This window comes from Aquarana catesbeiana, linkage group LG04 (assembly GCF_042186555.1).
Source record: "Aquarana catesbeiana isolate 2022-GZ linkage group LG04, ASM4218655v1, whole genome shotgun sequence".
NCBI classification, from domain to species: domain Eukaryota; kingdom Metazoa; phylum Chordata; class Amphibia; order Anura; family Ranidae; genus Aquarana; species Aquarana catesbeiana.
This window is the reverse complement of record NC_133327.1, coordinates 570,955,998-571,028,086: the sequence shown is the minus strand read 5'-3', so window position 1 is coordinate 571,028,086 and position 72,089 is coordinate 570,955,998.

The following is a 72,089-nucleotide window of genomic DNA, read 5'->3' as shown; positions in this document are numbered from 1 at the left end:
GGGAAGTTGGCTCTTTTGAAATTCAGTGTCTTTGTGTTCCCTTTATGTTTCCTATTTGTGTGTCGCTGGGCACCCGATGCGCGTGCCCGGCGGCCACGATGTTTGCCGGGCACCCGCGATTGCCCGGTAACACGGCAGGACCACGGATCTGTGTGTGTAAACACACAGATCCACGTCCTGTCAGAGGAGAGGAGACCGTTGTGTGTTCTCAGTATAGAGCAACACCGATCGGTCTCCTCCCCTTGGGAGTCCCCTCCCCCTTCAGTTAGAAACACTCCCTAGGAGCATAATTAACCCCTCGATCACCCCCGTAGTGTTAACCCCTTCCCTGCCGGTCACATTTGTACAGTAATCAGTGCATTTTTATAGCACGGATCGCTGTATAAAAGTGAATGGTCCCAAAAAGTGTCAAAAGTGTCCGATATGTCCGACACAATATCGCAGTCACGATAAAAATCGCAGATCGCCGCCATTAGTAGTAAAAAAAAAAAAATAATAATAAAAATGCTATAAATCTGTCCCCTATTTTGTAGACGCTATAACTTTTAGGCAAACCAATCAATATACGCTTATTGTGATTTTTTTTACCAAAAATATGTAGAAGAATACGTATCGGCCTAAACTGAGGAAAAAATGTATTTAAAAAAAAAAAAAAAAATTGGATATTTATTATAGCAAAAAGTAAAAAATATTGGGTTTTTTTCAAACTTGTCACTCTTCTTTTGTTTATAGCACAAAAAATAAAAACCGCAGAGGTGATCAAACACCACTAAAAGAAAACTCTATTTGTGGGGAAAAAAATAATAAAAATTTCATTTGGGTACAGTGTTGTATGACCACGAAATTGTCATTCAAAGTGTGACAGCGCTGAAAGCTGAAAAATGGCTTGGGCAGGAAGTGCACTGTATTGAGATGGTTAACAAGACACTTGGCCACTCATTAAAAATAGAAGAAAAGAGGTTTAACCTTAAACTATGTACAGGGTTCTTTACTGTAAGAGCAGCAAGGATGTGGAATTCCCTTCCACAGGTGGTGGCCTCAGTGGGGGGCATCAATAGTTAAAAAAAACTTTTAGATAAGCACCTGAATGACCACAACATACAGGGATATACAAGGTAATACTGACATATAATCACACACATAGGTTGGACTTGATGTATTTTTTCAACATCACCTACTATGTAACTATGTAACACCCATGTCTGCATGCAGTATTCTGACATGTGGAGGATTGGGCAAGTGCCAATCCTATGACCAAGGCCCGAAGGAGATGTCCTGGCAGACAGGCCCTTTAGGTTGCCCAACTGGCTACCCCACAACCGTAACTCCCCACGCCTTAATGCGCCCGGAGATGCACCCTGGGTCCCTCTCTGGTGGGATGTCTGCGAAGGCCATGGATCTGTGGCAGGAAACTGGCACACTGACCCTGGATGGCAGCACCTCTCATTTTGCATCTGGTCCTCTCCCTTCTCACAGGCAGCCTTCCCCCAACAGTGCTGTGGAGAAATGTGTGTCTCTCTTTCTCTCTCTCTCCTTCTTCAGGTGACCCCGGCTGGCACAACCCAAACAATCTTATGGCTTCATCTCCAGGGACAGACTCCTGTCACACACAGTCCTGTGACCTCTCTGGTGGGTCCCAACTGTGGTAGGGTATTTTTTTTTTGCTTAGTCTCCATCTCCCTGTGAGCCATCTCAGCCTCCCTTCCTCTCTCCTCACACACTTTTCTCCTCAGCCCTCCATATCACTTCCTGAAACTCCCCCTTTTCCCAGTGTCCTCTGTGTCTTCTCAAATTTAGGAAGCAAAAGTCAGTATCTCCCTATCGCCATCTTGTGGCCAAAAGGAGAAAATGCATAACAATTAGTCTTACATTATAATCTATGCATGTCCTGAATGAGTCAATGACAAAATGCCTGTTACACAACTATAACTAGAATGGTGTTACCTTCAAGCCTAAAGTGAGTGGGTCAGCTATTATTGCCGTGGCGATCTGAGCCGGAAGTTCGCTCCCCTCTCCTTACCCCACAGTCTTCTGGGACACATCACAGGTCCCAGAAGACTACGGGACCATTCACAAGGCACTGCACGGCCCGCGCATGTGCAGTAGGAAACTGGTTGTTTCCCTTACTTGAGATGCGGGTGCCTGCACCGAAGCTGATTGAAGAATCGACTTGGGTGATGACATCGCAGGATCCCTGGACAGGTAAGTATCCTTATTTTAAAAGTCCACAGCTACAGTATTTTAATTTTTGGGGGTAACCTGGAGCTCCTCCTTAAAAATCATCTGGTGCTTTGGCCCCTGCCTGTGCCCTGATAAAGTCTGTTTAACACAGAAGAAATGCACCTGTGTTTTTACCTAGCTGCCACCCTGTGTACATGGGTGCTCAAAGCTCTGGACTTCAAAGCCCAGTGTCATATATTCCAGACATTAGGAGCCACCCATTCTACCCTACAGAACTTTGGAGGCACCAAGCAGGGGGGAGAAAATGGAATAGGTCTTTGATTATTCAATCACTGCTGGTATGGCATGTACTATAAGAAGCATTTAGGGTGCAGCTAGAGTTGGGCTTTAAAATTTTACATTATCCAATATTCTTCCATTGTTCTCAGAAACCATCACAAACAAGATAAACAATGATATTTTTCTCTGCCCTTATTATGGACCCTTTATTGTAGGTATCTAAATTCTTCATGTTGAAAGTATGCCATGAAAAGGAGGCAAACCTGTTGTCTCCCTGTTGCTGTGACTCATATTGTTCAACATACGGTAAGAGAAAGAAGGGAGATTGGGTTTTATCTGACATCTTATTGATTGAAGAGGAATGGTATGCACAGCTGCAGAAATGCACTTTTTTCTTTCATTAGCATAGATTAAAGCAGTCTCGGAAGCTGTGTCACGCAACCGCATGTGAAAAATGATGACAGCATCATTAGTAAATTGCACTTAACAAATTCAGCACAATTTCCTAACTAATTACAAGTCTGGTGCTTCTGACACATCAAAATTAAAATCCCAGTTGGTAAGCAAATAAAGAGCATGAAGTCGCAAATAAAGTAAACAATAAAGACAATGTAGACGTACTTATGGAGATGTAGGTTGTTGTGCATCTGTGAGAGTATGTTGCTATTTTCCATGAGATTTCATGCTCAACGTCTGAGCACTTGTAACATTTGGTAAGAGACTAAAAAAAAAAAAAAAGTCTTGTGAAAAGTGAAATAAAAAGAAAGAAAATAAAGGAAAAACTTTGTTATAGACTTAAAGCAGAACTCCAGCTAAAAATAACAAGATCAAAATTAATCTTTTTTTACAGAAAAATCTTTTTTATTGAGGTAACAGGTACATGAACACATTCATAGCAGTGTATTCAACAGAGAAAAACTATAGGTACATAATGCAAACGTCAAAAGCAAAAGACATTAAGCCATAGAATGACATGGGGATTCCATACTTGGCTGCTAAAATTATGCAACATACATAAGGAAGAGGGGAGAGCAAAGAGAAAGAAAAGCGGATGAAAGCAGAGAGGCAGGAAGAATCCCTAAATCCATTGGGAAAGGGATAAGGGGTAAGGAAGGAAGAGAAGGGGAAGAGGAGGGGGGATACAGAGGAAAACCAACACAGCAATCACAAAACATAGATAGACCCAACTTTTAAGGAATAGTAAGTGCTCAACATTAGTAGCATTGACAGGCTGAATTAATCAATCTGTCCCTGTACCGCAGGAAAAATGAATCTTTTTTGCTGCAATATTTAAAGTGTTCCTAAACCCAGGACCCTGCATTCACTATATCTGGTCTCCCACAGTACACAGAACATGGAAATGCAATAATTTTAGTAACTATAAATTGCTAAATACCTTTTCTCATCAGCAAGTATATAGCAGTTTTGTGACGTCTATCAGTGCCTGGTTAAAGCTTGTAGGAGGAGTTTTTATTCTCTTCTGACTGTCCTGTGAGGCTGCATGACCCTTGACCCTCTGTCTGGACAGTGCTGATTGGCTCTGTGCTGATCACGTGCACCCTCACCAAACTGAGCATGTGCAGAGTTCCCCGCAAGGCTCTGTTCTATCAGAAGATGGCTTGAGGAAGAAGGGGATGATCAGAGAAGACAGGATCAACCAGCCTTTTTTACACAATGCACAAGATTAACCCCTTAGGTTCCACAATGAGTATAACAAGCATGCTTTACTGCATATACAGACTTGACTGTTGTGGGATTAGTAACACTTTAACGTTATTACAGAGATTTCCCCAGCAGTACTTTTTTGCCGCTAGATGTCTTCAGTAGGATGGCCTGCATCATTCAACCCACCTCTCTGGGCTCAGATCATCCTGGACCCTTGCCAGCTCTTGACTTGATAGTAAAGGTGAAACAGCACAGAGATGAGCTCATCTCTTTCTCACTGATTTACACTCTTATCAGCATGCTTCTTGTCAGCACATGAATTGTTTGGATCCTTGCGCTGCTGCTTCCTTTTAAAGCCCATCTCTTCTGACCAGGACCTGCAGTAGGCTGATATCAGGTCAAGCTCAGGTACCTACACGGCTTGCATTTAAAAAATTACATTTATAGATATAATAATGATTACATATTACATTAATTTGTGTCCTGTATGTCTACCTAGAGTTATATTTTAAAGGATAAGTGTAATATGAATAAAATAACACTTGCCCAAATGTCCTAGTCTTTATGACCTACATTATGCAATCTCCTTTCCATAGCTACTTAATCGACTGAGTAGGAATACCATGGGATGCTCCAAATTTGATGTACTTTGCTGAAGTCTCCCTCATCACTAGCTGCACTTGTGTAGAGAACCCTCATAGACTTGGAAACTGTCCTATAGAAGTCCTTGAAGACTCACTGTGAAAATGTGGCTGGTGTTTATGTCAAGAGGACTAGGCAGGTTGTAAAATTTTAACTTTCAGCTACCTTCATACCAATGAATTGTGGTAAGTAATGCACAGTAATGCACGGTAAAATGTGCAGCAATGTACGATCCACAAGGTGGTGGGTCATTTGGAATGGCAACCCAATGCAACTTGTAGACATACATCAATGCATGTGGGTTTCCGCTCACCACAAAACACTGACAGGAACAATCTGTACATTGTGGTGTGCTACTGTGAAAAAAAAGGTGTTTATTGTGACATGCTTTTATCATATACTGTACATATTATAGAAGCTGAGAAATGGTGTTGTAAAAAGAGGAATTGCAAGGGAAGGTACAGCTGAACAAAATCACTCCTGCATGAACTCATCTAAATAAAATACTAAATATAAAACCTTGTTCTCTTCAGAAGCAATCCTCTTTATGTAGCTTTGTTTAACAAAGAAACATAGCAAAACATGTGGGAAAACTAAGACTAAGTACAGTAATGTCAGCAGGAGCAAGGCCGTAGTTCAGGCTGGAGAGTTGTTAATGGATGAACAGGTTAAGAACAGAGAGAGCATGCAGAGGCGTTGTCAAGGTTTTGGGCCAATGTTGGTACAAGCAGGTAGGTTTAAGCAAGCTGAATAAGTAGCAAGTAACCGGGCATGAAGTTACAGTTCACAGACTTACAAGTAACGCTGTATGCAAGATATCACTGGCTATTTGCAGCTGACCAGTTAAATAGCATATTTGGCACCAACATTAGCAACAGGTATTCATGCATGTCCTCGCGCACGGCCAGCAGCAATCCCTGATGTCCAAAACTGCACATAGAAGCTCAATGCAGAAGCGCTTTTCTCAATACTGGCATGACAAAAATATTACATATTAATATTTTGCATTCTCTTTTTGCACCACTGGGTGGAGCGCTAGGCACCTTCTAACATACATTCAGTATAATTGTCTATTTACATCCTTTAAAAAAAAGTTTTTTAGCTCAGGCTGTAGTTATACACACTTCATTCTAATTTCAGTCAAACAGTGAAAGCCACAAGACAGACAGTCACTTTTTCTTTGACTAGCTCAGTGGTCTCCATGCGGCACCTTTGTTTGCCTTTATCAGGCCCTTGGGACACTCTTCCTCCCAAAGACATTAACAAAGGAGCATAATTTCTTCCACTGACACAACGATGACACACTATTTCTCTCATAGACACCTATGATGGGGCACTATTCCTTCCACTGACACCCAACGACAAGGCATTATTCTTCCCACTAATACCAATGATGTAGCACTATTCCTCCAACTGACAACAATGATTGGGCAGTCTTCCTCCCGCTGACACCAATGATGGGGCAATATTCCTCCTGCTGACACCAATGAATGGGGCAATATTCCTCCCACTGACACCAATGATGGGACGCTATTTCTCTAGCTCACCTGAGCTAGCTCATAGTGCTCTGGTATACAGTATCTCACAAAAGTGAGTACACCCTTCACATTTTTGTAAATATTTTATTATATCTTTTCATGTGACAACACTGAAGAAATGACACTTTGCTACAATGTAAAGTAGTGAGTGTACAGCTTAGATAATAGTGTAAATTTGCTGTTCCCTTTGCTGATCAATTTTTTATGATTTGCACCACAGCTTGTAGACTCTATAACTTTCACGCAGACCAAATAATATCCACTAATTTGAGTTATTTTTACCAAAGATATGTAGCAGTATAAATTGTGGCCAAAATTTATGAAGAAAAATCTAAATTTTATCACAGAAACTAAGAAAAATGCGCTTTTTTCAAAATTTTCGGTCTTTTTTCATTTATAGCGCAAAAAAATAAAAAACCCAGAGGTGATCAAATACCACCAAAAGAAAGCTCTATTTGTATGAAAAAAAGGATAAAAAATTCATTTGGGTACAGTGTTACATGACTGAGTAACTGTCATTCAAATTGTGAGAGCACTGAAAGCTGAAAATTGGTCTGGGCAGGAGGGGGGTTTAAGTGCCCAGTAGGCAAGTGGTTAAGCATTGCGCACAGCTAGTAAAAAATTCAGTATCTCAGAAAATTAGAATATTACATAACACCATAAAAAAAAAAAAAAAAGATTTTTTTTTTTTTTTAAAACAGAAATGTTGACTTACTGAAAATTATGTCCATGTACAATATAGTATGTACTCAATAATTGGTCAGGGCTCCTTTTGCATGAATTACTGCATCAAAGCGGCGTGACATGGAGGTGATCTGCTTGTGGCATCGCTGAGGTGTTATGGAAGCCCAGGCTGCTTTGATAGTGGTCTTCATCTCGTCTGCATTGTTGGGTCTGGTGTCTCTCCTCTTCCTCTTGACAATACCCCACAGATTCTCTATGGGGTTTAGGTCAGGCGAGTTCGCTGACCAATCAAGCACAGTGATGCCATGATCATTAAACCAGGTACTGGTACTTTTGGCAGTGTGGGCAGGTGCCAAATCATGCTGGAAAATGAAATCAGCATCTCCATAAAGATGGTCAGCAGAGGGAAGCATGAAGTGCTCTAAATTTTCCTAGTAGAGGGCTGCTCTGACTTGATAAAATACAGTGGACCAACACCAGCAGATGACATCCCCCCAAATCACCACTGATTGTGGAAACTTCACGCTGGACCTCATGCATCTGTGATTCTGTGCCTCTCCACTCTTCCTCCAGACTCTGGGACCTTGATTTCCAAATGAAATTAAACATTTTCCACAGTCCGTGATGAAATGCTCTGTGCTCTATATAAAATATATGATTTTCAGTTTTTGAATTACTGAAATGAATTTTTTGATGATATTCTACATTTATTAGATGCACCTGTATATATATATATATATATATATATATATATATATATACAGTATAATGTTTATATACAGTGTATAAATATTAAGAAATAATTGCTGGCAAGAGAGCATTTAGCTGCTACTGACTACCACTCAAGTATATAATTCGTTTTTCATCCATATTCCCTGGCAACTAATCTTTTTGTAGCTATATCGCTCTAGCGCGTTTTTTGTGCCCACATTTTCCTAGTATTTATACTAGCAGTGTGCCTGTTGGACGGGTGGTTATCTTAACTCCTGTTTCTACACACCTTTGCTTGTACAATAAAAGAATTTAGCAGTACCCCACATTAAAAACCATACTAGTAAAAAGCAGGCAGTGGGATTGGATTGTGAAGGAGAGAGGAGGCCTAGTTAAAGTTGGACTGGATTGTGGAGGGGGAAATGAGAGGGGGCGATAAAACAGAAATGTGGATGGGGCAGAGAAAGGGCGATAGAACAGAATTGTGGAGGGGGCAGAGAAAGGAGGCAGTGGGTCCAAATAGTGGAGGAGGGTGTTCATACAATCTTCTTTCCTTGCTCCCATGCAGGTCTGGATTAACCAATAAGCAACATATGCATATGCTTGAAACACCAAGGGAAGGGGCAACAAAACCGTTTTTCCATTAGTTATCCTGCCCTTAAAGGATAAGTGTCCCTTAAAACAAAGCGCACTTATCCTTTTTGCCCCTTTACCCTGATGAAACCGATCCCACTCTGCCCATTCACAGATGTATATTTATTGAGATCCGACTGCCGTGGCCTCTGTTGTTTAGTTAAATCCTGATCTGCAAGTTTTCTGTCCGCTGGCCAGATGCTCTTTACACCCCATGGACTTCTCATCTACCCAGTCAGGAATCAGCACAGGAGATGACCATGTACAGTGGGGGACAGAAAGTATTCAGACCCCCTTAAATTTAAATTTTTCACTCTTTGTTATATTGAAGCCATTTGCTAAAATCATTTAAGTTCATTTTTTTCCTCATTAATGTACACACAACACCCCATATTGACAGAAAAGCACAGAATTGTTGACGTTTTTGCAGATTTATTAGAAAAGAAAAACTGAAATATCGCATTGTCCTAAGTATTCAGACCCTTTGCTCAGTTGAAGCACCCTTTTGATCTAATACAGCCACGAGTCTTTTTGGGAAAGATGCAGCAAGTTTTTCACACCTGGATTTGGGGATCCTCTTCCATTCCTCCTTGCAGATCCTCTCCAGTTCTGTCAGGTTGGATGGTAAGCGTTGGTGGACAGCCATTTTTAGGTCTCTCCAGAGATGCTCAAGTGGGTTTAAGTCAGGGCTCTGGCTGGGCCATTCAAGAACAGTCACGGAGTTGTTGTGAAACCACTCCTTCCTTATTTTAGCTGTGTGCTTAGGGTCATTGTCTTGTTGGAAGGTAAACCTTTGGCCCAGTTTGAGGTCCTGAGCACTTTGGAGAAGGTTTTCGTCCAGGATATCCCTGTACTTGGCTGCATTCATCTTTCTCTCAATTGCAACCAGTCGTCCTGTCCCTGCAGCTGAAAAACACCCCCACAGCATGATGCAGCCACCACCATGCTTCACTGTTGGGACTGTATTGGACAGGTGATGAGCAGTGCCTGGTTTTCTCCACACATACCACTTAGAATTAAGGCCAAAAAGTTCTATCTTGGTCTCATCAGACCAGAGAATCTTATTTCTCACCATCTTGGAGTCCTTCACGTGTTTTTTAGCAAACTCCATGTGGGCTTTCATGTGTCTTACACTGAGGAGAGGCTTCCGTCGGGCCACTTTGCCATAAAGCCCTGACTGGTGGAGGACTGCAGTGATGGTTGACTTTCTACAACTTTATCTCATCTCCCGACTGCATCTCTGGAGCTCAGCCACAGTGATCTTTGGGTTCTTCTTTACCTCTCTCACCAAGGCTCTTCTCCCCTTATAGATCAGTTTGGGCAGACGGCCAGCTCTAGGAAGGGTTCTGGTCGTCCCAAACGTCTTCCATTTAAGGATTATGGAGGTCAATGTGCTCTTAGGAACCTTAAGTGCAGCAGAATTTTTTTGTAACCTTGGCCAGATCTGTGCCTTGCCGCAATTCTGTCTCTGATCTCTTCAGGCAGTTCCTTTGACCTCATGATTCTCATTTGCTCTGACATGCACTGTGAGCTGTAAGGTCTTATATAGACAGGTGTGTGGCTTTCCTAATCAAGTCCAATCAGTATAATCAAACACAGCTGGACTCAAATGAAGGTGTAGAACCATCTCAAGGATGATCAGAAGAAATGGACAGCACCAGAGTTAAATATATGAGTGTCACAGCAAAGGGTCTGAATACTTAGGACCATGTGATATTTCAGTTTTTCTTTTTTAATAAATCTGCAAAAATGTCAACAATTCTGTGTTTTTCTGTCAATATGGGGTGCTGTGTGTACATTAATGAGGAAAAAAAATGAACTTAAATGATTTTAGCAAATGGCTGCAATATAACAAAGAGTGAAAAATTTAAGGGGGTCTGAATACTTTCCGTCCCCACTGTATATGTAGCTACAAACAGAAACGTGGACCTGACCATATATACACTATTTTACCAAAAGTATCAGGACGCCTGCCTTTACACGCACATGCATTTTAATGGCATCCCAGTCTTAGTTCGTAGGGTTTAATATTGAGTTGGCCTACCCTTTGCAGCTATAGCAGCTTCAACTCTTCTGGGAAGGCTGTCCACAAGGTTTAGGAGTGTGTTTATGGGAATGTTTAACCATTCTTCAAGAGCGCATTTGTGAGTTTAGGCACTGATGTGGATGAGAAGTCCTGGGTCTCAGTCTCTGCTGTAATTCATGAGGTCAGGAATCTGTGCAGGCCAGTCAAGTTCCTCTACCCCAAACTCCCTCATTCATGTCTTTATGGACCTTGCTTTGTGCACTGGTGTGCAGTCATGTTGGAACAAAAAGGGGCCATCCCCAAACTGTTCCCACAAAGTTGGGAGCATGAAATTGTCCAAAATGTCTTGATATGCTAACATCTTAAGAGTTCCCTTCACTGGAACTAAGGGGCCAAGCCCAACCCATGAAACACAACCCCACACCATAATCTCCCCGCCACCAAATGATTTGGACCAGTGCACAAAGCAATATATTTCATATATTATACCAGGAGGGCCACCGGTGATTCAGTTATACGAGGTGTTCTCTGGTTTGATAAGGCAGAGGCTGGAATGTCATCAATTCCTTGTAATATTCTATATTCCCATCACAAACGTTCAGGGATTAAGCTCTAAAAGATTTGGGTGCTGCAGCAACCACCAGGTTGAAACTGGTTCAGAAAGTCATAATGAGAATATTTGCCAGCACACCATGGATTGGCAAGTAGCGTCCAAACTGATTTTTTTATTGAAGCATAATCACATCAGAGAGCAGGTAGCCCTCCTGATGAAGGGGTCCTGCGTGACTCCTAAACGTTGCACTACCTGCTCTGTGATCTTGCTTCAATAAAAAATCAGTTTGGATGCTACTTGTTGATCTATGGTGTGCTGGCAAATATCCTCATTGTTATCAATCCCTCCTCTCAGCCTTGTTAAATGAGAGAATGTTTTGTATTTATTGAATAAAATGCAAGATGTTCTCAGAATGGTGGACATGAGGAGCGACTGACCATTGTGTATGCAGATAGCAAATCAGTCGAGCGGCACCCAGAGAAGACAAGAACTAAATGTATGTGCCACAGGCTACTTCAGTTAATTTCTGCATCCCCATGGGCCTCCTAGATGTCAGATTGGAATAATGAGATGTAACTGAAGTTCAGCTTTAAGTGACCCTTTTACTTTGTCTTGCATGGTAAAAGAAGGGATCACAATATGTGCCGTGGTGAAACATTGGGTCACCAACCTAAATATTCTTTCTTGTGGGGACACTTAGTTTACAAAAATGGCTTTCCTGCATTATAAAATTTGATGACTTGATGAATGTCATTCTAAAGTGCTTCTAAAACGTTTGCTTTTAACATGCATTTTTAGAGTGAATGGACTTTCCTAAATGTAAACCACATTCACTGTTATAAATGTGTTCATTCTTAAAAAATTCCCCATTCTGCGCCTCTAATTTTCTCTTCAGTGTGGTCCAAAATGCGTGTTGATATGACCCCACCAATGATTTGAAAACTGATTGAATGGTCTTAGAACATACATTTCCTGTCGCATCATGGCAACATACACGTTGGGTTGTGACTCCGCCCCCACAACCTGATAGGACCACATAGCTATAAATTAATGAGTAGACACCCGTCCCAGTATTCTCTTATTTTTCCTCACCTGTCAGGACTGCATCGGATCAGCACCCCCTTACCGCTTTGCCCCAGCCAGGTTCTAGCCTCTCCTGGGTGGAAGTCCTTCTTGTACAGCCTCTAAACGAGCTAAATGGAAGGAGCCCCACTCTGGTGGTCTCAGGGGCACTCTCTCTTCTCACTCTGCTGTCTGACCACGATATAAGCCTTAAACAGGCTTCATGTGCAGCAGCCCACATAAAGCCTTAAACAGGCTTGCTGGAGGAATGGCCAGGGAATCTTCGGTTTGGCCTCATGAAATAAGCCTTAAACAGGCTTAGTTGTGTGCAGCGGTCTCCCCCCCCCTTTCCCCCTTCTTTTCCCCGTCCTACCAGCTGTTTCTGCCTGTCTGCTGTCCTCTGTTGTCCTCCATCCTGCCCTCCGTGGGTGCCGAGCGTCCTCGGCGTTCTCGCACATGTGCAGTGCGTCGTTTCGGGCACTCCTATGCCTGTTCCAGCTTCCAAGATGGCGCCGAGAGTCCCGCGGCGCTACTGCGCATGCGCGAGCGTCCGACACCGATGGCAGCGATTTTAAAAGCCCAGCATCAGCTGTGATTGCTGCTGCTGGATGACTGCACTGAGACAGTTCGTTTCTCCCTGTAAGATGCTCTACAAAGGTATGTGGCTACTCTTTATTCAGCTATTAGCCTAGGAATCTTGCTCCCTCTGCATAGCTCTTCTTGTTTTACCTGCAGGTTTCCAGTCCACTCCTCACCATGGAGACCGCTGCCCCAGTAGATCACCGCCAGCCTAATAGGTAAGGGGGGGGGGGAGACAAGGGTAAGTAGTGAAGATCGAAAAAGAGAGCACTATTAATGCTGCCTAAATTGGTCAGCCTTACCAGGTCCTCAAGAACGTCTGCTTCAAGACAAAGAGAGTCCTCGCACAGGAGAAGTCGCTCCAGACACAGACAGAGCCGTTCCTACCATAGGAGAAGCCGCTCGAGAGGAAGCCGCAGAAGAAGCCGCTCTGGGTCGCATTCTAGACATGGTCGATCCCGCCATAGAAGGTCGTCTTTACGCAGACCTCGTTCACCTGCACGCCATTCCCGTCCTGCCGGGAACGCATGCTGGATTTGCGGCACAGCGGCTCTCCCAGATATATTGGCCTGCCAACAATCCGTGGAGGAGGCCACAAGAGAAAGAGCATCGGAGACCGGAGATTAGCCCCCCAGGCCTCGATACCAGACGTGGATTTCTCCACCACTACCTCTCCAGCCCGGGCCAGCACATCAAGGGAGCAAGACTCTCTGTCTGATAATGAAGGTCTGGAGGTATCGTCGGGATTCGATTTCTCTCTGATAGAACCGTTTGTCAAATCGGTTAAAGAGGCGATAGGATGGGAGGAACCCCAGGAAGCTCAACCAAAGCAAAGGAAGTATTTTTCTCATCTTAAAAAGGATCCAGAAGCTTTCCCGTTCATAGACGAACTGGAGGACCTAATTAAAGAAGAATGGCAAAGGCCAGAAAAAAAGTCTAGTCTGAATAACACACTTCTAAAACTATACCCACTCAAGGAGCCTAAAGTGAACCCTCTGTTGTCTCCTCCGGTAGTAGACGCATCCTTAATGCGCCTAGCCAGGCACGTTACCCTCCCGTTAGAAGACGCGGTAACATTCAGGGATGTGCTCGACAGGAAGATCGACACGGATCTCAAGCGGGCTTACCTGTCGGCAGGAGGTGCCTGCAGGCCTGCGATAGCACTCGCAGCAGTAGGAAGGGCCATCTCGAGTTGGTCTACAAGCACAGAGAAGCTTGTATTGGAGGGTGCAGACCAAGAAAAAATAGTGAAAGCGTTACAAGAGCTAAGCTTGGCAGGTGACTTCGTGGCAGAGGCTTCGGTCGATACCATCAGGTCTGCGTCAAAATTTATGCTGGCCTCAGTAACGGCCAGAAGAGCACTATGGCTGAAACCCTGGACGGCGGACCCAGCCTCCAAGTCTAATTGGTGCCGTATCCCGTTCAACGGAGAAAATCTTTTCAGAACAAAATTGGACACAGCCATCTCCAAGGTAACGGTGGCAAGTCTGGTCTCATCCCCTCGGACAGGAGGCCCAAGCAGCAGAGACCTCCTCCCTTTATGCAAAACCTTCCAGAGAGGTATAGGGACGCGAAAGCGTACAGACCGGGGAAGGAGTACCGAAGGAGCTGGAAGAACCCTCAATCCTCGTTTATGAAATTCCAGAAACCTAAGACCCCTGCTTCCAGCGACCAGAAGCCTTTTTGAAGGTGCGCCCATCCGGCCAGCGGTAGTGGGAGCAAGACTCTCCAGTTTCAAGCTGGTCTGGGCGGAGACCATAAGGGATACCTGGACTCTGGCCACTGTCAGTTTCGGCCACAGGTGGTCCTTCAAAAACCGACCCCCAAGGGATCAATTCTGTCCAACCCGTATTCCTCCATCTCGGGAAAAAAGGTTGTGTCTACTGAACTACATTCAGGATCTTCTCCAAAAACGAGCAATAATAGAGGTCCTGCCAGCACAACGAGGCAGGGGATTCTATTCTCCTCTATTTCTCATCAAGAAGAAGTCAGGGGACTTTCGACCAGTTCTAGACCTAAAGAACCTCAACAAGTCCATCAGTGTGGAGTCATTCAGGATGGAAAGCTTGCAGTCTATCCTCCAGGCCATAAATCTGGGAGACTGGATGCTCTCCATAGATCTCCAGGACGCCTACCTGCACATTCCAATCCACGTGGCATTCCAGAAATTTCTGCGATTCTCGTTGGTTTAGGGGCACTTCCAGTTTCGAAGCCTTCCTTTCGGGATCTCAACAGCCCCCAGAATGTTCAGGAAGGTCTTACTGCCAGCAATAGCTTATTTGAGGGAGAAAGGTCTAAGGGTCCACCATTACCTGGATGACATCCTCCTCCTCTCAAGCAGCCAGGAATCACTCGTGCAGCATCGCAAGATCTTAGTTTCCACCCTAATGAATCTGGGATGGATAATAAACTGGCAAAAGAGCAACATCCAACCTACCCAAAGGATGGTCTTCCTGGGGGCTGAACTAGACACCCGAGTAAATACAGTGGAACTGCCAGGGGAGAAGTTGTCCCTACTAATTCAGAAGGTAAAGGATGGTATTCCGGCACCATGCCTTCCAGCCAGAGCATACCTCAGCCTCCTGGGTTCCCTATCAGCAACCATTCCAATGGTCAGATGGGCGCAATGGAACACCAGACCCCTGCAAGCCTCCTTCTTGCGCCAGTGGGACGGCTGGTCCATGTCCCAATTGATTCACATCTCGGAGGAAGGCAGTCTATCTCTACAGTGGTGGACACACCCCTACAACCTCAGGAGATGCAAGCAGATAGTCATCCCCCACCAGGAGGTGGTAACTTCGGACACCAGTCTGGAGGGATGGGGGGCACATTACCTACACTATGCGGCTCAGGGCCGCTGGCACTTCAAAACCAAGGATGTGGTCTCAAACGTTCTAGAGATGAAGGCAGCTTTCCAAGCCCTTTTGGCATTCAGCTCACTTCTGAGAGGGAAACAAGTTCTCACTCAGATGGACAACCAAGTGGCTGTAGCCTACATTAACAGGCAGGGGGGTACCAGAAGCATCTCCATGATGCAGGAGGTTGGTCCGGTGATGCGGTGGGCCCAACTGAACCTGCGGGATCTGAGGGCGGCCTATATTCCGTTTGTTCAGAACCTTCTGGCAGATTCTCTCAGCAGAGCATTCGTTTCCAACAACAAGTGGTGTCTAAGCCCCCAAGCATTTGCCCTCATATGCCAGACATGGGGTCATCCGGACATAGACCTTGCAGCAACGCCAGCAAACAGGAAATGTCAGAGGTTTCTGTCAAGGAACCCCTTCCCCTCAGCGGAGGGAACGGATTGTCTCCAGCACTCCTGGAACTTTTGCCTAGGCTACATTTTCCCACCAACTCCTCTTATAGTCAAGTTCCTTCTGAGGCTCAAATATTCAACGGCCCTAGTACTGGCTGTGATTCCCTTCTGGCCATGGAGGCCTTGGTTCACCACCCTCCTGCAGCTGAGCACAGCGACTCCACTTCCACTCCCGGTGACAACGGATCTACTAACCCAAGGCCAGTTGCTCCATCCGAATCCGGAGAAATTACACCTCCAACGGCCTGGAGATTGAAAGGTCTAGGTTCCTAGACCAAGGCTGCTCTCAAAAGGTAGTCGATACCCTGCTCCAGGCTAGAAAATTCTCCACAAATAACACCTACGGAAGAATCTGGGGAAAGTTCTCTTCCTTTGCCCATGAACAAGGTTGGGACCCTTCTTCCCCATCAGCAGTGCAAGTGCTCGAGTTCCTCCAGTCAGGTCTGGACAAAGGCCTTAGGTCCAGCACACTAAAGGTCCAAGTTTCTGCCATCTCCGCTTTGACAGGAGTTAAATGGGCACTTAATCCTCTGATGGTTCAATTTTAAAGAGCCTGTCTGAAGCTAAGGCCCCCTAGAAAGCCTTCATTCCCGACATGGGATCTATGAACCGTCCTAGAGGTCTTATCTGGAGAGCCATTCTTCCCACTTGAAGACATCTCCCTTTGGGACCTGACACTAAAAGTATCATTTCTAATTGCCATCACATCGGCGAAGAGGGTCTCAGAAATGCAAGCCTTGCTAATCAAGGAACCGTATCTGATGGTTTACCCAGACAGACTAACCCTGAAGCCTTCAGATAGATTCATCCCAAAAGTCTCCTCTTCATTCCACTTTAACCAGGAGATTGACCTCCCGGCTTTAATCACGGATCAGGGCGTTCCTCATCCTCTAGATGTCAAGGGCAACATTCTGCAATACCTCTCTATAACAAAGCCATTCAGGAAATGCGAGAACCTTCTAGTCATCCCACATGGATTCAGGAAGGGCCAGGCAGCTTCTGCCCGTACCATCGCCTCATGGCTCGTGAAAACTATCAAGAAAGCCTACTCCTTAAGCACCTTGCAGATCCCAGAAGACTTAAGAGTGCATTCCACCAGGGCAATGGCTACTTCATGGGCAGCTTACTGTAAAGTCTCAGCGGAAACTATTTGTAGAGCGGCCACTTGGTCTTCTAGAAGCACCATCATATCCCATTATAAAGTAGACGCTGCACGCTTAGCAGCAGTTGAATTCGGGAGGGCCGTTATACAGGCCAACTCTTCTGTTTCTTGTCAATAAAATTTACTTTGCATTCCCACCCAGTTTGGCGAGTTACTCCCCAACGTGTATGCTGCCACAGGAAAACGGAAAATTGTATACTCACCTTTCCGTAATTTTTCTTTCCTGTCGCATCTTCATGGCAGCATACAATCACCCACCCTTCTAAGGTGACATATGTATATATATACAGAGAATACTGGGACGGGTGTCTACTCATTAATTTATAGCTATGTGGTCCTATCAGGTTGTGGGGGCGGAGTCACAACCCAACGTGTATGCTGCCATGAAGATGCGACAGGAAAGGAAAATTACGGAAAGGTGAGTATACAATTTTCCGTTTTTCAAATGCAATTCTACTGGTGTATGGCCAGTTTTAGCCTGTCCTAAAATAGAAACAATAATAGTGAGACAAGCTATTGCCTGGCATTAATTAAAGAAAGGGCTACTTAAATTATATCTGGACCCTTACCTTGTAAAACAATCCACTTTTTGGTTGTAACATGACAAAATGTGGAAAATTTAATGGGGTATGAATACTATTTCAAGGCACTGTATATCCAATTAGATATAGAACTATTGTTGTCAATATCCTTATAGCAGCAAGACTCACCATAGCTAAACTATGGAAATCCAGAGATGCTCCCAACCTCTCTGAGATCATCCTGAGATTAAACTTACATGCTCATTATGAGCTGATGCTAGCTAATTAACACCTTAACCTTAACACTACAAATTATAGAAAGATATGGCAAGCATGGATGGAACACCCCAGAGCTTCTAAATATCTGAAAGACTTTAATAAGTGTTGAGTACATTTTATTTGCATATTGTTTTACGAAAAGTAGCTTCCCCTTTCCCATCCCCTACCTTTATGTTTTCCCTCCCCCCTTTAAGGAAAGGAACAATCCCTATTGATAGTATGATCCTACTGAGGTCAATAGGGCCTTATTGCTCCCATCATCAATTAATTATTTCAGCGTAATCCTGAAATTATTGAAATGTTTGTTACTCTTATGCCTACATATTCTGTTTATACATGTTCTATATTATTATCTAATGGCAATGTAACAAGAAACGTGTGTTATATTTTTGATGTCTTAATAAAAAATCTAAAGTAAAAAAAAACAAAAAAAAAAATTGATTTTATTTCACATGAGGTCAACATTACAGTATAAAAATACATTTAAGGTACATAGTAAATTCCTCTAAACGGTCATTACACCCCTATTGGGAGGTCACTTAGACCTAAGGATTCCTCCAGGGGTCATATGATTGTGTGGATAGTCAAGAGGTATAATGACCGTGTAGAGGAATTTGCTATGTACCTTGAATGTATTTGTATACTGTAATGTTGACTCTATGTGAAATAAAATCTAATTGTTTTCAAAAGTTGTTGAAATGTCTCATGGTGGTACTGGAAAAATCCTACTTCCCCACCTTCCCTCCTTTTTTGTATTCTAACATGTTTGTGGGATGTAGGTACCTGTATTTTTTCAATTATACACTTTCTCTGAGCAGCCATTTTATAAAATTCTGGTAGGCTAGTTGGTGCCCCATGAAATCATCCCAAGAGATTACATTAATGTAGCAGGCATGTTGGGAGGTGTGGTGTCCTTTTTTTTGTAGCCCCCGCTTTGGTGATGCAGTGGATGGAGTTGATGCCTCTTATATACCGGTTGTGGATGGAACCTGGGAGAGTTGGGGTATTTGAACAGGATATCCATGATCAGCAACATATACTGTAGCTCCGTGTCTGGTGGAGAGTGAGAGAGAGCCCTCTGCAGGGTTGGACTGCCAGGGTGACTGGAGGAGGACACATAGTGGGAAGATGGAGAAAACTTGCCACCCCTGACCTTTGCTTAGCAGGTCCTGTGGCTTGGTTCAGCATGGCCTCAGGCCTTAGTCGAGGAACACCCTATGTGTGTAGTGTCTTGAAATTTACTGGAAGATGGCTGATGGCAATTGTACTGTGTACGTTATTGAGTTTTTTTCAGCACTGTGACTATGTACCATGAAGATTTGAATGTGCCTGATGCAGTAAAATGTTAAAAAAAAGCTTTAAAACTGAATATTCTTTATTTCAGGTAACAGTACTCAGGCTGGGAATATATGGAAAGGCAGGCCAGGAGAGTGAGTGACACAAGATGGTGGAGTGCTTCCCTAAAGACAGGTATGCGGCTATTCATAGGCTTGCGCACAGGGTGTGCCAGGTGTGCCTGGGCACACCCTAATCATGCTGTGCTGCACAGATTCCCCCTGATTAAATAAAATTGTAAAAAATAGAAAAATTGTTAAAAAAAGGTATGATAAAAAAAATAATACAAATAAACTACTGACATCAATCTCATCCCTACTGACACCGTCCACTGCTCTAATGATATATATATATATATATATATATATATATATATATATATATATATATATATATATATATATTTATATATATACACACATACACACACGTGTGTGTGTGTGTTTGAGCTTTGGGTGCACACCCTAATGCCATGGTCTGCGCACACCTATGCGGCTATTCCATGTGAAGAAAAAGCGGGGCCAGCCCTGGGACAGCTTGATGTGAACCGCTGTCCAATCCAGGTCCCTTACAGGCACATTGACAGGTATATTTTCTAAATATCTCTAAGGCTGGAATCACACCTATGCAGTTTTAGTGCTTTTTGCATTTGGCAGATTTGCACTATGTGTTCCATAGGAAACCATGTTAAATGGACTGTAGTGCAAATCTGCAAAATGCAAAAAGCACTTAAACTGCATAGGTGTGAATCCAGCCTAAGTCATTTTACATCTATAAAGTGCTTTGTGATATGTTAGCTCTATACAAAAGCAAGCAATGAATGTGGTTTGGTATGTAAAATGGATTAGTTTAACACTCCGATCGCCTATTCTAATCCACTATTGACAAAAGTAGATGTAAATGTAGTTTTTATTATTTCCTTAAACATTCACATTGCAGCAAATGTTGTGACAAGTTTAGTACACATCAACAGTTCTGTCCCTTTACAAGTGAAAGAATTATTCCTGGATTTGTAGCTGTGGTACTAAAGAGAGAGAATAGTCCATAGCCTTGAAATGGATTCTGCAATAAGAAGCCGCTGTGATTTATAGACCTTATTACAGCTTATCAGTATGCAGTGCAAAATGAAAGCAGGGACCTCATATTACATTAAAAACACTATAAGATTAAAAGCTGTGGATGAGCTTCATGTTTATTGTTGAACTACACACCATATTTGAACATCTTCAGGGAATGTTACCATTTTTGTTCCCTCCGTCTTGTATGCATTGAAAACAGTTAACAGAAAAATGGTTAAGTAGTTAATCTTTTATATGCCTAAGCCCTGGTTCACACAGGGGCGGCACGACTTGCAGGTCGCCTCAGCGAGGCGACCTGCAAACGACTTCTGCGGCGACTTGCAAAACGACTTCTGTACAGAAGTCTATGCAAGTCGCCCCAAGTCGCCCCCGAAGTAGTCCAGGAACCTTTTTCTAAGTCGGAGCGACTTGCGTTGCTCCTATTAGAAGGGTTCCAATGTACAGAACGGGAGGCGACTTGTCAGGCGGCTAGGTCGCCCCTGTGTGAACCGGCTCTTAAGGCCCCTTTCACACTGGGGTGGTTTGCAGGCGTTATTGCGCTAAAAATAGCACCTGCAAACCGACCTAAAACTGCCGCTGCTGTTTCTCCAGTGTGAAAGCCCGAGGGCTTTCACACTGAAGCGGTGCGCTGGCAGGAGAAAAAAAAAACTCCTGCAAACAGCATCTTTGGAGCGGTGAAGGTGCGGTGTATTCACCGCTCCTAAACTGCTCCTGCCCATTGAAATCAATGGGGCAGTGCGGCTATATCGCGGCTATATCGCGGCTATACTGCAGCTGTAGCGGCGCTATGCGAGCGGTTTTAACCCTTTTTCAGGCCGCCAGTGGGGGTTAAAACCGCACCGAAAAACGACGGTAAAGCGGCGCTAAAAATAGCGCCGTTTTACAGCCAACGCCCCCACCGCCCCACTGTGAAAGGGGCCTAAAGGATTTCAGTAGAAGCAGACAGCAATAAATCCAAACATATATTTTATATAATGTCTGTTTTCTCATAAGCTTAAATCCTGGGAGTCGTTTGATTGTAATTGGATTTCTTTACTTTAGGGCAGTGTCTTCTAAGCCATCCAATGAATAAAACAAGCAATATCGAAGTACCATTTTATGGTAGCCATTTTGTAGAACAGACGGTCCCTGATTACTGACTTGTGAACCAAATGCGGCTTTTAGCTATCGGTCAGGTTACTTCAGACACATTCTCAATTGGCTCTGTTTTAAAATTCACTAATTAGATCTATCTAGAAAAGGTATGTCTGTATGTTTCCAATATAAAAATATAGAAATTGGAGCACTGTGTCACAATCAGTAAATGAAATGAGAATAAAAACGGCGCTGCCCTCTAATTTAATGAATGCTATATACCAGTGTGGTAAGTGAATCCTAATGATTATAATGTATGAGAGCTCAGTTAATAGCTATCAATGGTGCGGTCTACACCAAATATTCAGAGGTAACCGAAAAAGGCAATAACACCAGTATATTTTAGATACTGCTGAGTAAGTCATATCCCCCCAGTGGGATGAATGTATCAGCCAAAGTAGGATATAAAGTAAAGAGTGAAAAAAATGGTGAACTGTGTGGTTAAATAGGAAAAAAGTGATAGGTTTCCACAGGATTCAAAAGTTTTGGGACAAGATGGCGCCAGGGATAATGTTGATTATATAGTAAAAAGTTATATGTGCATATAGTGTTGGTGTGATATCCGTGTTGCCTCTTCCATGTGTATGTACAAAATATATTAATTTGGGTCGTTAGTTACCCCAATGTTCAAAAACATTGGGACAACGTGGCGCTTGTGGGACGTGAGATGTCTTTCTGTGACACACTACTATCAAACTCCCTGTGTGTTAAATACAATAAAATTAAAAAAATATATATATAAACATACATAAACCATAAATTCCAATTTCTTAAGTGTATAACAGACAAACGTTAGCTTTTAAAAGGTTTGATATATAGTCCATGCAAAGAGTTGTGTATTTATAACCAAGTGGAAAAACAAAGTTCAAATATAAATGCTGTTTATTTCATCCTTGGGGACACACCACAGTGACTTCTGTGCGTTTCAATCAAGATGGTGACTTGAAGTGCTCACCCCCCAATGCTACCCCACTCACCAGAAATGATCACCCCTGCAGGGGTATCGAGCGACAGAGTGGGTGCCTCAGGGCAGATGATGTTCACTCCTGGTGTGCTTCCATTCCTCTGCTGTGTACGATCCTTACAGCTGTTCCAGGGAAAATGTGTGCTCTAATGTGACCATCCTACTCCAACGGTATACCACCTTATTCTGTTAGACTCTCCAGTAGACCGGAGAAAAAAGAAACACAAGGGGGCTTCCTTCGTGAAGTATGTTTGGTAAATTTATTGCACATAAGCCAAAAAAGAGAGTCCAAGTAAAAGAATGTCCACAATTACAAGCCAAAGCTGAAATAAAGTTAAAACAGGCACCGCTGTGTGCAGGGATGGGATCAGCAGCGATCTACGAGCGTGCGTCCCACCATGCGTTCCAGCCTGCACTTCCGGGTATGACGTGTGAGCGTGACTCCGCCTTACGCGTTTCATCATAGGACGTTTTCAAAGACCTTCTTTGAGACCGTCTTTGAAAACGTCCTATGACAAAACGCGTAAGGCGGAGTCACGCTCACACGTCATACCCGGAAGTGCAGGCTGGAACGCATGGTGGGACGCACGCTCGTAGATCGCTGCTGATCCCATCCCTGCACACAGCGGTGCCAGTTTTAACTTTATTTCAGCTTTGGCTTGTAATTGTGGACATTCTTTTACTTGGGCTCTCTTTTTTGGCTTATGTGCAATAAATTTACCAAACATACTTCACGAAGGAAGCCCCCTTGTGTTTCTTTTTTCTCCGGTCTACTGGAGAGTCTAACAGAATAAGGTGGTATACCGTTGGAGTAGCATGGTCACATTAGAGCACACATTTTCCCTGGAACAGCTGTAAGGATCGTACACAGCAGAGGAATGGAAGCACACCAGGAGTGAACATCATCCGCCCTGAGGCACCCACTCTGTCGCTCGGTACCCCTGCAGGGGTGATCATTTCTGGTGAGTGGGGTAGCATTGGGGGGTGAGCACTTCAAGTCACCATCTTGATTAAAACGCACAGAAGTCACTGTGGTGTGTCCCCAAGGATGAAATAAACAGCATTTATATTTGAACTTTGTTTTTCCACTTGGTTATAAATACACAACTCTTTGCATGGACTATATATCAAACCTTTTAAAAGCTAACGTTTGTCTGTTATACACTTAAGAAATTGGAATTTATGGTTTATGTATGTTTATATATATATATTTTTTTAATTTTATTGTATTTAACACACAGGGAGTTTGGTAGTAGTGTGTCACAGAAAGACATCTCACGTTCCACAAGCGCCACGTTGTCCCAATGTTTTTGAACATTGGGGTAACTAACGACCCAAATTAATATATTTTGTACATACACATGGAAGAGGCAACACGGACATCACACCAACACTATATACACATATAACTTTTTACTATATAATCAACATTATCCCTGGCGCCATCTTGTCCCAAAACTTTTGAATCCTGTGGAAACCTATCACTTTTTTCCTATTTAACCACACAGTTCACCATTTTTTTCACTCTTTACTTTATATCCTACTTTGGCTGATACATTCACCCCACTGGGGGGATATGACTTACTCAGCAGTATCTAAAATATACTGGTGTTATTGCCTTTTTCGGTTACCTCTGAATATTTGGTGTAGACCGCACCATTGATAGCTATTAACTGAGCTCTCATACATTATAATCATTAGGATTCACTTACCACACTGGTATATAGCATTCATTAAATTATAGGGCAGCGCCGTTTTTTTTCTCATTTCAATTACTTATTTAATAATTGGACCCCCTGGGGTACTAATTTGGGATAGGCAGCAGCTCTCACACTGTCCTAAGCGCGGACCTATCTACCTTTAACTGTGTCACAATCAGGTGTCAGGCTCGAAGAACAGTTGCTGTAGCAGTAGCGGAACTACCACTGACCAGAAGTATAGGTACACAGGCAGTCACCCTAGTGAATGACAAGGGCTCACCTGAGGTGTGGAATCTAAGTACTAACCGGTGTTCACCAGAGCTCCTGATGGTGGAGATGGATTTTGCTACTTGGTAGCACCAGGTAGCGGTACTCAGGATCGCCGCACCAGGAGGTGGGCAAGCCTCGGTACTGTAGCGGACAAACAGGTAGGGATCAAAGAGCAGCGCAGTCAGTAAACAAGCCAAAGGTCAATAGCGAGTAGTTGCAGGTTGGTCTCAGGCAAAAGTGTAGTCGAGAAACAAGCCAAGGGTCGATAATAAGTGGTAGCAAAATATGAACGGCAACACGGGAGACAGGGGCGAAATACTGTCTGGATAGAGCACAATAATTTGGCAAGCAGGAAGTGCAGAGACATTATTTAAATCAGGAAGTTCATGGGAGGAGCAGAGTTCAGGGTTCAAGAAAAACACGGTTCAAGACAGGATCATTCAAGGAATTGTCCAGGGAACTGTCAAGCCTTTCAGGTAGCTCAGCAAGAAGAGACATTGCCTGACACGGTGGATTTCGGGTTCAAATCCAGCCCCTGACACACTGTCAAGAGATACAACTTTTTTTCCAATAAAAGTCAGGGGGACAACTCAAAAGGTATTCATGTATTTCAGGGGTCCAAGAGCACCCCCTTCATCAGGGCTTCATTGACAAGAAAATGAATAGAATGGGAGTGGACTAGACCTTTATGTTAATGCATGCAGAAGCTTTGTCAGCAGCTGGTTCGGACCCCTCATGGAACCCCAAAATATTTTTTGGATGGTCCCCCTGACAAATAAAGTTGTATCTGGACCACTTAGCAGTCGTGTGGCACTTCAATTTTCATTTTTTTACATTACACTATAATCAAAAAAGACCATGGAGATCCTCTCGGATGTAGAAGCTGTCTGCCTGTATACCATATTATTTACATCAACTTCAATACTTTAAGATAGCATTACCAGAGTGATAACCCTATAGGTCCAGTGTTATTTTTCCACTTTCCTCAACTGTATGTTTAATACACTATAGTACCAAAAGTATTGGGATGCCTGCCGCACATTAACTTTAATGGCATCCCAGTCTTAGTCCATAGGCTTCAATAGTAAGTTGACCCACCCTCTGCAGCTATAACAGCTTCAACTCTTTTGGGAAGACTGTACACAAGGTTTAGGAGTGTGTCTATGTTTGACTATTTGTGAGATCAGGCACTGATGTGGATGAGAAGGCCTGGCTTACAGTCTCCGCTCTAATTCATCCCAAAGGTGTTCTATCGAATTGAGGTCAGGACTCTGTGCAGACCAGTTAAGTTCCTCCACCCCAAACTTGCTCAACCATGTCTTTATGGACCTTGCTTTGTGCATTGGTCCAAATCATTTGGTGGAGGGGGGATTATGGGGTGGGGTTGTTTTTTATCAAGGGTTGGGCTCTTTAACCACTTTCCGTCCTTTTGGTGGTTGTACTGGGATGAGGCCTACAACTACAGTCATCACCCTGGTATTGTTTTTTAGAGTCAGCGGTCCTTTGGGATGAATTAGAGTGAAGACTGCAAGCCAGGCCTTCTTGTCCACATCAGTACCTGACCTCACAAATGCGCTTCTCGAAAATCATTCCCTTAGACACACTCCTAAACCTTGTGGACAGACTTTCCAGATGAGTTGAAGCTGTTATAGCTGCAAAGGGTGGGCCAACTCAATATTGAACACTACAGACTAAGACTGGGATGCCATTAAAGTTCATGTTTGTGCAAAGGCAGGTGTCCCAATACTTTTGGTAATATAGTGTATGACATTTTGCCTTAATAGTTCCACCCAAAAATGGAACTTCTGCTTTAAGTGATGGTGACCCCTTGACATGCCACATTTGGCATGTAATTTTTTTAAGGGGGGAGCGGATACCCAGTTTTTATGGGCACCCAGCTCCCACTTCCTCCCCGGCTACGTGACTCTAGAAGGAAGTTCACCTCTCCCCCCTCCCTCCCTGCAACCATTTACAGTGCGCAGTGTGGCTCGTGCATGCGCAGTGCGCGCCTGGCTGTGAAATCACAGCTGGGCACCCACAGTTAGAATGTCGGCGCCGTGGAGAGGAGGGGGAGAGGATCGGGGCTTTGTGAGCCTGCATCACTGGACCCTGGGACAGGTGAGTGTCTGATTATTAACAATTACACTTTTTGTAGCTGCTGACTTTTAAATGGGTGGAACTATGCTTTAAGCAATATAGGAAAAGCAGCATCATCCCATAAAGCTCAAAAACTGATCTCATGCCCCTGATGACATCACATATGACTTGCTTAGGCGGAGCTTGGGACACATATGTGACTACTCGAAGAGGGATCCTGGGTTTGTATTCTTTGTATTTTTCTTCTTTGTGCCATGTGTGTTTTTTAATATTTTAATAAAAAGGTTTATGCAGTTTTACACTTTTGGGGGTGTATTTCCTTATGTTTTTATTTCTATATGTAATACATCCTGCATTTGAGGGAAACTTGGATGATTTTTCTAGGAATACATTGACCTTTTAGCCTGATCTCAGTGGATGCCCTTTTAAGACCTTAAGCACATTTGAGCACTTAGTGACTAATGCCGCGTACACACGGTCGGACTTTCTATCCTACTTGGTCCGGCACACTTTCCGACGGACTTTGTCCGCCAGGTGCGCCGGACTTTAAAACGGACGGACTTGCCCACACACGACCGGACTTTCCGGCGGGCTAAGTCCGCCCGTCTTTCCGACGGACTTTCGCCGGAGTTCCGGCGGACTTTCAGAATGAACGGACTTGCCCACACACGGACAAGTCCGTTCATTTTGAACGTGACTCAGGTGCGACGGGACTAGAAAAGGATGTCAATCTTGCCGCTTTTATCGGCGAGATTGACACCTTGCGAGCCCCGTCGCGGGGCATTCCAGGCCCTTAGGTCTGGTATGGATTATAAAGGGAACCCCCTACGCCGAAAAAACGGCGTGGGGTCCCCCCTAAAATCCATACCAGACCCCGATCCGAGCACGCAGCCTGGCCGGTCAGGAAAGGGGGTGGGGACGAGCGAGCGCCCCCCCCCTCCTGAACCGTACCAGGCCGCATGCCCTCAACATGGGGGGTGGGTGCTTTGGGGGAGGGGGGGCGCCCTGCGGGGCCCCCCACCCCAAAGCACCTTGTCCCCATGTTGATGAGGACAAGGGCCTCTTCCCGACAACCCTGGCCGTTGGTTGTCGGGGTCTGCGGGCGGGGGCTTATCGGAATCTGGGAGCCCCTACCCATTCACCTAGGGAAAAAGTGTAATAAAACACACTACACAGGTTTTTAAAATATTTTATTAAACAGCTCCGGGGGGGGGAGATCTTCCTCCGGCTTCGGGGGTCTTCTTCCGGCTTCGGGGGTCCCTGCGCTTCATCTTCTCCCGGCGTCCGGTTGGTTCTTCTCCCGGTGTTCCAGTTCTTTGGCCGGCTCCTCTGCTGTCTTCAGGTAGCTCTCTTGCCAGCAGAGGTCCGGACTCCTGGGCTTCTGGGCTTCTGGGCTTCTTCTCTTCTCTTCTCCAGATGTTGACACGACGCTCTCTCCGGCTGGACTGCTCTCCGAGGGCTGCGTTGTGACTTATATAGGCGGAGACCCCGCCCCCTTTTGATGTCACAGTCCCTGGGCATGCTGGGACTGTGACGTTTTAGGGGGCGTGGTCAACATCACCCAGTGACCACGCCCCCTAAAACGTCACAGTCCCAGCATGCCCAGGGACTGTGACATCAAAAGGGGGCGGGGTCTCCGCCTATATAAGTCACAACGCAGCCCTCGGAGAGCAGTCCAGCCGGAGAGAGCGTCGTGTCAACATCTGGAGAAGAGAAGAGAAGAGAAGAAGCCCAGAAGCCAAGGAGTCCGGACCTCTGCTGGCAAGAGAGCTACCTGAAGACAGCAGAGGAGCCGGCCGAAGAACTGGAACACCGGGAGAAGAACCAACCGGACGCCGGGAGAAGATGAAGCGCAGGGACCCCCGAAGCCGGAAGAAGACCCCCGAAGCCGGAGGAAGATCTCCCCCCCCGGAGCTGTTTAATAAAATATTTTAAAAACCTGTGTAGTGTGTTTTATTACACTTTTTCCCTAGGTGAATGGGTAGGGGTACCAGGTACCCCATACTCATTCACATAGGGTGGGGGGCCGGGATCTGGGGGCCCCCTTATTAAAGGGGGCTCCCAGATTCCGATAAGCCCCCGCCCGCAGACCCCGACAACCAACGGCCAGGGTTGTCGGGAAGAGGCCCTTGTCCTCATCAACATGGGGACAAGATGCTTTGGGGTGGGGGGCCCCGCAGGGCGCCCCCCTCCCCCAAAGCACCCACCCCCCCATGTTGAGGGCATGCGGCCTGGTACGGTTCAGGAGGGGGGGGGGCGCTCGCTCGTCCCCACCCCCTTTCCTGACCGGCCAGGCTGCGTGCTCGGATCGGGGTCTGGTATGGATTTTAGGGGGGACCCCACGCCGTTTTTTCGGCGTAGGGGGTTCCCTTTATAATCCATACCAGACCTAAGGGCCTGGTATGACCCGCGCTCGCCGCAATAGGAAAATTTGTTTTTCCTATTGCAGCGAGCGCGAGATGCAATACCCTGCCCTCGTGTCGTATCTGGTCCGTCGGACCAGCATACACACGAGCGGGCTTTCCGTCGGACCAGCACACACACACGAGCGGACTTTCCGCCCGAAACTGAGTCCGGCGGAAAGATTTAAAACTTTTTTCAAATCTAGGTCCGGCGGGCTTTTGGGAAAAAGTCCGCCGGAAAAGTCCGCCGGCGCCTACACACGGGCGGATTGTCCGGCACACTCTGGTCCACCGGACCAAGTATGCCGGAAAGTCCGACCGTGTGTACGCGGCATAAGGGTCACGGAGCTCTGACATGCAGCCTGTGTGTATACTGTCGATGAGCTGCACCTTTGGGTATTCTCCATCTGGCACTGCACCAGCTCTTTAAAGATCTGGATGGACTTTTTGAAATTTTTAATGTAGTTTTGTAATTTTTTAGAGTGTCATTGTATTTGTTTCCTTTCATTGATCGTATGCACTTTTATTATGTACACATGTTGCTTACACTTGTTTTCACATATTGGTCACTCATTCACAGTGTAGATGTTTAATATGTGCACAATAACAGAATAGCACCGGAATACATTGCACAGTCACATACAGTGCCTTGAAAACGTATTTACACCCCTTGAAATTTTCCACTTTTTGTCATGTTACAACCAAAAATTTAAACGTATTTTATTGGGATTTTATGTAATAGACCAACACGTCACATGGCACATAATTGTGAAGTGGAAAGAAAACGATGAAGGGTTTTCAAAATTTTTTACAAATAAATATGTGAAAAGTGTGGTGTGCATCTGTATTCAGCCCCCCTGAGACAATACTTTGTAGAACCACCTTTCGCTGCAATCATAGCTGCAAGTCTTTTGGGGACATCTAGAGAGTGACATTTTTGCCCATTCTTCTTTGCAAAATAGCTCAAGCTCTGTCAGATTGGATTGAGAGCATCTGTTTTCAAGTCTTACCACAGATTCTCAATTGGATTTAGGTCTGGACTTTGACTGGGCTATTCCAACACATGAATATGCTTTGATCTAAACCATTCCATTGTAGCTCTGGCTGTATGCCTAGGGTCATTGTCCTGCTGGAAGGTGAACCTATGCTCAAGTCTCAAGTCTTTTGCAGACGCTAATGCCCTGTACACATGATAGGATTTTCCGACAACAAAATACATGTTTTTTTTCCGACGGATGTTGCCTCAACGCGGTGACGTACAACACGTACGACGAGCTGAGAAAAATGAAGTTCAATAGCCAGTGCATGGAACTTTGCGCGTCGGAATTGTATACACACGGTCGGAATTTATGAGAACAGATTTTGTTGTCGAAAATTTGAGATCCAGATCTCAAATTTTGTGTGTCGGAAATTCCAATGGAAAATGTCCGATGGAGGCTACCCATGGTCGGAATTTCCGACAACAAGCTCCTATAGAACATTTTTCATCGGAAAATCCTATCATGTGTACGGGGCATTACAGGTTATCTTCCAAGACTGCCCTGTATTTGGCTCCATCCATCTTCCCATCAACTCTGACCAGCTTCCCTGTCCCTGCTGAAGAAAAGCATTCCCACAACATGGTGCGGCCACCACCATGTGTCATGGTGGAGATAATGCTTTCAGGGTGATGATGAGTGTTAGTTTTACGCCACACATAGCGCTTTGCTTTTAGGCCAAAAAGTTAAATTTTGGTCTCATCTGACCAGAGCAACTTCTTCCATATGTTTGCTGTATCCCCTACATAGCTTCTCTCAAACTGCAAACGGGACTTCTTATTGCTTTCTTTCAACAATGACTTTCTTTCAACAATGTCTTTCTTCTTGCCACTCTTCCATAAAGGCCAGATATGTGGAGTGCATGACTAATAGTTGTCCTGTGGACAGATTCTCCCACCTGAGCTGTGGATCTCTCTACAGCTCCTCCAGAAATACTATGGACCTCTTGGCTGCTTCTCTGATTGATGCTCCCCTTGCCCGGCCTCTCAGTTTAGGTGGATGGCCATGTCTTGGCAGTTTTGCAGTTGTGCCATACTCTTTCCATTTTCAGATGAAGAATTGAACAGTGCTCTGTGAGATGTTCAAAGCTTGGGATATTTTTCTTAACCTAACCCTGCTTTAAACTTCTTCACAACTTGAATCCCTGACCTGTCTGGTGTGTTCCTTGGCCTATATGATGCTGTTTGTTCACTAACGTTCTCTAACAAACCTCTGAGGACTTCACAGAACAGCTTTATTTATACTGAGATTAAATTACACACAGGTAGACTCTATTTACTAATTAGGTGACTTCTGAAGCCAATTGGTTCCACTAGATTTTAGTTAGGGGTATCAGAGCAAATGGGGATGCCACACTTTTCACATATTTTTTTGTAAAACATTTGGAAAGCCATTTATCATTTTCCTTCCACTTCACAATTATGTGCCACTTTGTGCTGGTCTATCACATGAAATCCCAATAAAATACATTTACATTTTTGGTTGCAACATGACAAAATGTGGAAAATGTCAAGGGGTATGAATACTTTTTCAAGGCACTGTATATTATTTTGCAATGTTTGCACATTGAGCTTATAACAATCATTTGTGTAGTATGCAGTATTTAGTATCAGAATATAGTGCAAGCAGCTTTCCTTTTATGTTCTTGATCTGAGCCTTGACTTTAAATTGGTTGTAAAGGCAGAATGTTTTCATCTTAATGCATTCTATGCATTAAGATAAATAACCTTCTGTGTTCAGCAGCCCCCTAGCCCCCCTAATACTTATCTGAGGTCCCTCTCTGTCCAGCGATGTCCACAAGTGTCTCAGCCATCCGAGATTCTCCTTCCTGATTGGCTGAGACAAAGTCAGCTAGCCTATCAGGGGAGAGAGGGGGTGGGGCAGAGTCGGGGCTCTGTGTCTGAATGGCCACAGGGAGCTGTGACTCAGCTTGGGTGTCCCCATAGCAAGCTGCTTGCTATGGGGGCACTAAACAGAAGGGAGGGGCCAGGATCACAGAACAGGGACCCGTGAAGAGGAGGATCTGGGCTGCTCTGTGCAAATCCACTGCAACAGAGTAGGAAAGTATAACATGTTTTTATTTTTATAGGACCACAAAACGGGACTTTACAATCACTATGTTTTATCATTTAGTAACATTAGCTTTTTAGGGGAACATCCAGTACTACTTTAGTAAAACAGCCCCGATGGGTCCCAGCATGATTGGCATAGGCAGATTTCACCAGCCTGTTCTTGGTGAGAAAACTGTTTATGTATCTCCAGCCTCAATTTATGCGAGTCTTCCTCGAAGTGTAACAGATTGTAATGGTGGTGTAATGGATCTCTGCATGGATATCATTCCAGCTTTTATCCTGAAGAATAATTTTGTAATTTAACTAATATTTGTTCTTGGAACTGAAGGCGCTATTGGCTTGCAGTCATTTTCCTGCAATACATGTAGCAATATCATATTCCCTGCTGACTCTCTGCTGTCCATGTCCGGAAAACATATAAAGACATTACTTCTCCAAGAATTCCAATGAAAAGAAAGCATAGCAGGCATCATAATGGTAATTTTTAAAACATTCAAAAAACCCACAAGAATAAAAGATAAAAGACTTTCTTATCCTAATATCCTGTACATGATATCAGATGGCTATTTACATAAATGCATAAAAAAAATAACAAAACACTAATTATCTAGATGTAGCATATGATTTTTTCTTATAATTTTGCATAGTAGAAATAAAAAGAGAAAACATGATTTTGAAGATGTCTGTACAATTTTGGCTCTTACATATGCAGAGCTTGTATTCTTTGCTACTTTTGCAGATTACTGGATTAAATTTGTAAAGCAAAAAAATGAGAACTTTTAAATTTGAATGGAAAAGTTTATAAACTCAGTTAATGTGCTGTAGCGGACATCCTTTAAAATTAAAGCGATTCTGTTGCTAAAATCAGTGGCAGTAAATCTGTTCCCTGCAAATTATTTTCAGAAAGTGACATTTCCAGGGATGTAGATCTCCTGGTCTCCTGATGCCCTTACTGGTTCCTTCCATTAACCCCAAAGTCACTAAAGAACTACCAGAATTGTGTCGGTTTCCAAAGAAACTTTATTACAGCAACATTCAGTAAAGCAAAAAGGGTAAGTATTTACTATCCTCTTTGCAGGGTACAGGTTTATTAGCACAAAAAAAATGCATAAATGTGCCTATAAAAAAAAAAAATTTGGAAATTTTTTTTTTACTCACCTCTAAATGCCTGTTGCTAGGGGGTCCCTCATAGTCTGCCTCCCTCAGTGCCTGGGCTGGTGACATCACTTCCCCTCGGCGCAGGAAGGGCTCAGTTCTGCCCCCTCCCTCTTGTCAATCATATGGGGACATGTGACAGCTCGCGCATGCGCAGTGGGTGCCTGGATGTGAAGCCACAGCCGAGCGCCCACAGTTGCAATGCCAGCGCCGCCGAACAGAGGGGGAGATGAGCGGGGCTTCCAATCCCCCGCATCGCTGGACCCTGGGACAGGTAAGTGTCCGATTATTAAAAGTAAGCAGCTGCAGTATTTGTAGCTGCTGACTTTTAATTTTTTTTGTGGGAACTCCTCTTTAAATTTAGTTACAGAGTTGCTTTATTAAAATCACTGTACATGGCAACTTTGTTTCAGAACGTTTAGATTTAAAGTGTATCTACTGCAAGGCAAACTAAGCATTTGCCTTGGGTGGCATTTTTCGGGGGGGGGGGGGGAGGTGCCGCCCCCAGGCAGAAGGGCAAAGTGGCTCTTTAACCACCCAGTATCCTTTTTTAGAGCCAGTGGTCGGGTCTCTTGTAATAGCAATTGTAGCAGCTTACTAGACGTTCAATTGCTATTACAAGCAGTGGGAGGGGACATCTCCCCTTCCCTCATCCTTCCGCGGCTTTCTCAGGCTCTCCCATCCCATCAGGAGACCCGAGCGACCGGAATCAGCTTTGATTGGCTGACATCACTTCCTGGTTTACTCGGAAACCGTAGGCGCTAGTTTTTAAAAAACATTCAAAAACGCATATCTTGGTGTTTTGAATGCTCTTAAGAGCAGAGGAGGGATTTGGGGTCCTACAGACCCCAGATCTCTCCATAAGGAGTACCTGTCACATACCTATAGAGATGTTTACATTCCTTGTGACAGCAAAAAAAGTGATAAAAAAAATTGTAATCAAAATCAACAGTCTAAAAAAAATAAAAATAAAAATGTAAATTAATAATTAAAAATAAAATAAAAATTAAAGTGCCCCTGTCATCTCGTGCTCACATGCAAAGGCGAACGCACATGTCGGTCCCGCACACACGCAAACAGCGATCGTCCGCACACACGCAAACAGCGATCATCCCACACATGTGAGGTATCACCGCGAACATCAGATCATGGGCAGTAATTTTGTATATGGCACGTGGACGAATCATGTCTCTGGTCTGATGAGGCCGTAGTTTTTCACTGTGTATGGCTGCAGCTTCCCCATCAGACCCTGAGCCAAGAACTGTACACCACGGCTGGGGTGGAACAAATTTAAATGGGGGTGGGGGTGGGAGATTTTAGTCTTTCCTTGGACAGCACAAACCCAAAATACACCACTGCCCCCAAGTACATAACATGGCGGTATTCATACATTTTATTTTAACTATTTCATCTGCCTTATTTCTTTTTAAAATGCTCATTCCTATGCCCCGTACACACGGTCGGACATTGATCGGACATTCCGACAACAAAATCCTAGGATTTTTTCCGACGGATGTTGGCTCAAACTTGTCTTGCATACACACGGTCACACAAAGTTGTCGGAAAATTCGATCATTCTGAACGCGTTGACGTAAAACACGTACGTCGGGACTATAAACGGGGCAGTAGCCAATAGCTTTCATCTCTTTATTTATTCTGAGCATGCGCCTGCGACACACAACCAATCACCGTCCCCCATCCGCCTGACGGCAGCACACAGGCCGCGCCCCCGGAGCGCTGCACCCTGGGAGTCGTAGTACGGTGATCCAAAAGTCTGGGTCCGCGAAACCCCCGCTGGACTACATTTCCCGGCGTGCACAGCTCCCACTGTTGTTGTGGACGAGGCTAAACCGGTCCCTGGGTGACAGGGCAGGATGGAGGCCGTCTGGTGATTTGTGAGCCCTTATCGTCTTGGATTCCTCCAGAGGGGTGCTGACAGTGGCCTGTGGCTTGGATTTCTTTTTTCTTGGAAGCTTATGGTTATTAGGCTCTGGTGAGTTTAACCCCCCGAGGGGAGTGTGTTCTCACAGGGTGGAAGTGGATGGATCGGTGGAAGGTGCACACTGAATTTCTATACTTTGATCACCTATGAACACTTTCTGAACCACTGTGCCTACTGCCTTTCTCTCTCAAAGGACTTTTGTTTGTGAAGTTGGCCACATATATCCGTTCTAGCTCAACATTAGCGCTGTTTTTAGTGTGTTATTATAGTCATATTTTGCTGATTATGGTATGCCACTATTTATGATGATTTTCCTATATTTTTAAACGGCTGCTGTTTTAGTCTCACTTTGAGTTTTCACTTCTTTGTGACAGCAAATTGGTGTTATTTTTATATATTATTATTAATAATAATTTTTTTTCTTTGTTATATCACTGTTTCGGAACTGCTTGGGTCCCTGGCGCTGAGTGGTGTACTTTTGGGCCCTTGAATACACCTTTTTACATCATGCGTGGCACTTTGTGCGACGGATTTGTGAACACACAATTGGAAATTCCGACAACGGATTTTGTTGTCGGAAAATTTTATAGCAAGCTCTCAAACTTTGTGTGTCGGAAAATCTGATGGAAAATGTGTGATGCAGCCTACACACGGTCGGAATTTCCGACAACAAGGTCCTATCACACATTTTCCGTTGGAAAATCCGACCGTGTGTACGGGGCATTAGACTAAAGCTTTTTGCATCTTGCAGAAATGCAGGGAATTTTTTTTTAACATGGGTTCCTATGGAACACGTTCACAGCAATGCATTTTTGTGCCTCTGTGTTTTTGGAAAGGGCTCCCTGCTGACAGCTGAATGTAGAAAAAAAAATTCTCGGCTAAACAAATTCACAAGAAAAACGGTCCTTCGGTCTGGTATGTATTTGAAAGGGACACCCCCATGCCAATTTTTTTTTTAAATGGCGTGGGGTCCCCCCAAATCCGTCCCAGACCCTTATCCAAGCATACAGCCTGGCAGGTCAGGAAGGGGAGGGGATGAGCGAGCACCCCCCCTTCTGAACCACACCAGGCCGCATGCCCTCAACATGTTGAAGGGGACAAGGGCCTCTTCCCGACAACCCTGGCCGGTGGTTGTCAGGGTTTTCAGGCGGGAGGCTTATCAGAATCTGGAAGCCCCCTTTAACAAGGGGGCCCCCAGATCCCGGCCCCCCTATCTGAATGGGTTTCGAGTACAATGTACCCCTACCCATTCACCAAAAAAGCAGTGAAATGTAAAAAAAAGAGCCTGATTTTTGACAAGTCCTGTATTTTAAAAAATTGGTCTGCCTTCTCCCCGAGCCATCTTCTCCTTCCGCCATCTCTCCCATTGCCATCTTCTCCCAGAGCTGTCTTCTTCCGTGCCGCTGTCTTCTTCTTCACCGCCGCTGTCTTCTTCCTTGCTTGGGCACAGAGAGACAAACAGTGATTTCTTCAGAATAACAAAAGGTAGGAAACTGCAACAATTTTTTTTAAATCCTTGCAATGTACATAGATCACTGTCCTTGTCATTTTGCTCGACAGAATCACTGGTATATACAGTGGGGACGGAAAGTATTCAGACCCCCTTAAATTTGTCACTCTTTGTTATATTGCAGCCATTTGCTAAAATTATTTAAGTTATTTTTTTTCCTCATTAATGTACACACAGCACCCCATATTAACAGAAAAATACAGAATTGTTGACATTTTTGCATACTTATTAAAAAAAAAAAATAAAAACTGAAATATCACATGGTTCTAAGTATTCAGACCCTTTGCTCAGTATTTAGTAGAAGCACCCTTTTGATCTAATACAGCCATGAGTCTTTATGGGAAAGATGCAACAAGTTTTTCACACCTGGATTTGGGGATCCTCGGCCATTCCTCCTTGCAGATCCTCTCCAGTTTTGTCAGGTTGGATGGTAAACATTAGTGGACAGCCATTTTTAGGTCTCTCCAGAGATGCTCAATTGGGTTTAAGTCAGGGCTCTGGCTGGGCCATTTAAGAAAAGTCACAGAGTTGTTGTGAAGCCACTCCTTCGTTATTTTAGCTGTGTGCTTAGGGTCATTGTCGTGTTGGAAGGTAAACCTTTGGCCCAGTCTGAGGTCCTGAGCACTCTGGAGAAGGTTTTCGTGGATATCCCTGTACTTGGCCGCATTCATCTTTCCCTCTATTGCAACCAGTCGTCCTGTCCCTGCAGCTGAAAAACACCCCCACAGCATGATGCTGCCACCACCATGCTTCACTGTTGGGACTGTATTGGACAGGTGATGAGCAGTGCCTGGTTTTTCTTTTTTAATAAATTTGCAAAAATATCAACAATTCTGTGTTTTTCTGTCAATATGGGGTGCTGTGTGTACATTAATGAGGAAAAAAATGAACTTAAATGATTTTAGCAAATGGCTGCAATATAACAAAGAGTGAAAAATTTAAGGGGCTCTGAATACTTTCCGTCCCCACTGTAAATATGGGTAAGAATATATATAAAGGAGTATAAAATTCATACAAATCCATTTATTGAATATTATCACATGTGGACACAGTTATACAGAATATAATCCCTGGAATTCATAAAGAGTGTTGTAGACACTCATTAGAAATCTGTTTGCCACCCATGCAAGAAATTATGCAGCTTGCGACAAATTCATATGTAACTGTTGGAAAAGTGTAACTTAATCTGTTACAATACAATTTACTCCAACGTGGAAAAGATCTTTTTCACCTACCGTTTCTTACAACTGATATACAGGCAGTCCCCGAGCTATGAACATTTGATTTACGAACAACCCGTACTTACGAACGGAGGGAGAAACAGGAAGTTAGAGGAAATCTACCCCTAGGAAGGGAAATTCACTCCTGTAAGAGTTATCATGGGATAAAGATGTCCCCATTGAAGCTTTATCACCAATCCTTGTTTCCACAACAACCCAAAATTTTCTAAATCCAATGGTCACAGGGACAGAAAGTGAGGTGATATGTTCTGAACAGGGGCACAGACAGCAAAATAAATGTTACAGAGCTGTTAACTTCCCTATGCTATCCAAAAACGTAGGAGGGACACTAGTTTTGTCCAAAATAGTTAACAAGTGGATTGTATCCTTTAACCACTTCCCGCCCGGCCCATAGCAGATGACGGCCGGGCGGTGGTTCCATTATCCTGACTGGGCGTCATATGACGTCCAGCAGAATAACATGCCGCCGTGCGCCCACGGGGGCACGCATCGCGGCGATCGGTGGAGCGGTGTGTCAGCCTGACACACCGCTCCACCAATCTTGGTAAAGATGATCAGCCATGTCCAATCACGGCTGATCACGATGTCAATAGGAAGAGCCATTGTTTGGCTTTTCCTCAATCGCGTCTGACAGATGCGAGTAGAGGAGAGCCGATCTGTGGCTCTCCTGACAGGGGGGGTCTGCGCTGATTGTTTATCAGCGTAGCCCCCCTCAGATAACCACACTGGACCACCAGGGATCGCCACTAGGACCACCAGGGAAGGGGCAACATGTGGATGGCCAGGTATGTACCCCATGGCCATCCACATGTACCCAATGTGCCCAATCTGTGCCAATCAGTGCCCACAAATGGGCACTGATTGGCACCATTATGTTTCAGTTCTGCCCATCAATGCCACCAATCAGTTTTATCAGTGCCACCAATCAGTGTCATCAGTGCCACCTGTCATTGCCCATCGGTGCCACCTGTCAGTGCCCATCTGTGCCCGTCAGTGCCCATCAGTGCCCACATATCAGTGCCCATCAGTGCCACCTATCAGTGCCACCCATAAGTAAGTTATTACAAAAGATTTTAACAGAAACAAAGAAAAACTTGTTTTTTTTCAAAATTTTCTGTCTTTTTTTATTTGTCGCACAAAAAATAAAAACCGCAGAGGTGATCAAATACCACCAAAAGAAAGCTTTATTTGTAGGAACAGAATGAGCTAAGGGGCCAAGCCCAACCCCTGAAAAACAACCCCACACCATAATCCCCCCTCCACGAAATGATTTGCACCAGTGCACAAAGCAAAGTCCATAAAGACATGGATTAGCGAGTTTGGGGTGGATGAACTTGACTGGCCTGACCTCAACCCGATAAAACACCTTTGGGATGAATTAGAGCAGAGACTGCGAGCCAGGCCTTCTCGTCCATAGACACACTCCTAAACCTTGTGGAAAGCCTTCCCAAAAGAGTTGAAGCTGTTGTAGCTGCAAAGGGTGGGCTAACTCAATATTGAACCTTACAGATTAAGACTGGGGTGCCATTAAAGTTCATGTGTGTGTAAAGGAAGGTGTCACAATACTTTTGGTACTATAGTGTATTTGAAATAAAGTCTTATTTTTTGGCAATAACATGGAGTGGACAAATTTCTAACAGTCATAAGATATTTCACGCCCCTACAGTCTGTGTGTTAGCTGGTTAGTAGGTGAGGAAGAGGGAGGGAGTGGGCCGTCATTTACCACTGTGTATGACTCTATGGTCACATGGGCTTCTCGGATATGATGGGGAAGAAATGCCCAGGGTAAAGAAATACACTGAAGACTGAGCAATTGCACTGGCTGCCAACACTTCTCTGCAAAAATTGTTTGGGTAGAGTGTTGCATGACTGCGCAATTGTCATTCAAATTGCGACAGCGCTGAAAGCTGAAAATTGGCCTGGGCGGGAAGGTGTCTAAGTGCCTGGTATTGAAGTGGTTAAATAGGAAGGTAAGTGCTCTATGTGGGGGTACAAATGATCATCAACCCTAAGTTTACTTATATTTTGAGTGAGGCAGCCAACCTCAGAGATAATTGGTCTCCCTGGTAGGCATACTGTAGTAGGTACTTGTGCATTTTTTTAATTATTCTTTTTTAATAAGTTTAGGAACTTGTGCATTTTAGGGAGGTCATAAAAAGTTGGAGTCACAGAGTGTTTAATTTTCAAGTAGTCTGCTGTATTTTTAGAAATCTATTGACCTCTCAACGCTTGATTGATAAGTAATGAGGTGACAAGATGGCTGTTTATCGCAAAATGGCCTCATTATAAGGGTTTTAATCTGTGCTTATTTCTTCCCTTTACATGTACACTGGCATATTGCAAAAATAATTCTGATGACTTATAGAAACTTATGATTTAGTTTTGGAGAACCTGTGGCAAAGCAGTTCCTGGAAAATCCATCTGAACGACTATTTTTGAATGCCATCCAAAGCCACAAGAAATAAACATCCTTTAATGATGACTTGTTAATGAACCATGATCACAAAACAATTCATTCAATGCTTAATGTAATCATATTAATCTTTGGTCAATTTCATATCTTGACACAACCAACATTGCACACGTGAATCTGTGTATTTAAACCAAAACGCCAAAGATTAACCACTTAAGAAGCGCCGTACATTTACTGCAGCAGGGCAGCCCTTAAGTGCAAAATCACGTACCTGTACGTGATTCTCATGGACGGCTCTGAAGCGTGCATGTGTGCCACCGGAGCCACACTCCAGCTGTGATTGGACCCAGCGGGAGCCAATCAGTGGGTCTGTCGGCCATGATGGCCAACATCCACCCGCGATCGCTCGCTGGGGAGACAGAAGGACGGTCTGCCTATGTAAACAAGACAAACTGTCCTTCTGTCAGACAGGAAGAGAGACATCTGTGATTCTTGCAGGGACACAGATGTCTCTCTTCGTCCTCAAGTGTATCCCCCCCCCCGCACAGTAAGAAAACACTCCCAGGGAACACAGTTAACCCTTTGATTGCCCCTGATGTTAACCCCTTCCCTGACAGTGTAATTTATACAGTGTCAGTGCATTTTTTTTTAGCACTGATCATTGTATTGGTGTCACTGGACCCCAAAAAGTGTCACTAAATGTCAGATCTGTCTCCCGCAATGTCGCAGTCTCCCCAAAAATCACTGATCGCCGCCATTACTAGTAAAAACATTAAAAAAAAAAGTCCATAAATCTATCTCATAGTTTGTAGACGCTATAACTTTTGTGCAAGCCAGTCAATTAATGCTTTTTGGGATTTTTTTTTTACCAAAAATATGTAGCAGAATACAAATTGGCCTAAATTGATGAAGAAATTAGATTTTTTTTTTTTTTAATTTTGACAACGCTTTTTAGCAAAAAGTAAAAAATATTTTTTTTTTTGTTTTCAAAATTGTCGGTCTCTTTTTGTTTATAGAGCAAAAAATAAAAACCACAGAGGTGATCAAATACCACCAATTAACATCCATTTTATTTGGGTACAGCGTCGCACGACCACGCAAATGTCAGTTAAAGCAACGCAATGCCGTATCGCAAAAAAATGGTCTGGTCAAGGAGGGGGTAAAACCTTCCGGAGCTGAAGTGGTTAAAGCAGATCAACTGAATCAAGTTCCTTGACTCTGTCTAGTCTGGTCTATATGTAGCTACATATTATCTCTTTAATTGGGTATCACTGACTAACAGGCGTTAGGAACTAAAATATCCCATGACAGTAGGAACTGTTCATATTGGTGAGAAAGCATCCGGGGGTAAGGGCATATTTTGATTCAAATTTTTCAAAATTTTCTTGCACATCTATACATATTGCTGTGGGAATATAGATACATTGTTTCCAACTTTATCATTTTTCTGATAGCTTGGTATTGGGGATTCCCATAATGCCAGTGTATCCGAATCATCTCAGTATCTGTCTCTTCACCAAGAACAAATTCTGTGTTATTATTCATTTGCTGGGGGGGAATGTTTTCGATGACTTTGTATATGATTTTGAACATGTATTGTCTGTGCAATCAGAGCTTCTCATATTTTGTTCATTAGATCCCAGGTGTCACATCCTCCTTCTTTTTCTAGCTCAGTGCGCATCTTTAATAACACATTTTTGCAGAAAACCTTCTTCTCATTCCTACTTTCAATTTTGACAATCAGAATGTTCATATTACTACTTTCCATCTCAATATAAACATCCGGCACCACTGTGAATAACCATCTGCTGAAGACCAAGTTATAAAGTATTCTTTATTCCGATCTTTATTAACCTTTTGTCTTCCATTATGATGATTTTACCCAGAACACAATAAAACAGGGTAACTGCAGAATAATCTGCTTAAACAACATGGGTAAATAGTATGTAAATCTTTTTTCATACACTGTAGACATTCATTTTTGAACTACAGCAATATTGACCTTCCAGCTCTTTTTGTCCCTACTGAATTGATAGACTGCATTCACTTAAATAGAGGTCCTTTATGGCAGGTTGTTAGCCACATTCAAATATAATGACTGACATTGAGCTATGATAAAGAGGAGATGAAGGTTACTTTATATGCCCAGTTTCAAGCACAATAGTACCTGTGGAACAATTTCTGCAAAAAAAAAAAAAAAAAATGGTTTATTGGGGTGGATGGTATTTAAATTCTAAAATATTATCTATTTGCAACTTTGTTTTTTTTTTTTTTTTAATAAAATGGGTAAGGATGTATTCAGTGCATGGAAAGTGCACAACAGAAGCACTCTGACCCTCCCTCCCCTACACCCACACTTTTCTATTGGCCAGTGAATTCCAATAACATTGAGGGGGGTGGCACAATTTCTGTTAGTACACCCCAGATTTTGTGAATTTCAGATTGGTGTAGAAATAAAAACCAATGATTCAGGTACCTTAAGATGATTGGCATACAGACAATGATCCAGATTATGTTTTTGTAGGCCTCAAAAGCCTTATCCTAAATTCTTAAATTACTAAAGTACTAAAATCTAAACATTTTTTTACCTTAATGCATTCTCTACAATTAGATAAAAAATGCTGTAATACCTGTCCTGCTTCCCTCATCCCTAATCAGTCTAGCTCCAAAATTGCTCCCCTTAGTTCCTACATTTATAAGAGAAACCAAGGGCAGAAGAGCCAACATCTGTGAGGAGAAGGGGGGCACGGCTTACTGGCACTGTGTGTGTCCATAGACATGATTACCACGTCTATGGACACACACACACAGCTTGGCACGGGACCCCACAGGATAGTGCACACAAAGGTGCCCCCTTAGCACCTGACTTGCTACAGGAGGCACTCAAAGGAGAGGAAAAGCCTACCACCCTAGCGGAGGCTGTAGGAAAAGGAGGAAAGCATTGTTTTTGTGAAATATCAAATCACTTTAATTTTTTTTAAACTATACTATTTTTTTCCATTGCCAAAACAAAACACCTCTAAGATTCTATGCCGAAAAACACTTAATAAATGTTATAAACTTTAATAAGTGTTTTTCAGCATAAAATCTTTGGGGTGTTTTCTTTTTGGGAATATCATGGTATACCATCTTAATAAAGCTTCTTGATAAAGCTACATGAAGTAACAGGCTCTTGCATGAAAAACACTTTTCAAAATCACAACTTAAACTAAAACAACAGTAAAATGATAATTAAATGTCAAACAGTGTGAATATTATGACATAAATGCAGTCTGATTTTTAAGTTTATAATGTGTATAGTGCAGAAGATTTTACAAAAAATCACCTTGTAGGTTTGTCATTAGCAATTTTGGGGAACTTAGCGCCACACACTGTACAGTATTATGCGCAAGTCATGTGTTGGGGACCACTGCCATTAAAGAGGAACTGCAGTCTGCTCACATAATTTGCAATAAAAACATTTTTGACATTCTGAAGCTTCCCTCCAACCACTTTGCATATTATTTTATGTATACTGTGATTCTGTACATCCCAAATATGCTGCAGAAATCTCCCTTTACTAAGTCGGGCTGCATCCATTTTAACTGTGGGCAGGTGAAGCTGCTGCCTGTTCACTTCCTGGATTTACACAGACACACAGAGCCACACCTTCAGCTCTGCAGCCCTGCAGCTCTCATTGGCCCTCTTATGACTCACCCCCCCTCCCTTCCTGGCAAATTCTCACAAAGGTGAGAGAGAGCTGTGCATGATGTCATAAGCCTAGGCTTTTTACCAGACAAGAAACAGGAAGTGAACTGTATAAGGTATTTACTGGCAGAAAAAAAATGTTTTACTATCTAAAGTTAAAACAACAAGGGCAGAAGATTTAATAGATGGAAAGATGAAAAAAATGACTAAAGGTCCACTTTAACTATAGGTTTGTTTGGTTATTCATTCATTTGACTAATAATCATCAAAGAGCTACAAACGATTTGTAGTATTTATTTTACTAATTTAACAATTAAAGACCATATATAGTGCGGTACTATACAATGAGCCATTCAGTTGTATTTTGCCTGGAACTTCTGGTAATGCCCTTACCTGTCAGCGTCTGTAGTAGTTGACAAATATTGCAATATCATGGACTGTGATGCAAAACTAGAACACCTGGAAAACTAACACAAAAACAAGGGGGCTGATTTACTAAAAGCAATGTTTCCAATGTGTACGAATAAATGTGTTTTTGCTTGCATGTGATTGGATGGTAGAAGTCAACAGAGCTTTACCTTATTCACTAATAAGCTTAGAGGAAATGACCTTGCAAAGCAAAAATCCTTGTTGCATTTATTAAATCAACCCATTGTTTATTAACACTAAGGGGCTCTACAAGGAATGGCATTAACAACTGAGCCACTGTGCTTTGGATACCATGGATTGATGGAAATATACGTGCTATCCAAAGCTACTATTGTTGTGTATGCTTTTTTTTAAGATTGCTCCTAACAATTGAATGAGAATGCAATGCACCACAACATTCTCTTGACCTATGGACTATTTATCACGATCATCGTCAAGGAAAGCTTTTGAAGTTCTATTGTAATAATGTTCACAGGAATTTTCTGTGAATTACTTTTGTGAAATGTTTGGTAAAAAAACAAAAAACAAAAAAAAACCCATTATATATATTTAGTTCAGTAGCTAATCATAATCACGATTCATGTGACATCATATATCTTAAACATATTTCCATGAACCGCAGAGCAGCCTAAAGCACAGCGGGAATGAGTTACACCCCCTCAAATTACTCTCTGTTCCAAATCCTTGTTATATTTTGCTGTCTCTTTGTCTTTCTTCTTCTTCTCTACACACATTAAAAGCTTTCCAATTACGCCTTTTCAACACACGCTGAAAAGAAAAACATTCTGATTGTAGATGAAATGCTGTTCAAATTGGTAGGCGCAACAACAAGTTCACATGAAAAAGGGTTTTGAAATGGAACTATATCTTTTTGCAAGATTGTTCCCATTGTGTAAATGAAAGTGCATTTATTAAAATAACCCTGATGCTTAGGAAGTGGGAATGAGAGAGACAAAGGGACAAGGTGACACCATGGGGTTCAGCCAATTTATTAAAACAGCATAGGACAATACAACTGCAGCTTCAATTAGCACCACATCAAATCTAAAATGTACCCTGCAGAAAGCAGGGGAAGGGGGAATATACCGCCTACTGTAGTTTTTTTTTTTCCATTTATCGAACAGTTTTTAAAATGAATAAGTTTGTATAGCACAAAATAAATTGGCAGCTCCACTGCAATAGATCTGAAAATATGATATTAGCTGAATGCACATTTGTGTCTTTATCTGTTTTTTCTATAGTCTGCAACAGGATTTTATTGCATAGTATTTAGTGTTTTTCTAGTTTGTCTGACAAGCTTATGCCTGAAGATTCTGGTGTGAAATTGTTTTCTTTTCTATTTCAGAAAGTTGTAAAGTATTGTTATGGGCAGGGATGGATTTTCTTCTAGCAAACACAGGCCATGGCATAGGACTGCATTATTTTTGCTGGAACATTGTATTTATTGCACCTAAGTGAAATTTTCCCCCAATGTTCTAGTTATCGGTTGTAGGTGCATAGGTTGGCAAACGTTCTCTTTCAGTCTCTCCATTGCAAACCTCAGCATGCCTTGTTTGGTTTTGACATCTACTTTTGTTTAGTGTGGTAAACAAGCTGGGATAGCAGTGGGGCTAAAAAAGATTGTTGCCCCGGGGCCAACTGCTTATGGGAGAAAAAATAGACAGATAATAAGGGGATTTAGAAGTTAGCTAGACAGTGCTGCCTGATGGACATCTGTAGACTGGTAGAATCAAGGTGCCTACATACAATAGGTGGCAGGCAGCCACTGAACAATCATTACTATAAAACAGGGATATTCAATTAGCGGAACCCCAGCTGTTGCAAAACTACAAGTCCCATCATGCCTCTGCCTCTGGGAGTCATGCTTGTGGCTGTCAGAGTCTTGATATGTCTCATGGGACTTGTAGTTCTGCAACAGCTGAAGGTCCGCTAATTGCATATCTCTGCTATAAAAGATTATTGCACAAACATGCAGCTTTTATGGGAGAATTTGCATGTGTGTGCCCATGAGGAGAGGTGAGGGGCATTGCAGGTACTGAACTGTTATAATCAGAACTAGATTTAAAAGAGAAGTATGTTTTTTTTTTTACCCATCATACTTACACAGGTGGACGTAGCATTGGATTGATGCTGCATCTGTCCCCTGGCTCCTCTGCAGTGAGAACTGGGCGATCGAACACTGCCCATGGCTCGGTTCTCTCAGCTCCCTGAGTGGAGAGCTGCTGCCTGTCAGTCAGCAGCTTTCCTCCCTGTTCCTCCATGCTCACTGGAGCGCTGAGCTGTGAAGGGTCGGGGAGAGGCCATCTCAGTCTCTCGGCGGCTCACTGAGAGGCGGAGACATGCATCAGTGAAGGCACTTGTCTGATCAAGACTTTATTGTCACAATGGCACAGTACCTGGACTGATTCCAGTGATGTCAGCAATGAGCGGACTTTAGACCACTCTCTGCTGAAAACGGGTCACAGGAGTGCAAGATGTGTTGCACTTCTGTGACCCATAGGAGAAGCCCAGCCAAATGAGCTCAGGCTGGACTACTTCTTTAAGCTGAATTCCAGGAATTCAGCCACTTTGTATAAATGCAGAAGCATACTATGAGTTAAGTCCACCAAGATGCATGCCATGCATGCTTTAATTTACATCTGACAGTTTTATGGAGCTCTGGGAGGATAGCTATTGCTACATTTTCAATACTGGACCTGATGCTCGGCCTTTGCAGCTCAGCCTTTTCCTGTTCAATGTTTATGTGAACTTATTCACATAATACAAAGGCTTCTGTGAATGGGCAGCAGAGGGGAGGGGAGGGGCAGGCAGAGCTGCTGTGTGTGAGAAGACATTGAGATTAATATACTGTGCACTGCAAGTGATCTTTAAGTGCATTTGCTCTAGATCTGAGAAGAAGCTCTGAAAAGAGGAGAAGCTCTGCTGGTTTCTATTATCCAAACATGTACAAACAAAAATGCATTTTTTAAATTTTCCTTGCATGTGACTGAGTATTCTTTGCAATGTGAAGTTTTATTTCATTAAGTTCTGGAGCAAGTGCACTTGCAGTGCACAGTATATTTGCTTTTGGTAAATCAACCCCAATGTTTCTCCTCTCAGAGCCCCGTAGTGTAGTGATAGCTATCCTCCCAAATCTCCATAAAATTGTCAGATGTAAAAAAAAGAGATAAGTCCATAAGATGGCATGCACTTCATTGGATTTAACTCAGAGTATTCCTGCACATCTAACAAAATGGCTAAATTCCTGGAGTTTAGCTTTAGCTTTTACTCACAGTAGGCCTGTACTAATAGGTAGTATAGGGAATGAGGCAGCTTTTCCCAGTATAAGCACTAATCACACAATTTATACTGACAATGTAAGCCAAAATACAATTGTCTCATGTAAGTTATTTTTTGTTTTTACACACTGTCACTATGGGGTTGATTTACTAAAACTGGAGAGTGCAAAATCTGGTGCAGCTGTGCATGGTAGCCAATCAGCTTCTAATGGATCCGAAAATCAGATGAAAAATACAGATTTCGAATCGATCTTACGATAATAGAATCGTTAGTACAGAGCTTCCGAGAGCCGATGATGATAGTTCATCCAATTTAACCACTTCCCTACCCACATATAGTCATATGACGTCCTGGGATGGGATCTCCCATCCTGGGTGGACGTCATATGACGTCCTGGGACTCCTGGCCGTCTAGGGGGCGCGCGCGCGCCCGCCCGCCGCGTTGCTCGGGACCCGATGCGTGTGCCCGGAGGCCCCGATGTCCGCCGGGCACAGGCGATTGCCCATTAACCGGGCCGGACCGTGGATCTGTGTGTGTAAACACACAGATCCACAGCCTGTCAGGTGAGAGGAGAGCGATCTGTGTTCCCAGAATGGAGGAACACTGATCGGTCTCCTCCCCTTGTACGTCCCCTCCACCTACAGTTAGAAGCATTCCCTAGGAAACATATTAACCCCTCCCCGCCCCCTAGTGGTTAACCCCTTCACTGCCTGTCACATTTACACAGTAATCAATGCAATTTTATAGCATTGATCGCTGTATAAATGTGAATGGTCCCAAAAATGTGTCAAAAGTGTCCGATCTGTCCGCCATAATGTCGCAGTCATGATAAAAAATCGCGATCGCTGCTAAAAAAATAAATAAATATTTTTTTTTTAAAATGCCATAAATCTATCCCGTATTTTGTAGACGCTATAACTTTTGCGCAAACAAATCAATATACGCTTATTGCGATTTTTTTTTACCAAAAATATGTAGAAGAATACGTATCGGCCTAAACTAAAGAAAAAATTTGTTTTTTAAAAAAAAAATTGGGATATTTATTATAGCAAAAAGTAAAAAATATTGTGTTTTTTTCAAAATTGCCGCTCTTCTTTTGTTTATAGCGCAAAAAATAAAAACCGTAGAGGCGATCAAATACCACCAAAAGAAAGCTCTATTTGTGGGGAAAAAAGGACGTCAATTTTTTTTTGGGTACAACGTTGCACGACCGCGCAATTGTCATTTAAAGTGCGACAGCGCTGAAAACTAAAAATTGGCCAGGGAAGGAAGGGGGTGAAAATGCCCTGTATTGAACCGGTTAAGCATGAAAATTTTGCTCGTATGATACCAGATCGTGCAAATTTTTGTTTAATCAGTACAGTTGTTGACCGAAAATACAATACAAATACACTTCCCATTTTTCATTCTGTCATACGAGAATTTTCGTAACTTTAGTAACCTCTCCATTTTCGATATGCGACTAGCATGCAAAGAAAAATAGACAATCTGTCGTCTGATTTTCAAATTGTGTGTACCAGCCATAACTTCAGCTTGTTAATTACTTGCCGCCCACGCTATAGTGTGGGCCTTAATTGCCGGGAGGGCATCCATGGACGTCCTACCGAGCAAGCCCTGCCTGTGGGTCACACGCGGAATGCTCTGTGATCACCGAGTCTATGAGACTCTGCTGATCACAGATCCGAATAAGGGGTCGATCCCCGCCCCTTACCACATGATCAGCTGTCAGCCAATGATGGCTGATCGCGTGATGTAAACAGAAGCTTGGTAATCGGTATTTTTTTTTTCCCCACGCTGTCAGCATGAGGGGAAAAAAAAGACGATCACTGGCTTCTGTCAGAGGGACATCGGTCCCTCACACAGAAAGCCTCCGCTGCATTTTCTGTGCCCACCAGTGTCAGCTGCCAGTGCCCACTGTGCTACGTACCAGTGCCACCTATCAGTATCCACCAGTGCCACCTATCAGTGCCCACAGTGCCACCCTTCAATGCCCACCAGTGCTGCCAATAAATGCCTATCAGTGTCTCATAATCAGGGCCACAGATCAGTGCTGCCCATCAGTGTCACCCATCACTGATCATCAGTGCCCATCTGTGCCGCTTATCAGTGCCCCCTATCAGTGCCCTTCAGTGCCGCCCATCAGTGCCACCCATCAGTGCCACCTATCAGTGCCCCCTCATCAGTGTTTATCAGTGCCACTTATTAGTGCCGCCTTATCAGTGCCTATCAGTGCCCATCAGTGCCGCCTATCAGTGCCCATCAGTGCAGCCTCATCAGCCTCAAAATTTTCGGTCCTTTTTTGTTTTATTTATCAAAAAATAAAAAAACCCAGCAATGATTAAATACCACCAAAAGAAAGCTCTATCTGTGTGAAAAAATGATAAAAATGTTATTTGGGTACACTGTAGCATGACTGCGCAATTGTCATTCTAAGAGTGACAGCGCTGAAAGCTGAAAATTGGTCTGGGCAGGAAGGGGGTGTAAGTGCCCAGTATGCAAGTGGTTAAATTCAGCTGTAATAATAAAACCTGGAAGCTGATTGTTTTCTATGCACAGCTGAACCAGATTTTGCACTCTACAGGTTTCCTAGCCAGGTTACGAATAAAGATGAGTGAAACGATTTCAGCAAAATAGATTTTACCACAAAATACACACACATATGATAAAAGCAGCTGGAGTTTTGTGTTGGGGAGGATGCTATAAATAGATTAGCAGAGTGCTGAACTATTCAATGATCAGCTCTGAAAGTCTCTACCTATGAGGAGGGGGGTGTGCCTTTCCTCCAATCAGCTGTCTTGGCTGTATGCCTGGGCTTCACTGCAGTGTTGAACAGGAAGAGAAAATCTCCTAACAGGATCTGAACTTTCTAAAGAATATATAAAGCTGAAGACAGCAGATATACATGTAAAACGTATGTAGGGAGATTTGGTTAATCCCTGTGTATCATCTGAGGCTGTTCACGTCACTGGGTATATGTGAGGGTTTCCATCCACTTTAAAAAAAAATTCTTTCAGTGGGAAAAAAATAAAATAATGGAACTAACAAATAGCCAGGAACAGGTTCAGGATAGGGAAAAAAGGTTCTTACATAACACTGTGGAGCCATTTATAGCCTATTTCACCTTTTGCTTTCCCCAATGATTCTAATGCATTTTGCCAAAACTGCAAAATTTATCTAAAGTCTCCAATTTTTTACCAAAATCTGGGAAAATTGTAAATTCTCAACTTTGCTCATGACTAGTTAAAGTAAAGTAAAACAAGAAGATGTTCTGTGTAAAGAGGTAATTCTTCCTGATAGAGAGGTTTTGCTTTGGGCATCAAAGGCTGTGTGCCTACAGGCACCAGGGGTATAAATCCAGTTGTGGTCAAAGGGAAAATCCAGGGGGAAATAATGGCAATCAGGTTTTCTGAGTCAACGTTTCCATGTAGCCCCACAGACATATGAAGGTTCTCCAAACTGTGAATGGCTGGAACAGAAAAACATTCTCTAATGTCTGTGCACACCTTTATGAGGCAAAATGTAGCAGAATCTTCTGAATTAGAACATGTTTCTAATATTTCCGACGGACTCTAATCCTATCGATAAAACCGTTCGTCTGTATGCTAGTCCGACAGAACAAAAAAAATGACGCAAGGACAGCTATTGGCTACTGGCTATTGAAATTCCTTTTTCTAGTCCGGTCGTACGTCATTGCATTCTAAACGAATGGACTTTGGTGTGATCGTATGTAGGCAAGTCCGTTTCAGCAGAACTCCATCGGAACTCCGTTGGAAAGACCGTCGGAGTCTATTCTGAAGGAAAGTCCGGTCTTGTGTACGCGGCATTAGGCCCCTCTGGGAATGTTACGCTTACCACTTTAAAATGGAATGTTGGAGAGAAAACAGATTGCAAGGAGAAAAAAGGTTTTCTTTGTATAAAGAGAGGCTTTGCATGTCTCTTTACCACCCTGTGTCCCTCCAACTCTGTGCACTCCTGTGACCTGCAGGAGAAGTATGGCCAAAAGAGCTTTGGCCATACATCTACTTTACCACCACTAAAATGGTCCTTTGAAGTGTATCTCTAGCCAATTGGCAGGTTTTATTGCTGATGTTGTCCCTACTGGAATTTCAGCCCCTCTTTTTGTGCTAGTGACTATTGTTACTGCAACAAAAAGTAATGGGAAATCCAAAATGTTATCTTTTCCAAATGTTATCTTTTTCAGAAGCTAAAAGGAAATTTCCCAATATTGATAGCTGTTCCAACCTGTTCCAACTGTCAAAGTTTGGATTTCCCTCTTAATTTGGTGAGATATTCTGGTACCAAAAAAAGATTTATTGAGGTATTAAAATTTGGGGAAAATTTCATTCACTTTCAGACTAGAAGTGAAGGCAAACCTCCCCAATGGGACTCAGACAACAAGGATACTTATGTTTCCCCTTCTTTCCAACACCTAAAAAAAATGTTCCCACTATTCCCACAGCACTTAACCCCTAAAGTTAGGCCTTAAATTATAACTAAAGACAAACTATTATTTTGTTCTATAAGGTTTTTATTGCTGTCTGTGTCCACATTAGGGAGATTCACTCTCTCTATCTGTCCTGTTTGCCATTATCATTGAAAGTGTAAGTAAAAGAAAATCCCAAATTTTGGGTTGCTCCCAGAAAAGTAATCGAGAGGACATCTTCAAATGGGGACACTAGTTCTTGTGACCTAGGGGCCAAAAGGAATTGTCCTAATTTGCAGGGATTTTCTCTCACTTTCTGTTTTGGCTATGGGGCACAGATGGCAAAAAATATGACAAGGGTTATAACTAGGGTTGTCCCGATACCACTTTTTTAGGACCGAGTACAAGTACCGATACTTTTTTTCAAGTACTCGCCGATACCGATTACCGATACTTTTTTTTTAATGTCACGTGACAGTTTTTTTCTTGCTATTTTTTTGGGGGGAGGGGGGTGAACGTTGTATGTGTGTGTGTTTTTTATGTTTTTTTTTTTTACAATTTTTATTTTTTACAATAATATTTTTTTATTCTTTATTGTTTTTTTTTTTTTTTGTTTTTTTTTAATCAGCCCTTTTGGGGGGCTTTGGTGAGATATCAGGGGTCTTAACAGACCTCTGATATCTCCCCCTTGAGACAGAGAAAGAGACAGAGGATAGAGATTCCCCAGTCCCTTTCTCTGCAGCTTCAGCTGCACTGAGAATGAATGGAGAGAAGACAGGGGCTCCTCTCCATTCATAAACTGACACATCGTAATCACAGAAGATTACAATGTTTCAGTTATGTGAATGGACAGAGTCAGCTGACTCTCTCCATACACAAAGGAAGGAGGAGGAGGACGGAGGAACGGAGGGGGAGAACGGAGGGGACAGATAAGGAGAGAGGAATGCAGGGGACAGATAAGGAGAGAGGAACGGAGGGGGTGAATGGAGGGGGACAGATAAGGAGAGAGGAATGCAGGGGACAGATAAGGAGAGAGGAACGGAGGGGGAGAACGGAGGGGGACAGATAAGGAGAGAGGAACGGAGGGGGAGTACGGAGGGGGACAGATAAGGAGAGAGGAATGCAGGGGACAGATAAGGAGAGAGGAACGGAGGGGGAGAACGGAGGGGACAGATAAGGAGAGAGGAATGCAGGGGACAGATAAGGAGAGAGGAACGGAGGGGGAGAACGGAGGGGGACAGATAAGGAGAGAGGAATGCAGGGGACAGCGGAGAGGCACAGAGGAACGGAGGGGGCATGAAGGAGGATGCAGTGACATACAGCGGTGACCGATCACCGCTGTATGTCACTAAAGCTGGTGAAAGCCGCTGGGGGAGAATCTTGTAACTCCCCCACACGCCGATCACAGCTGTCCTCTAGGTATCGGGGAAGCATTGGGAGCATTTGCCCGAGTACAAGTACTTGGGCAAATGCTCGGTATCGGTGCCGATACCGATACTAGTATCGGTATCCGAACAACCCTAGTTATAACCTTCTCCTACTCTATTCAAAATGAAAAAAAAAAAAAAAACATTTTGCCTATACTTCTACTTAAGTGTATTTATAGGCAAATCATTTTTTTTAGATTTGGATAGTGTTGGGAAGGATTAGAACGCTTGTTAGGTTTAAGGTCTAATTCACATATAGTGCGGTGCAATGCAGTAAAATGCCTGTCACCACAAGGGGACACAAAAAACAATTATTTTCTGTGTATCCCATTCACATTACAACACAGCCCAGAGCTGCACTGCAGTGTGCTTCCATAAAATGCAGACATGCTGCATTTTATCTCAGCTCACTGTATATAATTGCATGGCATTGTACAGCAGCACAGCGCATCATGCTGCTATACAGTGGCATGAATGAAATGTGCTTTTGTACTTACTTTTGTACACTTCAAATAAAGTTTGTACAAAACAAAAAAACAAACAAATACAGGGATCTGTGCTTAATGCCAGGAATGGACAGACGCCGGAGAGGTAAAGTGCTCCGGCAGCTGCTGTGTGAATACAGCCTTACCGCTGTCAGTGGCTCAAATAAATCTCTGCTGTAAAAAAATATAAGATTTGGGGGAAAATTAGGAATTTTGAAGTGTGGACTATGCATTTCATTACAACTCAAACCAAATAGCAAAGACAACGGAAACAGCTATAATTAGGCAAAAGATAAATAGAAAGCACAGTGATAAATATTATATATTCAATCACAGCTGTTCTGCAGAAGGGCAGCTTTTATTGAGGAGTTCCCTGCCCTCAGCCCCCTGCCAAACTTATACCAACTTGTCCCTAATTAAGGAGGATTTTGCCCACAGAGCCATGAAAAGCTTCTTGTCAAAAACTTCTGAAGTGGGCCCGTGCTCACTCTGTGCAGTGTCAATACATGCAGAATAAGAACCAATAGTAAGAATTACACTTGGAATATGAAACAAGAAATGTGGTAATGTGCAGCATGCTTAAAGTGTTACTGAACCCACAACAATAAAATCAGTCTATACAGTGCCTTGCAAAAGTATTCACTCCCTTGTCTTTTTACCTATTTTGTTACATTACAGCCTTTAGTTCAATGTTTTTTTTAATCTGAATTATATGTGATGGATCAGAACACAATAGTCTAAGTTGGTGAAGTAAAATTAGAAAAATATATACATAAAACTGTTTTTCAGAAATAAAAAACTGATAATTGGCATGTGCTTATGTATTCACCCCCTTTGTTATGAAGCCCATAAAAAGTTCTGGTTACAATTACAAGCAATTACCTTCAGAAGTCACATAATTAGTGAAATGTCCACCTGTGTGCAATCTAAGTGTCACATGATCTGTCATTACATATACACACCTTTTTAAAACGGTCCCAGAGGAAACACCTAAGCAAGAGGCACCACTAACCAAACACTGCCACGAAAACCAAGGAACAATAAAAAAAAATCTTCCAAGTTGTGGGTATGTTCTGTAAATTAAATGATGCAAATCCTCAAACAATCCATGTTAATTCAGGGTTGTGAGGCAACAAAACACGAAAAATGCCAACGGGGGTGAATACTTATGCAAGGCACTGTATATGCATTAAAGCATGCTTGTTATACGCATTGTGAAACCTAAGGGGTTAATCATCCACATTGTGTAAAAAGACTGTTTGATCATGTCTTCTCTAATCCACCTCTTCTTCTTCCACAGAAATAAAGATGAATAGCTTAGTGTTGTATGTATCTGAAGATTAACTTCCTCATCCCATACTAATAGAGGTAAAACAAGGAAAGGAGCCCCACCGGGACTTTAAAGGCAGATATTAACCAGGTAATGAGTACAAAAAGCATAAAATCAAAACGTTTTATTCAAACATAGTAAAACAGTGATTTTGATCACTAGATATAAAATTTAAGAACAAAGGAGTAACCATACAGATATGAATACCCACATATATACCCATGATCTGGAACATACAGTTGGTTTCATGTGGTGGGGGCCAAACCACAGCAGAGGTCACAGAAGATTCCCAACATGTTTTGGAATGTAACATAATTCCTTCTTCAGGGAAAGGTCAAGCAAGATATAATGTGATCAAAATCAGTGTTTTACTGTGTTTGAGTAAAACTTTTTGATTTTATTCTTTTTGTACTCTCATTACCTGGTTGATAGGTGCCTTTAAAGTCCCGTTGGAGCTCCTTTCCTTGTTTTACTTTTTCTTCCACAGTCCCCAATCCATCTCCTGATAGAAGAGAGGCTAGGGGACAAGCTGCACATGCTCAGTTTGGTGTGCATAGCTAGAGAGTTTTTTCTTCCTGGAAGAGTACATGTGATCAGCACAGGGCCAATGAGCCCTGTCCAGACAGATGGTCAGTGGTCCTGCAGCCTCATAGGACAGCCAGTACAGTATGACACTCCTCCTACAAGCTTTAACCAGGTACTGATAGAAGTCACAAACCTGCTCTAACTGCTGATCAGTGGTAGCTGGTGTTTTTTATTTGGGGGGGGGGCAAACAATTCACCGCCACCCCCCGGTCGGGTCATGGGTAGCACTGAAGCCCCCCCCCATCTGGCCGGCCGGGTCACGGGGTTACAGACGGCACCCCTAATTGGTCAGTCAGTAAGTTAGCGGCAGCACTTACCCCATCTTGCGGGCAGCGGCTTCTCTCCAGGCTGCAGGCAGGTCTCGGTTCCCCAGCCTATCCTCTCTCCTCCTCCTGGTGGCCAATCGGATCACATCTCCTTTCAGCCAATCGGGTGACGGGTCTCATGACCCACTTCCTGATTGGTCGGTAGGAGGATCAGTGTGAAAATAGTGAATATTCATTTTCTATTGTCACACAACGAGACCACCCTTTTTTGAAGCCTATTAGAGCCACATATCAATAAATCCATAGTCTGGCACCCTGTATGTAGATCAGGGGGCCGGATACATGGATGGGGGGGCAGCTCCCATGCACCCCTAATGGACAGGCCGCTAATGCTGCTGATAAAAAGTATTTAGCAGTTTATATTTACTAAAACTATTGCATTTCCATGTTCTGTGTACTGTGGGAGACCAGATATAGTGAATGCAGGGTCCTGGGTTTTAAAGTATATATACATTTCTTTGGACAAACTAATGACTTTTCCACATTCATTTCTCTGGACCATCTTATTATAGTAAATGAATACTGATAATTCTTCCACTCTTCTACTGTAATTTCCATTGACATTACAACATTTTTAAATGTCTTGAAACATATACATTTTAGCATTTTGAGATTGTTATTTTCACATGAAGGATATATTTACTATCTTATGTAAGGGTTTGCACAGCTAAAGGTTTGAACGAGAATTAAGTAAATTTTTGTTGTGTATGGCGATGGGATGTTATTCATCAAGCTGCAGTAGCACTAAAATCATGCTAAAGTGGCCTCTCAGGTGATATTATCTCATGATATTATTTCTTGAATGCTCACATTAGAATGTCCTAATTGCAATAGCAGCGTAATGAACCTAGGTCATCGTTTTTTCCTTTAAGAACACTTTCACTGCTACTTTCCTCAATTGGTGATTTTAAATATTATTTCATTGAGAAAAAAATGCATAAATTTTCTTGACAGCAAATGATGACGTTTATGGTTGTAAAGGCCAGCTTCACTGGCTCAACTGAAATTGTAGTTTTAAGTAGGCACACGAGGGCTGAGAAACCTGTTGGGTTCTAAGATCTCCTTTAGACTAAAAACTCCACCAGGATCTCACCTTTTGTTTAGTCCTCATTCATTTATTGCCATATGAACAGCGGCTAAAATGATTCTCGTTAACAGTTTCTGTTTCTGAGGTCACTATAAATGTATGGCCATTATCTAATTATTTGGCAGTTATGAACCAGTAATATAACATTATAAGATTTTGTTATCAAATTAGGGAACTATTAAAGCCATATGATATCACTTTGCTAGCGTATTAGTAGATGAATCAGAACTAAATATATGATTCTGTCACTAGATTAATGAAATTATAAGGTCATTTTATGTAACTTTGTCCATTGGATATGTAGCCAGGTGCTTGGCTAGAGACAGAGCGATTTAGGACTCTTTCCTGACAAGCAGAAGGAGCTGGTTGGCAGCACTGAATGCTGGTTGGCAGGAGTCAATCATGGGAGTCGAAGTTTGAGAAAGAAACTTTACTATGTCAGTCTGTTGATCATTGTACTATCACGCCCAATGTAAGCCAAGTATGAGGGGAGAGAGAGTTTTATCTTTCCGAGGCTGAATAACAAGGAACTCTCTCTTTGCTGATAAAAGACCGAGGTGTGCACATCAACCTGCCACAAGCCTGCGGCTGTGTGCTGAGAGCTAGAGTTGCTCCAGGCAGATCCAGAATTCTGCTGACATCTAAACAGTGAGTCCCCTGTCCCCTGTATATCGCTGTGACTGGTGAGAGGACACTGCCATTAACCTGTTGCTGCTAGCAGATACTGAGCACATAGGGAATGGCCATCTAACTAGCAGAATTATTTACTGCATGCAAACATTACTGGGACTGTACTCATGTGCACCACTGTAAAGCCTAGACCCCAAATGCTAGCCTGCTGAAGAACTAGGGCTTAAAACTGCTCACTCAGATAGCTCTTTCACAAAAGCTTTGCCTATTGTCCATAGTAAGAGGTATCTCTTTAGGGAACCTTAAATTTCATGCCATTCATATAGAGTGCACTCTAAAGTGGATATAGCCTACTGTTTACAAAGGAGTCATCGCAGTATTGATTATCTTTGCTGCTACTCTTTTCTAATGCCATTACTTATTGCTGATTTTGTGGATGACCAGGTTTACCATAATTTAGCTGTATAGAGCACCATTCTTTGCTGCTATAGTCCAGTAAACATATTGTCTAGTGAACTGTGATTGACCTAATCCTTTACTTACTCATTTATGGGCATATTGCTATTTACTGCAACCCATGGCAATATATAGTGTTAATTTACCACTAACCAGTCTGATGTTTGCTTTTTGATACTGACCCTTAGTTGTATGCAGGGTATCTATATTTGGACTCCCAGCAGCAGTGCAGTATCTATTTGTTTAAAGGAAAAGTATCGCCAAAGCTTTTTTGGCTATACTTCTGTGGGTCACAAGAGTGCACTTAGTTTTGCACTCCTTTGATCCAGATTCAGCTGACAGCAGGCTAAAGCCTGCTGTTAACTGATGTCACAGAGCCGGTTCAGGCTTTGAAGGGATCCCAACAATAATGTTAGGATCCACCCAGATACCCGATGAGCAGCTGGCTCAGCCTTTCAGCGCGCTGAGGAGAGCCGAAGCCAGTCCCTTCTACAGCCCGGGGCTCCAGTGAGTGCTGGGGGGGCAGAGCACAGAGTGGTGTCTGACAGTCACCACTGTGTACATAGAGCAGACCTGAGACCTGAGCGATTAGTGGTCATTGATTGCTCAGTTCTCTGTGTAGAACGATAGGGGGCAGCTGCAGCTTGGATTGATGCTGCAGCCACCTAGGTGAGTATATGTATCTAGTGTTTGACTGCGCTACCTCCAATACTTTAAACCAAATACAACAGTCTACCGAAATAAATCATGTATGTGATATAAACGAAAACCAAAATCAACAACAAAAGCAAACCCACTATTCCATAATAACACCACCAAAAATATATTTAGTATATTAATACTATTACATATAGTCCATTTGAATATAATGTGCAAATAGAGGCTTGGATCCCGGTGTGGGCTTCCCACTATGTTGTTAAAGGAAAAAGGGAAGGTACAAGGCCCTGAAGTGTGTACCAAAATGAACTAGTGATGATTATATAAAGTGTGTAAAGAGATAGTGAGGTCTGTTCACAAAACACCATAAACACAAATAAGCAAAAATACAAATAAAAAATTGGATGGACAAATGTGTAAACACATACAAACAGTGAAAGACGTATCTGTGTCCAATGTATCAGTTTCGGGTGGAATGGTCCATTCAAAAAATAACTCAAATATCAATCACAATAGGTAAATAAAAGAGAATTGCAACCATGTGATGTGCAATAACCCAGAGTTGGCCTGTTCCTCAGAAAGAGACCAGAGTATCAAACCATGGATCTATTAAAATAATGAGTATGTGCTAATACTTAAAGCCCATCACTATGCAATGGGGTGATCTTAGATAACTCCTTGACAGCCTGGGTGCAAACGGTCCTCATATATAATAAATGGGAACTGTTGGAAGTGTCCTTGCATACAGATGGATTCTTCTTTTGGTATGGTGGTATTAGCCCAAAAATAAATATAGATTGCCCCTACCAGACAAGGTGGACTCACAGGCCCTTGGCGGTGAGTCCAACGAGCTTGCACCGTCAAGCGGTGTAGTACAGCGAACCGTATGGTGATCTTGGGCAGGGTCTTGTCAGATGTCACCGGATGGCGTGTCCCTGGGAAGGCTAGACTGGAATCAGGTATCATCAGTTTTCAGCCTCGGTCATCGTTTGGAAAGATAACTTCCTCGGCGACCATCCATATGGGTAAGCAAATAAAAGAAAAAACTTCCACATAGTGTAAATCCTTTTTTCTAAAACGTTATAATGTTTATTGGTATCAAGGGAGGTATTTTCCAAAAAAATACAAATATGGGCAGTAAAAACTTGACGGATTGGGATTGGCTTTCAGAACATCACATGACCGTGGGTCATCGGTGACGCCGTCAAACCCGGAAGTCACGCCGTACATCACCGCTAATTAGCTATTGTATTTGATTGCCATTTGTAGTATATATAGCGCAGTGGATGGGGGGCAAATTCATACCCCAGCAGAAGTCTTTGAGGACGAAATGCAACGGAATCTTGTGTTTTTACCCCCACCATCACCTACTGAGCTAAACTTTTTATATCTTTGTGCTTTTTGAGCCGAGTTTTTACTGCCCATATTTGTATTTTTTTGGAAAATACCTCCCTTGATACCAATAAACGTTATAACGTTTAAGAAAAAAGGATTTACACTATGTGGAAGTTTTTTCTTTTATTTGCTTACCCATATGGATGGTTCCAGTGGAAGTTATCTTTCCAACCGATGACCGAGGCTGAAAACTGATGACACCTGATTCCAGTCTAGCCTTCCCAGGGACACGCCATCCGGTGACATCTGATGAGACCCTGCTCGAGATCACCACAGTGAGGCTACAATGAGGACACAGTAAGGCTGCAATGAGGTCACAGTAAGGCTGCAATGAGGGCACAGTAAGGATGCAATGAGGGCACAGTAATGCTGCAATGAGGGCACGGTGAGGCTGCAATGAGGACATGGTGAGGCTGCAATGAGGGCACAGTAAGGCGGCAATTATGGGCACAATAAGGCGGCAATGATGGGCACGGTGAGGCTGCAATGATGGGCATGTAAAGCTGCAATGATGGGCACAGTAAGGCTGCAACGATGATGAGGCTGCAATGAGGGCATGGTAAGGCTGCAATGAGGGCACAGTAAGACGGCAATGATGGGAACAGTAAGGCAGCAATAATGGGCACAGTGAGGCTGCAATGACGGGCACGGTGAGGCTGCAATGATGGGCACAATAAGGCTGCAATGAGGGCACGGTAAGGTGGCAATGAAGGGCAAAGTAAGGCTGCAATGAGGGCACGGTAAGGCGGCAATGATTGGCACAGTAAGGCTGCAATGAGGGCATGGTAAGGCTTTAATGATGGGCACAGTAAGGCTGCAATGAGGGCACGGTGAGGCGGCAATGATGGGCATGTGAGGCTGCAATGAAGGGTACGGTGAGGCTGCAATGATGGACATGTGCGGCTGCAATGATGGACACTCTGAGGCTGCAATGATGGGAACAGTGAGGCGGCAATGACGGGCACAGTAAGGCGGTAATGATGGGAACAGTGAGGCTGCATGGACTGGCACAGAGGCTGCATTGATGGGCACAGTGAGGCTGCATTGATGGGCACTGGTGAGGCTGCATTGATCTCTTGTATCGTGTCCGCCGTTTCTGACCATCTCTTGTACTATGTCTGCAGTCTCTGACCATCTCCTGTATCATGTCTACATTCTCTTAACATCTTTAGTATCATGTCCTCAGTTTCTAACCATCTCCTGTAATATGCCTGCAGCCTCTGACATCTCCTGTACCATGCCTGCAGCCTCTGACATCTTGACATCTCCTGTACCATGCCCACAGCCTCTGACCATCTCCTGTAATATGCCCACATCCTCTGACCATCTCTTGTACCATGCCCACAGCCTCTGACCATCTCCTGTAATATGCCCGCAGCCTCTGACCATCTCCTGTAATATGCCCACAGCCTCTGACCATCTCCTGTACTATGCCCACAGCCTCTGACCATCTCCTGTAATATGCCCGCAGCCTCTGACATCTCCTGTACTACGCCTGCAGCCTCTGACCATCTCCTGTACTATGCCACAGCCTCTGACTATCTCCTGTACTATGCCACAGCCTCTGACCATCTCCTGTACTATGCCACAGCCTCGGACCATCTCCTGTACTATGCCACTGCCTCTGACCATCTCTTGTCTTATATCATGTCTGCAGTCCCTGAGGGAGATTGGAGAGGAGTCAAGAGTGGGAGCGCCACCGGGATGGGGGTCATGGGAGAAGTCAGACATGTGTGGACTGTGGAGAGGAGACTATAGGAAAACCAGAGCCACCAAGATGGAGCCGGCTGACTGAGCCCTGCATGGTGCACCCAAGAGGAGGTCAGTGACAGCGCCTCCAGGCCAGTCTGAGAGGGGGTCACTGATGTAAGGGGGAGTGAATAGAATAATGTAAGGGGGCACTGATATAAAGGTTTCCTTTCTATAACAGTAACCCCCCCCCCCTTACCTTAGTGTATTTTCTGCAGAAGGTGGTCTCTGGTCACCAGAGTCCCCCCCCCCCTCACATTCCCAGAGTCCTAGGTGTCCCCCTTGATGATTGCTTCACTCTTACTACTTTTAACTGAAATTTGTTGTTTTATACACATACATTCCTAGCCCTATGTGCTTTCATATCTGTGTAATGTATATATAATACGCTCTTCAAATGTGCTTTAAAATGCATGGTTTTCCCTTTCATGAACAAGAAAATAATGACGTTGGGCTGGTATAATAATGCTATGGGGCTGGTTTGAAATTATTTCCAGGGCTGTTTTTTTTTTAATTACCAGTCCGGCCCTGATAGGGTCTCCCCCAAAATCCATACCTGACCCTTATCAGAGCATGCAGCCTGGCAGACCAAGAAATGGGGGGTGGGGGGGTAGCACCGTTTTTGTGACTGAAATTCAGCTTTTAATGCATATTCTTTTAAAACAAGCAGTATAAGTACCTGCATTAAAACATTCAAAAATGACATTTTACCAAGAGAAATGTAAAAGTGCATCTGCTTAAAACATGTTTTACACACTCTTTAAACAGTATATTAAAATGTAAGAATGATATTTTATCTCTTAAAAGGACTTATCTTTGCTGGCATTATTCATTTTTTTATTTTTAATGCTTTTGCTTACCATAGTGCAGAGGCCACGCTAGGGGGTGGCTATTGGGGCTTTAGCCCTGAATCTGGGGCCCATAGCCCCGAGTCTCTTGCCGTAGGGTCCCTGCCTAACCAGCGGGCCATGGCCATGGCTGTGGTGGGCAGGCTGGCTGTATGAGAGGGGCGGAGGAGAGGAGAGAATCGAGCGGGCAGACGAGCAGAGATAACATCGTCTCTCTCTGACCGCTCCACATCAGCGCTCTTCACAGTCGGGCCTCTTCAATGTGGGAGCGAGGTGCAGAGAGATGACATCATTTCTCACTGTCTGCCACACATCAATGCTCTTCCGCCCTGACAGCGCGGTGGAGTGGAGGTCACGTGCTCCCTGTCATCGGTGGAGCTCGACTCTGCAGCCAGACCCCCTTGCTTCAATGTCGGAGGTGCGGCGGGGAGCAGCAAGATGACATCATCTCTCACTGCTCGCCAGGCCTTACCGCTCTCCTGCCTTCACTAAATGGACCAGTGCTGCCAGCCTGCCACCAATGCAGCGACAATGCACATTTGGTGGCACTGGCTGGCATGGCAAGTTACTATCCACATCAGTTGGCAAGTGAAAATCCACATCTGGTGCCAGGTGACATGGCAAGGGACAACCCACATATAGTGGCAGGTGACGTGGCAAGTGACAATCTGCAAATGGAGGCAGGTGACGTAGCAATCTGCAAATGGTGGCAGGTGACGTGGCAATCTGCAAATGGTGGCAGGTGACATGGAAAGTGACAATCTGCAAATGGTGGCAGGCGACCTGGCAATCTGCAAATTGTGGCAGGTGACGTGGCAATCTGCAAATGGTGGCAGGTGGCGTGGCAAGTGACAATCTGCAAATGGTGGCAGGTGACGTGGCAAGTAACAATCTGCAAATGGTGGCAGGTGACGTGGCAAGTGACAATCTGCAAATGGTGGCAGGTGACGTGGCAAGTGACAATTTGCAAATGGTGGCAGGTGACATAGCAAGTGACAATCTGCAAATGGTGGCAGGTGACGTGGCAAGTGACAATCCACGTTTGGTGCCAGGTTGCAGTGGCAAGTGACAATCCACATCTGGTGGCAGGTGACGGTGGCAAGTAACAAGCTGCATCTGGTGGCAGGAAAATGTGGCAAGTGACACGCCCTGGGCTCCCACTGATTCTGCATTATGGTGAGTTGAACCACTTGCTTACCACCGGTGTGCCCCCCCGCGGGCCTGCAAAAAGGTTGGTGACCGCTGCTATGGGCACTAGTCCCAGATCTTTTGCAGACCTAGCAACGCCCCTGCCATAATGTATTTGTCTTGAAAAGAACATTAGGTACTTTACATTTTGGCATATTTTTCAATGCAGTCCAGAAACCTTGATTCAAACCACATTGGCCAAGCTTTCAGAATAAAAGTTCAGAATGCAGTGCTGAAAATAGACCATTTTGCAGTATATGCACATGGATCTATATAGGCATCGAATATGCTCTGTGTAAATTCTGTGTTTTCCAATAGCCGGGGAGCCTAAAGCTGGCTGCCACAAGTAGAATTCCATTTCAATACCTTTGTTTTGAGAATGACCGTTTCATCTTCTAATAAATAGTGGGGTCAAATTAACATTGATTTCCGACCACAGTCACGAGAACATTTGTGGAATAGAATAGAAATTTTTCTGGAACGAACAAATTTCTAACAGTGTACTTACTGTAAGTGGTTTCCATTCAGGAAATGACATTCATTTCAAAATGTTAAAGAGGTTGTAAACCTCCGAAAAAAATTAAAAAAAAAAAAAAAACCTGCAAGACAAAGGCATAATGAGCTAGTATGCATTGTATACTAGCTTATTTTGAAATACTTACCTTAGCACGATGCCCTGCAGTGCTGCCCGCACTCCGCTCACACAGCCGACATCTTTCCCAGAGTCACTTCTGGGAAAGACCTCACTCTCGCGCATGCGTGTGGGTGCCGCATGTCGCGTCACTGGTCCTGAAGAAACAGCACGAGCAGGCCGGGCCGTTCCTTAAGTTCGCATGCGCCGATGACGTCAGCGGCAGCATATATAGTAAATATCTCCTAAATGGTGCAAGTTTAGAAGATATTTACAGTACCTACAAGTAAGCCTTACTATAGGCTTACCTGTAGGTACAATTAAAGAGGAAGACTTTACTTCCTCTTTTAAAAACTAATGAAATTTTGCAGTACTTTTGAATGACATCCATTTAGACATTGAATCATCCAGTCATTGAATGTACAAATAATTTTCATACAAATTAATATTCATAAGAACATTAATTTGAAAATATACTAGTGTATAGCCAGCTTAAAGTGATCGTAAAAGCAGAAGGTTTTTTATCTTAATGCATTCTATGCATTAAAATAAAAAACCTTATGTGTGCAGCAGCACCCCCCTCTTGTTTTTTTTTACATTTCACTGCTTTTTTAGTGAATGGGTAGGGATACAATGTGAAACAAATGAGCAAGTATGTGTCACTGGCGCAAACAATTAAATAAAAATATTAATATAAAATTAAGTTGCTGCAATCAAAAAAAGGCACCACTAGATGAAAAAAATAGGAAAATATATGTGTTGAATGCGCTACTTTACTTTGGATACACCACTCTGTTAAATTCCATACCTACACAAACATCATGCCCCCCAGAATCCTATATTACATACAATAGTGCCCCAATTATCCACCCTGCTAGGTGTATTCTACATAAATTTCAATTTAAATAAATACAAAAATTAATATATGATATTTGTGACCAAAGTATAATGTCCAAATTCCTGTGCAAAGTGCAATGTGCAATAGTTGCCGAGGTTTCTATAAATCCTTCCTTTACAACATATAATATCCGTGACTCTTCGTGACACCTTCACCACTTTCGTGACAGGACCACCACCACCTAGATTAGCCACTCACCAGATGCCGGTGAACACTGTGCCTTTGGTTCATTTAGTAGGGATAACCACTCCACATGCTTCGTATCTTTGCTGACCCCAATGCACTATATATGTAGACCATGTCCTCCTCATGAGAAACATACAACGATCATTGCGCAGCATGTAAAAACTGTTTATTTATGCTAAGTTTAAAAGAAGATGTTACACTCACATTTCCAGGTGCCCATAAGCCGGCACCAAGCTATTCCAGCACTTAATAATGGGTGTAGGGATGGCGCCGTGTGATTCCCATGCCGGCGTGCGGTGCAATCCTCGTTTGCACCCAGCTTGCGCTTCAGCCCTTGTTCTCGCCTAGCCCGGAAATGATGTGTTGACGTGACGAAAATCTCCCAGCAGCCTCTATGCGTTTTGCATCATAGTATACGTCATCAGGAAGCTGCTAGTGATTGGTGTGTCACCCTATTTATACCCTAAGCTTGTTATTTTCGTTTTACTGGAAGTTAGTTAACCGCCATTTTGACTAAGGTGCTTTGCCCACACTTGTTCCCATGTGTTTTTTTATATACATTCTCCCGGAAGTACGTCCGCCGCCATTTTAGCTATGGTTAATTTACCCACTTACTTATTACCCCTCTCTCAAGTTACATTAGCAATTTTCACTGTGCTGTAATTAATTCCTTTTCCTCGCCGGGGTCACCCATCTAAAGCGGCTGGAAAAGCTTTTACAAATGCATAAACAACAAGATTATACTTTAATCTAAAATCTTAAAATTTATTAGACCTACTTACAAGTAAAACCTTTATTCATTATTACAAACACCCTTAAAAAATCTTTTTAAATTGTAATTAAAATTAGGTGAAAAAATGAAAAAATAAATAATATAAAAAAATGAAAAAAATGAAAATAAATCTACATCCAAAAAATATATAAAAAAATTATATAAATAAAAAATAAAAAAATAAAAATAAAAATAAAATAAAATAAAAAAATAATAAAATAAAAAATAAAAATAAAAAAATAAATAAAAAATAAAAATAAAAATAAAAAAATAAATAAAGAATAAAATTAAAAAATAAGGGTATGGTGGGATATCAGCACATTAGAACAGTACAGAGACGCAAAAATAACACCAAGGAGACTTAGATGGGATTTAGGCCCTAATGATGGCATAATAGATGAGGATCTATCAAGGGCCTGGTTCAATTTTTTCAATGGTAGTGAAAATAAATTGCTTGACACTATCATTGAAAGGAGGAGAATCAAATTAAAGAGGATAGAAACCAACATTAACAACATAAAGGACAATATGCTACTCCATGTTGAGACCAATGAGTATAAAACTAGAGTGACTAAGTTACAAGAATTCTTAGTTAAATTGGATAATGTAGTAAAAAACAAAAAAGTAAAGAAATATCAAAGAGATAAGAAAGACTACATGGAAGGGAGGGTGTATAAATGGCAGGAAGATGAAATAATAACCAACTCTGCTAACACATCCCTTGATGAGGAGGTGGAAAGAAGGGGTGTGGAAGCAGAGGGAACAAGTGACAGGATATTAAGTACACCTGCCCTAAGCACAACCAACAGAAGTAAAAAAATGCCAGAACCTACCCCAAGTACCAGCACCCAGCAAAAGGTGGGTACCAATAAACCAACACAAGCGTCACACAGCGGGAGCCTCCCATCCAATCATGGATGTGGAGCGGCCCGAAAAGAAGATGAAGAGAAGAAGATGAAGAGAAGAAGATGCCGCAGAGAAAGATGCCGGACGAGAACACTGAAGAAAGAAGCAGAGGATCGGAGGAAGAAGAAGATGGAGGAAGAAACCGAAGGAAGATAGAAGAAAGAAGATAGAAGATGGAAAAAAGAAGACTTTAAATAATTGTCAAAAACTGTCTCTGTAATTTTTAAGATTTTTGACAGTTTTTTTGTGAAATGGTAGGACTACTTATGTACCCCCTTACCATTTCACACAGGGGGGGGCAGGATCTGGGAGTCCCCTTGTGAAAGGGGGCTTCCAGATTCCGATAAGCCCCCTCGCCCGCAGACTCCCACAAAGACCAGCCAAGGGTTGTGGGGATGAGGCCCTTGTCCTCATCAACATGGGGACAAGGTGCTTTGGGGGGCTACCCCAAAGCACCCTCCAAATGTTGAGGGCATGTGGCCTGGTATGGTTCAGGAGGGGGGGGCGCTCTCTCGTCCCCCCTCTTTTCCTGCGGCCTGCCAGGTTGCGTACTCGGATAAGAGTCTGGTATGGATTTTTGGGGGGACCCCATGCCAATTTTTAAAAAAATTTTGGCACGGGGTTCCCTTTAAAATCCATACCAGACCCATGCAGTATTTATCAATGAACTTTTATGTGTATTGTCGGACCGGCAATTCATTAATAGCCGCAAGTAGTTTTAAATGACTTTTTTCCCTTTGAAATGTCATTTTGCTGTCAGACTGTTCTAAACACGGGAAACATGCGCCCCTTTACAGGCATACTATAGACACCCCCCAGGTTCGAAATTTAAAGGAATATTACACTTTTATTGTTTGACTTTAAGCATTATTAAAAAACGGCAGTTTTTCAAACTTTTTTTTGCATTGATACATGTGCCCTGGGACAGGACCCGGGTCCCCAAACCCTTTTTAGGACAATACCGTGCAAATTAGCCTTTAAAATGAGCACTTTTGATTTTGAACGTTTTGAACGTTCGAGTCCCATAAACTTCAATGGGGTTCTAACATTCGTGCAAAGTTTTGGTTTGTTCGCAAGTTCTGGTGCGAACCGAACCAGGGGTGTTCGGCTCATCCCTAGAGAGAACATTATGCAACAGAATGATACAATATTCAAGCATAGTCAACTGAAGAATAAGTCCACATTCAACCCCAAGTCCAGCACCAATCAACACATTGAGGTATTTAAAAGAATGGTAGGGAAAGAAATCAAGAACATCAAACCAGAAAATCCCAAAAATGATAGGATATGGCAAGGAATTAGGAAATTAGAAAAACGTAAAAACATAGTGGTGAGGCCCGCTGACAAGGGAGGAGGGGTGGTAATTTTAACAAAAAAAGATTATAATACAGAATTGGAAAGATTAGTAGCAGATACTAGTACGTACCAACTATTAAAAAAGAACCCTAACAGAGAACTTAAATCTAAACTAAAAGAATTTTTGAACAAGGGCATTGCGGATAAAATCATTAGTAAAAAGGAGGGGAGGTATTTGTTACCTGAAGCACAGTCGGGAAAAGCTAGATCAGTTTGTTAAACATATAGGCTTGAACTAATATGGAATTAAATTTACTGCTAATATTGATCAAAATAAAATTAATTTCCTTGATCTAGAAATTTTTAAAAATTCAAACAAACTTAGCACTAGAACGCACTTTAAAGAAACTAACCACAATGGTTATATACCAATAAGGAGCTGCCACCACCCAAGTGGAAGAAGGCCATACCCAAAGTCCAGTTCATTAGGATCAGACGCAATTGCGATTTGACACAGGATTTTTCACACAAACTGACATCCTAATTGAAAGATTTGTAGATAAGGGCTATAATAGATATGAATTAGAGCACACCTGCCAAGGAGTTGCACACATGGATAGGGAAACCATATTACAAAATAAAAACAGAGAACAGAACCAAAAGGATAAAATACCATTTATAACAGAGTTTAACAAACAGTACAAAGCATTGGAAGAAGTTATTAAAAGAAATTGGCCTATAATTAGCAATGACCCACAGTTAAACAAGGTGTTACCATCGAAACCGACATTTATATAAAGAAGGTCAAAAAGAATTAGAGACCAAATAGTAAAGAACGTACCTGACCCCCCTAAGAAGATGTCAACATTCTTTAGCCAAAAGGGTTTTTTAGATGTGGCAAATGCAAGCCTTGTAGACTCACCAATAGGGAAGATAGAAAAATTACAGGTTTTGAGTCTAACTCTAATAAACAGAAATTTATGATTGACAAACTAATTACGTGCTGTAGCACACACGTCACCTATGTATTAGAGTGTAGTTGTGGGCTACCGTACGTAGGCAGAACCACCAGGGCACTCTCGGTAAGAATAGGTGAACATGTCAGAAATATTAGGAAAGGGTTCAGGCACCATAGCGTGTCAAGACACCTTAGGGATGTGCATGGAAAGAATCCCCAACATTTGAAGTTCTATGGGATAGACAAAATTGAAAAAAAATGGAGAAATATGAATATGCGAAGGGAAGTTTCAAAAAATGAAACTTACTGGATATTTAAATTAAATACAGTGAGGCCATTGGGGTTGAATGTTGAACTTGATGTCAGTTGTTTTTTGGTGGATTACTAGATATTTTTGTTTGAACTTCCTTTTTTTGGCTTGCACCGCACGCCGGCACGGGAATCACACAGCGCCATCCCTACACCCATTATTAACTGCTGGAATAGCTTGGTGCCGGCTTATGGGCACCTGGAAATGTGAGTGTAACATCTTCTTTTAAACTTAGCATAAATAAACAGTTTTTACATGCTGCGCAATGAGCGTTGTATGTTTCTCATGAGGAGGACATGGTCTACATATAGCGCATTGGGGTCAGCAAAGATACTGAGCATGTGGAGGGGTACGATGTACCCGATACCCATTCACAAAGAGGGGGCCGGGATCTGGGGGGCCCCCTTCTTAAAGGGGGTTTCCAAATACCAATAAGCCCCCTGCCTGCAGACTCTGACAACCCCCGGCCAGGGTTGTCGGGAAGAGACCCTTGTCCCCATCAGCATGGGGGCAAGGTGCTTCGGGGTGCACCCCCTCCCCCCCATGTTGAGGGCATGCGGTCTGGTATAGTTCAGGGGGGGCTCGCTCGTCCCTCCCTTTCCTGACCTGCCAGGCTGCATGCTCGGATAAGGGTCTGGTATGGATTTTGTGGGGGGACCCCACACCATTTAAAAAAAAAAATTGGTGTGGGGGTGTCCCCTCCAAATCCATACCAGACCAAAAGGTCTGGTATGGACTGGGGGGGACCCCACACTATATTTTTCATGAATTTTTTTAGCTGGCAATTTTTTTTTTACATTCAGCTGTCAGCGGGGAAGCCCGCTGACATCTGACTACTCATCCATTGCTTATATAGCTAGTTGCTTAGAAGCGGGTTGGGAGGCCACGTTCTTAGCAATGGACGAGTTGTGAGCTGTCAGCGGGCTTCCCCGCTGACAGCTGATGACTCATCCATTACTAAGAATGTGGCTTCCCGATCCACTCCTTAGCAACCAGCTATATACAGTGAATGTAAAAAAAGACACAAATTGCAGAACGCAAATTGCAGTAAAAACACAGTACTTGCATTTTGCATGCGGGTCCATTGAAGTCTATTACATGCAAAATGCTGTATTTTGCAGGAAAAAAGTCCACGACCCTTTCCAAAAATGCAGAGGCACAAAAATGCACTGATGTGAACGTGTTCCACAGGAACCCATGTTAAAAAAATTCCCTGCATTTCTGCAAAATGCCAAAAGCATCAGAAAACGCATTAGTGTGAATCAAGCCTGAGGATACAAGCCAGGATCGGTACACAGTCGGACAGCCAGGTACAGGAGCACAAGACAGGAACAAAGTCACAATACAAGCTAAGGTCACAGCAGGCGGGCAGAAATCCTAAGACAGGTAGGGAGCAACCTGAGTCATACAAAGGTAGGCAGATATGGCAAGTCAAGCAGGAACTAGCTGAAGATCATGCATCCATTCATGTCATAGTCCAGTTTAAATAGGCTGTTTGACGCCAGTGCCCATACAGTGAGTCCCCAAATGCACACTGTCTGTATTTGGGGACCCAAAAACACCTGCGTCCTCACCCACAGCTGTGGATCCCCATGTGGTCAAGCATGGTCTTCACACGGGCTCACACCTGTGTGAACAAGGACTTACCTTTTCACTATAACAATTAAACAAATACTCTGAGGCTTTACCATAGAGAGAAGTATTTTATGCTTTCTGAAGTTCTTATAATGACAAAAAAAGACAAGAAATAAATTAAATATAATGTAATAAGCACATTGCTCCCTAATCAGAATCCATACGAACCCATTAATTGAGGTAGCGACTTGATTTGTATTTTGTTTCGAGGGAGTTCATTAAAACACTAAACAAAAGTCATCCATAAACTGAGTTCATGGTGTGTTCCCTTCCCTTTTGTTATTTTAATGCTGTTAACTGCTCAACCACACAGAAATCATAAAAATTTCATGAAGCT